The following is a 63,345-nucleotide window of genomic DNA, read 5'->3' on the forward strand; positions in this document are numbered from 1 at the left end:
TACACAATACACAGTATAGAAATATATAACTATATAAGGCTCAGTCTCGGTCGTTGTGTCCTTGGGCGAGACACTTCACCCGTTCCCTGGTGGTGGTCAGAGGGCCCGGTGGCGCCAGTGTCCGGCAGCCTCGCCTCTGTCAGTGCGCCCCAGGGTGGCTGTGGCTACAATGTAGCTGCCATCACCAGTGTGTGAATGTGTGGATGACTGAATGTAGTGTAAAGCGCTTTGGGTCCTTAAGGACTAGTAAAGCTATACAAATACAGGCCATTTACCATCTCTGTAGAGTTTTGCTTCATATTTTCAGAAATATTCAACCGCAGCATGGATACGAGCTTCTGTGTTATTCTGTCTATCAGGAGTGCCAGACTCTGAGAGCTGTGATGTTGGGATAGACATCCATAGGTCTGGGTGTGTTTTAGACGTTTGGTGAATCCACTGGTACTTTTCCATGTGGACTTTAATTCGCCGTGCATGTGTTAGTGAACAACAGAGATGGGCAGTAATGCGTTACTTGTAACGCGTTACTGTAATCTGATTACTTTTTTTCAAGTAACCAGTAAAGTAAGGGATTACTATTGCAAAAACGGTAATTAGATTACCGTTACTTTCCCGTAGGAACACTGCATTACTGCGTTACTAAAACCGTGATTTTTTTGCGAGAATGTCTCATGACAGTGACGTAAGCGAGTGCGACGTTGGTGACAACAGCTGTGTGCAGATCAACAATGGATCACATATCGAGTGCAGAGAGAGTATGAGCGTGCAGCGTTTAAAGCGTGGAAGCACTGACCTTACTTTGAGTTTGATTCCATAAAAAGTGACAAAAACATTAGTGTCCGCTGTGCGTGGGAAGAAAACTTCTTTTTACAGCGAAAAAAACCCCTAAACTTCCAACAAGCACCGAGTAGCTACGACGTAATGGGAAACTCAGAGAGAAACTCGCGGATTCTTCCACTGACCGCGGCACACCTGCACCAGGGTAACCCTCCGCCTACCCCACTCCTGCTTTACAGGTGAAAATAGAGCAACAGGACCGCTGAGTCTTTGACTTTATTTATTTTCTGCTGTGTTTTACTTGCATCTATTTGAAAGACTGAGTGTAAACACAAAAAATATTTTATTTTATGTGCTGGAATGTGTAGAAAATAGGTTTAAATGTTAAACTAATTTCTTCCAGTCAGAGAATGTTGCATATAATTAAATGTTTGCTTGATGCATAAAGTTAAAAGATTAAAACTAATAAAACAAGTTTTAAAAAGAGACTTTTCCATTTGATTACATTTTGTATGATGGATTATGCAGAAAAAGTAGAATTGGGCTGAAAGATCTATCACTTTATCACCTACTCAGGTTGTAAATTGTGTTTTTAAAAAGTAACTAAGTAACTAAACTAAGTAAGTAATTACTTTTGAAAATAAGTAATCAGTAAAGTAACAGGATTACTTTTTGGGGGAGGATTCTTTTCCTCCTCAGCAATAATTTCAATCTCCCTGAGAGTGATTGTTGACAGACTGAGTCAAACTGTGATTGTCTTGATGCATTTTCAATCATCCAGGTAAGTAAATCTGCAAAACTTGATTCTGTTCATCTGGACGTCGCGTTTTCAGTGTGAGAAACGCGACATCCACATGAACACAATCAACTTTTGGAGGGTCAAACTGTGATTGTTTGCAGAAAGGTTGTAGATGCAAGCCAGTTGCCCTCCTGTGTTTGTTTGCGTGACTGAACCATTAGCCCACGTTGAATTGAGAGGTAGCTTTGTCAAGCTGAGTGTGTCCAGTTTTTGGTTTTTCACTGACTTTGCTCAGCTTAACAATTGTCTCAGGATGATGGCACGTGAGGCCTCTTGTTCATAGTATTTTAATTAATATCAATATTTAAAGCTCCTTAATCAATACAATATCACCAGACAGAATATTTCAACACTGCCGTATCCTAAGGAGCTTGGAAAGCGTCTGGACTTCTTTAAGTTTCTTGAAGACGTTTCATCCGAGAAGCTTCTTTGCTTCTAAGAGCGACTGATGGAGAGTCCCAGATTTAAGCCCTACGGGAGTTTGTCGTCCCCACCACGTTTTCTTTAGGTCAGGGCGAACAGTCAAGTACAGCATCTAAGAAGCTCAAGCTTAGCACAGTCTTTATGCATCATGAAGTCAAGTTTGCTTCTGAACACTTGATTGCTCTCGAAAAAGTAGATGAGCTTTTGTCATATTTGTCTTCATGATGTTCTTACTCATCGTTTAATTATTTCTCTGTGCACATCTCCAATGAGGACGATTCTCACCTCATGCTTCAGAGATGGCAAAGCGCATCACTTCCTTTTCTAAAATCCACACAAACGTCATTGACTTTTCAGACAAGATTTGTTTCTTCTCCCTTCCTCATAGACACTGTTTGTGCATCACGAATGCTCAGAGGAGCACTTCTCCAGCTTGACAGTAAACTTTTGTCTTCCGTCCAAAAGATGCAAAGTTTTATTTGTTAGGTTTTCCTACACATACTTTCATTATAACATGCTGTAACACATTGATGGTTTGCTGATGTAAATCATTATATCACTTAACATGAGAAATCGGGATAAGCCCGCACTTATCCTGTGACAGGGGGCAGCTGTAATTCAATTATGAAAATAAGGTTAAGAGCAGCGTCTGTCTCTTGGGTAGAGTCTCACAGTAGAGCTGCTTGCGTGACAAGGATGTTGACAGAGTGAGTGATTAAAACAGGTCTTTTGTAGGGGTTAAAATTTGGCTAAAGGTGGATGATGGTGGATATTGTGTGGTTTCATGGAGCGGGCTCTTGGGCCCTTTTTAAAACAGATGCTTATTAAGCAGGAAGGGTCCAAAAAAAGGTGCATTTTTTATGGTGTAAGCTAGTACATTCGGGGGTGTTTTGGAAGAAGCAAAAGCCAGAGGCCGTGTCCTCTGTAACATTACCTACCTGCCTGTTCCTCCAAAGTGTAAGTAGTAGCTTAAACAATGTGTTTAGGGCTACGATTGTTAGCATTTCCAGCTAGCTAGCTGTAGAAACTGAGCATAGCAAAGGAGCTCATCACTAACTGTTTAATCAGAATTTAGAGTAACATTAGCTTAAAGCTTTGTATTTAATTTAGTTTGCAATCGACTTCCAGAGCTCTGAAAGCGCGTCTTCCTTCTGAAAGTGTTTTTATTTTTAAAAAATTTGGAAAGAAATGAGCTGGAAACACCCGAGACTCCGACAGAGATTTCAGCAGTTCACTGAACGTAATTGAATCAATTTGCTGAGTACAGGAGTTACAGTAACTATTTCTTCCAGCGAACATTGCAGACAGCTGCCATCTTAAAATGATTGTGTGAAGCAAGGTTGGCTACATAGCTAGCCTGATAGATACACAGACACTCTTCAAAAAACATTAAAAAAGTAAATAAATATAATACAAATTAAGTCAACACTAAATTTTTTTACTTCTATTTTTGGTGTGATTCTGAATCGGACTTCAGTTTTTGATGTCATGTGAGTGTCAACATGTGTCAATAAAGATTTTCAAGTTCTTTCATTCAAGATCCAGGAAAAGTTTTTAAATGTTTTTGTGAGCAGTATTTATACACGTGTGTGTGTGTGTGTGTGCGTGTGTGTGTGTGTGCGTGCGTGCGTGCGTGCGTGCGTGCGTGCGTGTGTGTGTGTGCGTGCGTGTGTGTGTGTGTGTGTGTGTGCGTGTGTGTGTACGTGTGTGTGTGTGTGTGTGTGTGTGTGTGTGTGTTTGTGCATGTCTGTGTGTGTGTCTGTGTGTGTACGTGTGTGTGTGTACGTGTGTGTGTGTGCGTGTGTGTGTGTGTGTGTGTGTGTGTGTGTGCTAGTTTACTCTCAGAGGTAGACATCTTCACGGACACATGACTTTGCCCTCCTTGTGATACTTCCACATTTGTCCCACTTCCACTCCCTTTCTGGTCCCCTTCCCTCTTTTTACCTCCTGTACTCCCCCTCCTCTCTCTGCCCCCACTCCCACCCACCCCCCCCTAACAAGCTGACACTGTTCATTTACAAGTTCGCTGTTTTTACTTCTAATAGGATCACAGGGACTTACACTGTCATCTGATAAAACTAAGCAGCTTGATAACTACACTGCCCCTTCTTAACCAATTTATGCTCAGTCGGGATAACAGAGAAACTACGTAAGGTCAAAAATGTATTAACGTCATCTCAGGATAAGTTAGCATTTAGTCTATCATTGCTTTATAAGCTTGTAGGCAGTAAGATTCAGTCTTGACTCTGAACTCAGAGGAATAGTTCAGAGAAAATACATTTCCTTTTTGTGCGTCAGCACTTAATTTATGGGTTTAAATCTATATGATTATTTGTGTTGTTTAAAGGCGGCTCTAATATTCTGTTATTACACCGAAACTGAATCTCTGCCATGGACCCTACACTCTTTGGCCTTGTTTAGATAACATGAGTGAATTATGGGCTGAAAACATACCTTTTCATTTTGTTAATGCATTGGCTACAGCAGTACTTCACACTGTGCACTGCAGTGGTGAGGTTACCCTGTCAGTGGTGTTGAAAACTTACAGCTGGCACTGTCAATCAAAATCAGCTTCAAAATTACAGATTTTTTAATTCTACTCATTCTTCCTTGACAAAAACTAGATTACCCACAATGCATCTACACCTCTTTGGTATCCTGCTAGTGGGGGAGTAAAAAATGTTGATCAGTTCACTTGTCTCTTACTTCTTGCTGTCTTCACCCCCACGTTAACTTCCCTGATGTCCAGAGGTGTGAAATAATGAAGTGTAAATACACTGTAACTGTTAGGTAGAGTTTCCAGTGCCCATGATTTACTTGAGTGTTTATTTTTACTCTTAGCTCCTTCATTTTAAGGCATATATCTTTACTTTGTACTCCTTACGTTTTCTTTCGCTGGTTACTTTAGTTTTAAATCATTTGAGGGGAGTTATTGAGTGTTTAACATCCTAAATAGGAGCTGTAGCTCAGGAGGTGGAGTAGGTCGTCTAATTATAATTGGAAGGTTTGATTCCCGGCTCCTCCAATCTGCATCCTCGGGCAAAATGCTGAACCCTACGTTTCCCCTGATGCATTTGAGTGAGTGTGTGAATGTGATTGTATGAGTGGGTGAATGAAAAGATGCTATAAAAGTACCAGTTCACATAAAAACACAGTGCATCCAACACCAGTGCTTATCATGCATGACAGATGGAGAAGAGTTGGAGATGTTAGGCAGCATCGTTTACAGTCTGTTTAGGTGTGAAGGCAAAGTCACTCGGTTAGCTTTAGACTTTGATGCTTTGAGCACATTTGAACTTTTAATAAAGAATTTGTATCAGTGCTTCATCTTCTCCCAGAGCCTTTTTTCCAACACAAGTGTCTGTACTTCTACTTAAGTGAAGAATGCGCGTAGGTTGCCAACTCTGCTCAAGTGACACAAGATCACATGGACAGGACTCGCTCGTTGCCGCCGTAGCTGGCGGATGAGAAAGCTCCAAATTTAGCAGGGTGATCTGCAGGTGAAGCGTTTGCTGTCTCCACTGACATGTAAATAGACGTTTTACTGCGGGGCATGTGCAGAAAAAATACAGTCCTTTGTAGCACAGAAGTGTAACATAAAAACAAAAAGACTGTGACGAGGAATTTGAAATGATCACGGGACAGTTTCTTCTCAAAAAACAAATTTGCATTTTGATCTCTCGTCAGAGCTGTGTCAACACGAATCTGAGGAAGGTCCAAGTTTTAGATTCAATTGTGCGTTTATCTGTATCTGTCTTTATTTTGAGATATATCTGAGGTCAGAGGAAATCTCTTTAGCGTCTTTAGAGTCGGTGCTAATTTCTGTGACGCTAAGCCAGGGTCAACTTTGAGGTCTGTGGCCTTCAAACTCTGTGACCTACCTCTCAGCCTTTTGCGCTGCGGTCTCTTGAGAAACACCACTCAGTCAAATGAAATAACCCTGAGGTGATAATGTCCCTTTACGTTTTTTTTCTGCTTCTATGAAATAGTTTGAATCTATGGTCTTAAATGGACGTGGCATTTTTAATCAGAGATTGTGTAGATGTTCTGTGTCACCACAGGTATTTTCTGTCACCTATTCCACTGTTTAAGCATATTTGAAATATATTTAGTGGGTTTTCCAAAGCCAAGGCAGTTCTTGTCTTTGTTACAGTTATCTTTGAGCTGATGGATGATGTCTTATTTTGACTGATTTGATTAACTGTGGAGCCATTAAACCCAGAGGTGGGTCGAGTATCCAAAAATTGTACTCAAGTAAGAGTAGCATTACTTTAAAATATTATTACTCAAGTAAAAGTGAAAAGTAGTCGTCAAAAAAGTTACTCAAGTAAGAGTAAAAAAGTACTTGGCGAAAAGACTACTCAAGTAGCGAGTAACTGTTTGAAATGTCCGATTTATTTTTTAAATAAATGTTATCAGACAAACAAAAATAAATAAATATACAAATGTTACCATTAATTTAAACCACACTATAAAACATTAGCTCTCTTTTTAATCCATTTAAACAACTGACTGGCTTCCATTAATCTCTTTTAGTGGGTGGTTCATGCAAACTTGCTTTATATGCAAATAAAACAAAACTGAAATGACAGAACAATAAAAGGAGAATTAAAGGTTTAAATATCGCAGGCTGCCGATAATAAAAGTTTATGTCTAATAACGGAATAAAAACAGTGCATATAAAGTAGAAAAATCAGAAATTAAGATGGTAAATAATTATATGCATCAAGCCTGATCTGTTTAAAATGATATATTTTGAGTACATCAGTGGTTACGTTGTTGCACTTTGCTTTTTAGTTTGTAGTTAATAAAACTAGTAGTAGCACAACTTCCCTGCAAATCTGACAGAGAACCAACACAGAACATACATGTTGTATTTTACATTTTTATTACACAAAATAAACCCCGCGGTAAATTGTTTTCTTTTTGTTGTTGTTCTATTGTGTGCATTACAATTTCACCTTTTCCTTTCTTGCAGTATTTTCACACAAAGGGGTCCCGGCAGTGATTAGTGAAAACTTTGAGCGATTCTTTTGTCTTTAAAACAATAAATTTATGAAAGAAAGTCTCGTCCGGGCTTCGTTAGCCGGGCCTTCTCCGTCGGGGTTAAATGAAAATGACATTTAAAACAGTTTCTTAAGCAGAAAACAGCTGCCAATCACTCTTAAAGGGGAAGGATTGCAATTAACAGCCCTCTCCTAATCCCCTCGTTTCACCTCCTACGCCGCCTCAGCTTTGTCCACCTCTCTCTCTCCGGCTCACTCCTCTCCCACTCTCCTCTCTGAGCTGGAGTGGATAGCGTCTGAACTCAGCTACTAAATGCTCTTTACCATTGGAGTGCATCTGTTTGGGGCTGTTTGTCACACAAAGCGAATATATTTAGAGAAATGCTAGGCAATCAACGCCAGCTGAGCGACTGCAGGCGGTGCACATAGCGGATCTGGGAAGAGTGAAGTTGGAGGGAGAGCTGCTGAGAGGAACAGGTGGAGCACTGGCATCAGTAACTTCAGTACTTCAGCATATTTACTTCCAAGAGGTAAGCACTGCCACGGTCTCATTCGGCTCTAATTATTTACTTCTTATGTAACAAACACAGAATCATTTGCTGGAAATCCAACAACTTCATGACTTATTTGTCAGGAAAAGTGCACGTTAGTCCAAAGATTCACCCAAAATGTGACTACGTTTAAAAATGTTAGCCTGAGTTTCCATAAAATTAAGTCCAGCAGTAAAACGTTTTATAAGAAAGCCTCTTTGTGTGTGAAGTTGACCCACAGTCACAATCTTATTAGTGGTTTGTTGGAACACTCAGAGTCTACGGGGTTCTGACCCTCTGGGCCTCCGAAGAAGATAATCAGGTTTAGGTGGATAACAGTCATCCTAGGTGACCTAGTGATCTGCGTCTGCGTAGCCTCACCCAAACATCTTCCCTCGACCCCAGGCCCAGGTGATTGCCCAGACGCTCGAATGCATTTATCGCTGGATACCATGAGCATGGTGGACGACAGCTGTCTCTCGCCCAGCAATTTCCACGAACTGGGTAAAGGTGGGGGCGTTGCAGTGGGAGGCCGCGTCCACAGCATCGATGTCATCCTGGGTTTCAGCAAAGAGCAGGACCCCTTGCTAAGTCCCGCCACGACCCCCGGACCCCACAAAGTGAACATAGACAGCCTGGCGGAGACCGGGAAGCAGCTGGAGCCCTCGTCGCACCCGTCCTACAGCGGGCACCTTTCCTCTCTGAGAAGCAGCAGCGGCACAGAGCAGCAGCAGTACCACGGTGAGTCCGGCTGTTGCTCTCCATCCTGGCAAAGCTGATTTTGTAAGAGTAGCACCACCTTTTAAGATGATTTTGTTTCATTAAATTTTGTGAACTCTTTGAGCAGTATGGATCAGCTGCTGCAGAGTTTGTTACTGAGGGTGAATCATCAAAGCCTCAAAGCATAGAGATGGTCAGAGATATTGATTATACAGCAGCAGCAGCACTGCTGGACTGAAGTGATCTTTGCTTTTTCTAACTTTAAGGATTTGAATGATGTAATGCAGAACATAGGTAGACTGAAGTTATTGATGCTGCTGGGCAAACATAATATGTTTTTATACTACCAGATAGCTGAACAGGATATTATCTGACCACAAACACAGTTCGAGCCTTTTATAGTCCAAACCTCGCTCAGGAACCAGAATAAACCAGTCAAGCTTCGTGACGTGACTGTTTTGTCGGCAGTTGTGGTAAAAAACAGGAAACAGATCAAATGACATAAATAACAAGTGAAGCAAACATTTTAAAACACAATTAGATAAAAACAGCCACTTAAAGGACATCACACAAACACCCAGGCCTTTATTTTGACCTGAGATCTGGTGTAAGAATCTAATAAACCAAAATCTGATTTTCAACTCTCACACACACAAAATACACAAAATGAGTAACAAAAGCAGCTTCAAATCTGTGACATTCAGTTATAATTACAGCTCGTATTATTTCAACAGCCTATCGTCAAAAGTCTGATCACTTTAAATGAGGTTATTCCACCTTTGCATGAAAACCTCTCACGCACCGATTCGAAATCAGTGCATTAAACACCGTTGGCATGTAAAGCTGCATTAACTCCACCGTGTGGACTGAGATTGAGAAATAAATCACAGGACAAGATGGTGTAGGGGGTTTATGTCCCCAAGACCAATCCCATCCCCTTGTGGAATTCCCCTAATCTTCTCTTCTGTGCAGATTAGATTGTACCGTAGTCCAATCGCTCTTTATTGTTATCGTTCGCTCCTAGAATCAAATTGAATCATGTTTAATCTGAAGCTATTTTCACACACAGGATCAGGCAGGTGGTTGGTGATTTTGTGGCAGGAACAAGAGAAAAAGTTGTTCCTGTGAACCGGAGACGAAGCAGAAACACTGCTTTTAAGTGACTCAGATGCAGTTTGGTTTCAGTGCATTAACATCCATCAACACCAATGACATCACTCCATCCTGTGTGAAGTCAGCCCAGTTCCTCCTGACCGAGCAGCTTCTCTGTGTTCGGTGTCAGTCGGGCCACCCCCCTCTCCTCTCCGTGCTGAGATGTTCTGCTGGCTGATAAACAGTAGGGAGGCTTCAGACCAGTGGCTGTGATGGGCTGACAGGCCAAGAGCTGGTCACTGAACCAGGCCTGACCTCTGCCTTTGTCGGAGCCTGGTCTTTGTCATAGCTGCTTAATGAGAGGTGGATAAATGAACCCCAAAACCCTGCTTTGCTTTTTCCTCGGCTCCCGTTTCTCCAGCAGAAAGACCACAGTCGACCCCCTCCTTCATCTCCATCACCGCATCCCATTAACAGAAACAAGCTAGCATTCAGATTCGTACACAGTCTGCTGAAGCTCTGAAATGTCATTCAACATAAAAGTGTATTCCTGAACATGTTATGACCTGTAGCTTCAGTCCCTTATTTCACTTCCTGCCTTTAAACATGACTGTTTTGGTTTGGAGCTGCACTGATGAGCGATGAGGACTCGTACCAATATCAGCTTTTAGGAAGTCAAAAAAATTGGGACTATAAATCAATTCTTCACAAACACACGCAACCGATAAGACTGCCTCACCTGTGATGCACTCTCTGCTGCTAACACAGCCGAGACTATTGTAAACCACACGGTCTGAGCTGGTCGTGCGATGACGGCGTTTTTAAATGACCCCGAGATTTGAAATGACCTTTTCCTGCTCTTTAAAGTCTTGAACTGTCGTTATTAAATCAGAGAAGAAGAAGTCTCATTGAGATCGGGGTCTAGCTCTCACATCTCTCAGCCTGAGAAACCTGAAAAATATCTGCAGTCAGAATACAGTTACATCTGTTACAGTTACATCTGTTACAGTTACATTTGTTACAGTTACATTTGTTACAGTTACATTTGATACAGTTACATTTGATACAGTTACATCTGTTACAGTTACATTTGTTACAATTACATTTGATACATTTACATCTGTTACAGTTACATTTGTTACAGTTACATCTGATACAGTTACATCTGTTACAGTTACATCTGTTACAGTTACATCTGTTACAGTTACATTTGTTACAGTTACATCTGTTACAGTTACATTTGATACAGTTACATTTGTTACAGTTACATTTGTTACAGTTACATTTGATACATTTACATCTGTTACAGTTACATCTTTTACAGTTACATCTTTTACAGTTACATTTGATACAGTTACATTTGTTACAGTTACATTTGTTACAGTTACATTTGTTACAGTTACATTTGTTACAGTTAATCTGTTACAGTTACATTTGATACATTTACATCTGTTACAGTTACATTTGATACAGTTACATTTGTTACAGTTACATTTGTTACAGTTACATTTGTTACAGTTACATTTGTTACAGTTACATTTGTTACAGTTAATCTGTTACAGTTACATCTGTTAAAGCAAAGAGCTGAATACTTCCTTAGAGGGCTGATAGAGACCAAAACAGAGCAAAAATATGGCGAATGTCAGCCATCACCTTTACACTTTTAGATAAACACCTGTGCTGCTCTGTAGAGTAACTGCTGAATATAACAGAAATGCTTTGAAAGCTCATAAAAAAAATGAGATTTTTGCTCGTCTCACTATATGTTAGTTGGTGTAAGAGATACTGATGATACTGATGTTTCTATTGTTTACCTAAATACAAAATTAGCCCTTAATTAAAATCAGCTTAACCCACTGTCTGTGATTTGCAACTTATCTAACATCCTGAATGAAATTAAGTCTTCGAGTCAGATCCAAGCTTGGCACTTATTAACTCTTAACTCGAGTAGATTATTTTATTCCTGGATCATCATCTCTGTACTTTGTTTAGCTAAATCAGTTTGCTGGCTGGTCTGGTTACACCTCCCTGTTTTCCCCTGTGGCCTCTCCCATGTTTCTGTATACTGTTGATGAATATGCACGTTGATTCGATTAGAAATAGAGCTGAGGAAGAAGAATTGAGAGAGGAATCGTTTGACGGGGAGGGTTATGAGGAGGAACAGTGCCAGTGAAAGCTTTGTAGTGTCTGTAAACACCAGCTTGTCAGTAATCTGTGATCCTAAAGACGGACAGAACTCGGGACGTTTCCGTGCTTTGGCTCTCCTGCACGGGGGAAATAGATTCATTCAGATCTGCTGTGAGCTTAGCCAAAAATGGTAACAATCTAAGAGTGGCTGTTGAGCGTGGTGATAAAAACTGTGGTTTTCAAATTTCTTTTTAAAGACCTTTTAACTTTGAAGAAAAGTAAACACTGGAAAAAGCTTCCTAAATCCGATTAGGAATGTTTTGGAGCTTCATTGAGGTACAGGGAATTGCTTGCTTCACTGACCTACAGTGGCCTATTGTTGCAGGTGTCAAACTAATGTTTGCTCTACTGGAAAGTGGGAAACTGCATTCTCCATTTGTATTTCTCTCTAAACTGTAGTTCTCATTCACTTAGTCCAGTCAAAAAGCATGTGGAGGAAATAAAAACTCACAATATTTTTTCCTGGGCTCTTCCACAGACTCCGGCTTATTTGCAAACAAATGTGATCAGGAACTGAGCGAGCTGAGGAAGAGTATAGAGAGCGATGAAGGCAAGTCTCCGGACCCAAGCAAGGATGAGCAGCCCAAGAAGAAACACAGGCGCAACCGCACCACCTTCACCACCTACCAGCTGCACGAGCTGGAGCGTGCCTTTGAAAAGTCCCATTACCCAGACGTGTACAGCCGCGAGGAGCTCGCCATGAAGGTGAACCTCCCCGAAGTCAGAGTTCAGGTAACGTGAACTGCATTAAAGGCAACACCATTTCAGAGATTGCTAAGAAGCACTTCAAACGTTTCTGTCTTGTTTTTGGGGTTTTCTTAGAGATATTCTCATTATTCTGGAATAAAATCTCATATTCACACTACGTGAAAGGCTGTATTCATCCAAAAAACTCCCCCAGTGTTGTCGAGTATATTCGAGTATATTTCCCTACCCAGAATGAAAAACTCTGCACTCCATCATATTTACACGTACCTTATTTTTCTGTCATTTTCTTCCAGGTCTGGTTTCAGAACCGCAGAGCTAAATGGCGCCGGCAGGAAAAAATGGACGCCAGCACCATGAAGCTCCACGATTCACCCATGCTCTCTTTCAACCGTCCGGCACCGGTTCACACCAGCATGGGTCCAATGACCAACTCCCTCCCCTTGGAACCCTGGCTGACCTCTCCCCTGTCCAGTGCTACACCTGTGCACAGTATCCCAGGCTTCATGGGTCCAGCTCAAGGCCTCCAGCCCAGCTACCCAAGCCACCATTTCCTCAACTCCACCCCCCACGCTCCTCACGGTCCTCACGGTCCTCACGGTCCTCATCCACACCCTCACACTCACACTCATCCCCATCCGTCCATGGGTCAAGGGATGCAGAGCATGGCTCCTCCTCCTTATCAGTGTCCAGCACCATACCCTGAAAAGTACCCTTTGGAGGATGTGGACCAGCGCAGCTCCAGTATTGCTGCGCTGAGGATGAAAGCCAAGGAACACATCCAGTCTATGGACAAGACCTGGCAACCCATGTGACTAACGAGCTCGGCGGTCGACGTGAGCAATGCTGGAAGTGACACACGTCACGTGCTACGCCACTAAGTGAAAGAAGTGGATTCTGAACTGTGAAAGCTGAGGACGTAAGAATTTTTGTTTGGGGGGGAGACTTTCTTTTCTTTTCTACTTCTTCCCCCTTAAAAAACAGCTGAAACCTTCAGCGGGTTAAAAGTTTCCGATAGTTTTGCTCGTCCAATCTCTAGGTGTCTATTGTTGCCTTGGGTTCGTTAAAAACAAATGTCTTCTTGGTGAAACAAACGGTTTATGACACCTAGAAGTATTTCCGAGTCACAAACAGGCTCTGAGTGCACGTTTCATGCCTGAGCCCTTGCTGCAGCTCTTTGGGTGCACCAACAGTGAAGACACGCTATATCATTAAAAACTGCCAAAATGCGGGAATTCTTATTCATCACTTTTCATTTATCCAAATCATTTGAGTCGAGCAAAATATCATTCTCATGCTTTTCTTTTCTAATTTTTTTTTTTACACCACATTTGTGTTTTTACTAATTAGTCCAGCCGTCGAATTTTCATGGGTCTGCAAATCAGAGTCTTAGAGGACTTTGTGAATGGACCTTTGGTCTCTGTTTAATGTGACATCGAGGCATGAAGACACACTACAGTGTCACTGCTCATCTCACTAATCTGTTTAATTATAAAAGCCGTGTAGCTGGTTTTCGTTTTATGTCCACCTGTACTATGATTTATGTTTCTACTTGCTACGCAGTTTAGATACGCGAGTCCATGTTTTAGATATCTTGGTGTGACTGGAAGAAGATGATCAGTGAGGAGAAGCTTCTTTAAGAGATCTTCATCTGGTGGGAAAAGGGTCACCTCAACTGGGACCGGGAATATACCAAAAATATCTCTGCACGGATACATTTTTTCTGACTTGTGCTTTAAAGAAGGGAGGAAGCAGAAGAAAGGCAGAGGAAGTAGACAAAAAAAACGCAGGCTAGTCAGCGGAGTAGCCCTCTTTTTGCTTGAGTGACTGTTGGAGGAGAAAACCTGTTGGCAGCTCAGTGTTGGGTGGCTGCGTGTACGTGCAGGGCAGCAGACAGAGCCCTGTGTGATGCGTCACCCCACATAGTTCGGTCTTTGTTCGACACAATTGATCCAAGTGCATCCTCTTTGTCCCGAACAGAAGGGGGAGAAACGGTCTCAGGCTGCACTAAATAGGCCCTTGTAACCATTTTGTTGTAGTTTTTTTTTTTCTTTTTCAAACAAGAGGAAACATGGATTGTTACTGCTTTGGTCATTAGTGACACAATATTAGTCTTATGCCATCTGTTACAGGGTTAAGCCCCAATCATCTTAAAGTTGGAGCACAATATGCTTCATATGGACAGTAGAGGTAAATAAATAAGACTGTGACACTGAAATGTTTTTGCATGTGCAGGTACCATCTCAAACAAATCTTTGGAGGTTGAAATTTATATATTTTTTGACTTTTTAACAGAACAAGAGGGATAGAAAACTCTGTCCTCTTAAAGTGCAATTTTAGAAACCCATTTTTTATGTTTCTATATAAAATGTGTTTTTTCTTTTGTTAAAAATAAAAAAGGAGACTCATTTCTGCCCAGATTGTTACAAAGTCACACCCCACTTTTTTTTGGATACTTTTGAAATTCACTCTTGTCCGACCTAAAGGGGATAAGTAATGTTACAGCCGCTGTTCATCATCTGTCTTCATGTAGTTTTACACGATGGTGACCTCACACAGCACAGGAAACCAGAATTATCTTATGTGTTAACAGGACATTTAGTTTGCAGCATAAATGTTTTGGGCCAAGAATAAGCCAAAGGTTAGATAACAGACAAGATTGCACTAGTTTTAGTTATTTTTATTGTCTTACATGCCCTAGTTATGTCTGTCTTAGTGATGTCGTTGTTTTATTTCTTTTGGATTTTGTCTGGATTGTTGATGTTCATATTCTGGAACAAATGGAGATCTACTGAAAATAAATATAGTTTGATAGAAATTGTATCTCTGCGTTCTCACTGCAGTGCTTTCATGTTGACCTATGCACTCATTCCCACAGTCACTGTGGGGTTTTTAACCTCCCTAAGACTACTAGAGCAATCCAAGATTACTACAGTATAATCGTTGTCATCTGACATACATGAGCAGAGACTTTTTTTTTTGCTGCAAACACTTGTGCGCCTTGTCTCTCTGTCATGGTTTTCTTTCTTTTTACCCCTCTCAATCCTCTCTGCTTTTCCATGGGTTTGTGGCAGGATGCCAGCCTGTTAGGAAGATGAGACTCCAATCAATCAGGACTTCCCAGGGGGGCCTCTGACCACAGGGCTCGGCTCCCTAATTGCCCCCAGGCAGGCAGGCAGGCTGGCAGGCAGGCAGGCTGCAAGGTTCAGCCGCTGCAACACATGTTCACAGAGGGCCGGTGCCGCCGTGCTCGCTGGGCTCCTCAGCATGTGAGACACTGTCCTGGACAGATGGAGGGCTGAGCAGACCGTACTTCAAGGACCATATGGATAAGCCAGTGGATGAAGCATGGACGTTTTTGCAGGATCTTTTTAAATTCTTAACATGAAAATAGATGTGTTGCAATTAGATCCAAGTTACAGAGCTCAGCAAGATATCCTGATTTTAAAAATAAGTTGCATACAGTTTTTTCTGTGCAATACACAGATACAACATTTTAATATGCATATTTATGCCATGATATTTCATCCCAGCATCAGAATCAGAATCAGAAAGGGGTTTATTGCCAAATGTTGAGCAGGTTTACAACATTAGGAAATTGCTGCGGTGCTTCAGTGCAAACATAGTGTCATAAATAACACTTAAATAGACATGAAAAAATAAAAGTAGGGATAAGAATTAAAAGTGCTACGTAGAAAGATATGTGCATGAGCTATACATGAGATATATACATGAGAATAAGAATTAAGAGTGCTACGTAGATAGATATATACATGATATGTACATGAGTGCAGGTGGTGATCAGTGCCAAACATGGAATGATGCAGTGAACACAGCGTAGGGTCATGTGTTAGTGGTGGGAACAGTCATACGGTTATTGTTCATGTGTCCGACAGCAGAGGGGAAGAAACTGTTCTTATGGCGAGAGGTTCTGGTGCGAATGGACCGGAGCCTCCTGCCTGAGGGGAGCAGGTCAAACAGACTGTGTCCAGGGTGAGAAGGGTCAGCTGAGATCCGAGCTGCACGCCGCAATGTCCTGGAGGTGTACAGGTCCTGCAGAGATGGGAGTCTGCAGCCAATCACCTTCTCAGCAGAGCGCACAACACGCTGCAGTCTCTGTTTGTCCCTGATAGTGGCTCCAGCGTACCACACGGTGATGGAGGAGGTGAGGATGGACTCGATGATTGCAGTGTAGAATTGCATCATCGTCCGTGTTGGCAGGTTGAATTTCTTCAGCTGCCTCAGGAAGTACATCCTCTGCTGGGCTTTCTTGATGACGGAGGTGATGGTGGGCTCCCACTTCAGGTCCTGGGTGATGGTGGTACCCAGGAAGCGGAATGAGTCCACAGAGGTGATGGGGGTGTCAGTCAGGATGATGGGGGGGAGTGGGGCTGTGTGCTTCCTGAAGTCCACAATAATCTCCACTGTCTTCTGGGCATTCAGCACCAGCATTCAGCACCAGCATATTCTCCTTATAAGAAAAAAAATGTGGTGACACGATGTTTTGCACTTTACTTAAAAGGGAAAATTTGTGCAGAACAAAGTTTGTATTGAAAAGTCAGTAAGTACTTTTTCTTTAAAGGATTACCCAAGAAAAGTAATACAGGACCTCAAACTGTGGAAATGGCTTTTAGCTCTTTTGTGAATATAACAAGTGCACAGGTAAGACTTTCACTATTTACACACTTTTTACTTTACTGTCAGGGTCTCATATGTGAATAATTAAGCAAACAACACATCCTGAATGAAAAAGGGGGAAAAAAGTCAAGCTTTTGCCGAAAGGATGAAAGAGGCCGAGAATGTGAAGAAGCCAGATTAAGTTGGAGAAAAGTGTGGGTGTGAGAGACATGCAGAGAGAGGGAGAGTGGAGAGGGGGAGACAGGGGGTGGGGTGGGTGCTCATCAGAGTTAATGATGTAGAAAATCCCCCAATTAGAGCGTTTTCCTGTGTTGCAGGATGAGTTCAGAGTGGGGTCCTCTGACAGACCAGGGATTAGTACCCGGGCCGGGCGAGGCCGAGCCGGGCCTGAGCGGACACTAACTAACTGCTGGACTGCTGGCACTGCTCAGCTGGGGCCGGGTCGGGGCTACAGTCACAGCCGGGGGCTGGGGTAGGCATGCGTTGAGCCACAGTGAGTGGCACAAAGGAAAGCATGGGAAAAGGAGCAGCAGATCGGCAGGAAAAAGGTTCTGGCAGAGGGTCGTTTTCCTGTCCCAATGCTACTAACATTTACTCAACCACTACTTCTGGTCTTATTTGATAAAAATATTAACTTTTTAAAAATACATCACAGTATTACATACAAGAATGTGCTCACCCAAAACATTATCCAATATAATCTGGACATGTGATTAATCAGTCTTGTCCACATATTGCTTGATGTCAGACAATAAATCACCAAATGTGGCGTTGCATTAAGAAGCAGGAACACAACCTTTAATTCTCCCTGATACCTGGAACAATAAATCCTTCTGGATCATTACACAACAAGGAAGCTGATTAAACATAAACAATGACATCTGTTGTCATAGTTACCTAAATGCAAGAGATGTAAAATGCACACTCACACAAACCCATCAGGGACAACTGCACTTTACCCAAGGATGCTTTGGCATGCGGACTGGAGGAGTCAAGGATGCTCCACCCACCCCTAAACTTACAGCACCTGGTATTCCAAGGAGGTGGTAATGGGGGTGTGTGTCGCACTGAGACCCCAAAGAGGGGGCAGCTGTTAATATCAGCTACCAAAAAGATTTAAGAGATGTTTGAAGAAGTCTTGAGGCACGAGTGGTGCAAAAAAAGGTGGCATTTATTAATAATAAAATAAATAAATATGAAGTCTCTGCTTTGTGCTAACAAAGGCTTTACCATATGTATAACCTGCACCTCTACATACTGAAAGAATGTGAAATAAAGCCTCCTACTGTCCTCTTCTGTGTCCCAGTTGACGTCTCGGGACCTAATCATGCAAACTCTGCATTACCACTGATTACCAGCCAATTACCAGGAACCAGAGATGGGCAGTAACGCGTTATCCGATTACTTTTTTCAAGTAACGAGTAAAGTAAGGGATTACTATTGCAAAAACGGTAATTAGATTACCGTTACTTTCCCGTAGGAACGCTGCGTTACTGCGTTACTAAAACCGTGATTTTCTTGCGAGAATGTCTCACGACAGTGACGTAAGCGAGTGCGACATTCGTGACAACAGCTGTGTGCAGATCAACAGTGGATCATATATCGAGTGCAGAGAGAGTATGAGCGTGCAGCGTTTGAAGCGTGGAAGTACTGACCTTACTTTGAGTTTGATTCCATAAAAAGTGACAAAAACATTAGTGTCCGCTGTGCGTGGGAAGAAAACTTCTTTTTACAGCGAAAAAACCCCTAAACTTCCAACAAGCACCGAGTAGCTACGACGTAATGGGAAACTCACAGAGAAACTCGCGGATTCTTCCACTGACCGCGGCACACCTGCACCAGGGTAAACCTCCGCCTGCCCCACTCCTGCTTTACAGGTGAAAATAGAGCAACAGGACCGCTGAGTCTTTGACTTTATTTATTTTCTGCTGTGTTTTACTTGCATCTATTTGAAAGACTGAGTGTAAACACAAAAAATATTTTATTTTATGAGCTGGAATGTGCAGAAAATAGGTTTAAATGTTAAACTAATTTCTTCCAGTCAGAGAATGTTGCAGATAATTAAATCTTTGCTTGATGCATAAAGTTAAAAGATTAAAACTAATAAAACAAGTTTAAAAAAGAGACTTTTCCATTTGATTACATTTTGTATGATGGATTATGCAGAAAAAGTAGAATTGGGCTGAAAGATCTATCACTTTATCACCTACTCAGGTTGTAAATCGTGTTTTTAAAAAGTAACTAAGTAATTAATTACTTTTGAAAATAAGTAATTAGTAAAGTAACGGGATTACTTTTTTGGGGAAGTAGTTACTGATTTCTTTTTTCAAGTAACTTGACCAACACTGCCAGGAACACAGGTGACACATTAGGAAGTCAATTAAATGACTGAAGCCAACGTGATCAGTAGTGTAACAAAATTCATAAAGTTCTTTCAGTTGTGTTTTCTTGTGCAGTACAGCGGTGAAAGTCAAAGAATTCAACTTGTAGACACATTTCCAAACAGAAAGACGAGGAACTTTGAGGCATCTCTAACGCCCCTCTTCTACACAGCAACTGTGTTCATTAGGAACAACTGAATCCCTAATGACTAATTGATTAATTGTGCAGTCTATTATTTTGCTCCTGCACCCGAGTAGATCTGAAAGCGCCACGGTTGGAGTTAACAGTCTTATTGGAAAGAAGCGTTTCTTGCAAAGGATAATAAGGGAAAAAAGCGGAATTAATTGGGTTTGATTAAGGGAGCTTTTCAATGGGACACAGCTTTTTCGCATGACATAATTAGAGGTCAGCTAACGGGGGGAGGGAGGAAAAGGGGTGGGGGATTTAGTTGTTGGCGCCAGTGCTGTGTGGGTGTGTCTGAGGGGGACAAATAGATCGAGAGAGAGAGAGAGAGAGTGTGAGTGAGTGAGTGAGTGAGTGTGTGTGTGTGTGTGTGTGTGTGTGTGTGTGGGGTGATGCGATGCGATGCTTCGTTCACACTTGCAGGACTACGTTGTGTGTCTGATGTGGTAAATTTCTTTAGGCCCACTCACCAGAAAACACACAGTGAAGTTCACGGGGGGGAAGCCCTCTCTGCGCTCAGTGTGTGATTATCATCACTACAATTGGCAGCATTAAAGGCCCAGTGCTCAGGCTTTTGTTGCTGCTGCATGGTCATTAGCTGTGCATTTCAAAGGCCACTTTACTGTATGGAGGGAGGCGGTGGCAGAAAAGTACTTTCAGCAGTCTGTTTGGATGAGCATGCAACATTCAAACACACACACACTCACTTTATGACTCTATAATCCTGTTACAATATCATCTAGAGCAGGACAGTGGGACACGCAAGCTGTCGGGTCTAAAAATACACCCAGACTCTCTTAAAACAAAACCAGGCTTCAGATTTGATTAGATGATCAAATATTTCATTGTGAGTCACTCCATCTGCATTTTTTTTCTCAGATGAGCTGCGATCTTACTTAGTTTCAGCAGAGTTTGTAGCAGACAATGAGCCCGAATAGAAAGTGAAGACACAATCCCACCTTATATTAAGCATCCAATTTACTGACTGTTGTTCAGTAAGATGTTACACTACAGGTTTGTGCTGGAAAAATGAAGGCAGAGAGGATATTTCTTCTTAACATAATGTTAGATCATCATAGCTGAAGCTTTTATTTCTACAGCTGAATTTCCCAGCGCAGGACCAGCAGAGTACTCGTACTTTGTTATTGATTCCCTGATTTCTCACTGAACCCTGTCTTTCTTATTTCAGCTGCTCCCTTTAGGGATCACCACAGCACATCATCTGCCTCCAGCTCACTCGATCCCTGGTATTCTCTTCTGTCACACCAACCCTCTGCATGTCCACCTTTGCTGCATCCATGGATCTTCTCTGTGGTCTTCCTCTTTTCCTCCTTATTCATCGTTCTTTGTCCAATAAAGCCAATATCCCTCCTCTAAACAGTTTGAAAGTAGATCCTCAGAAGCTGAAACCACTGACTTTACTGAGGTTTGTGATCGGCTTTTATTAAAAATGCATAAAATACTTTCATTTGCTTACTGTGACATGTGGATACAAAAAAAGAGACGGTGAACTTCTATTACCTTCTTTGTGGTGGTCGTGATCGACTACAGCTGGTAGTTTTTTGTTGCCTGCATGAGAAGGATTTGCTTGAGAGCACTCAGTAGATTCACTGATACTCAGAACAATGTGAAAATCCAAAAAACTCCGTCAATATCTATAAAGAAGAAATGTACATTTACACAAGTTGGAAAAAAGTCTCTGGAGCCGTCTCCAAACAACTGCAGATTCCAAGAATTACAAATTCAAACAGGGTGGCTACAATGCAGCTGCCATCACCAGTGTGTGAATGTGTGTGTGTGAATGGGTGGATGACTGGATGTGTAAAAGCCCTTTGGGCTCCTTAGGGACTAGTAAAAGCGCTATACAAATACAGGCCATTTACCATTTACCGTGCCCTGGGTGGGACTGCTACACTGCAAAAAGTGGATGGAATAATGAAGAGGAGGAATCTTCACCTCCAGTCCACATCCAGACAGTTGAAACTGGGACACAAGTGGGTATTTAAACACAGCAGTGATATAAAGCACACATCAAAACTGGTTGTAGGTTGACATTAACATCTGGAATGGCCTTCTCAAAGACCCGACCTCAACCCTACTGAAAGTGGACTACGCTTGGTCCATGCAGGAAGAGTGGTCAAACGTCCAGCCAGGATTATATCAGAAGTTATTAAGTTATTAAATACTGTTATTTTTGCTGTGCAATGTATGTTTTTTGTTTTATTTTCCCAGTATTCTGTGCAAGTTTTCCTCTTTTCTTTTTTAAATAATGTATATAAATTTCTCTTATATTCTTAAGTGTGCATAGATTCTTTTCATACCCTAGATTTAGATTTATTTGTTATTTATATTGTACAATCAATGGTGAATAAAAGCACCAAAATGATATTCTGATGTGCACTAACTGGTGTGTGTGCTGAATGACAATAAAGTGGCTATTTATTCTGTTCTGTTCTTCTAAAGATGTATGCCGTGAGCATCTATCCAGCTATGGGTCGAGTGCTCCCTCTATACTTGAAACGTGGGTATTACAGGTAACTGAAACACAATGGCAGGAGGTGTTCGCTTTTAATGGTTTTATTTAAGTTTGAGCTGCTGCATCAGAAGTTCCCAGCACGACTCATGTTGATGTTAAACTGCTTCCCCTTTAATATTTTGGACCATTTGGTGAGACTAATTTATGACATCACTTTAACTGTAGCACAGATATTGGGATAAATATAACATCCTAACCGTGTCAGTCTTTATCCACGATCACTACTTTTAAAACACTTCTTTTTCCCGGTAGTTGGCTCCAGTATCCCACCTTACAGCATCCTGCTTGCAGCAATAAATATGGACACTTCCGTGTTATGATGTACGTCACCGGAGTGACACAAAACTCCCACAATGCAATGTTACGTAGACCTCAGCTAAACAACAAGCCGCACCTGAGCCTGAATGGTTTTAAATAGCCGGTCCGGATCGTCTGCCCCCGCTGTTTCTGTCCGGAGGTGGTCTGCCGGAGCTGGCTCGTTTTAGGTATGCTGTCCCGACAAATATGAGCGGATAGCCCTTAGCTAAGTAAGCTAACGGTAGTTATCATTGGCTGCTTCTAATTTAGCACAAATAAGCGTCTTTGAAGACATTTAGCTACAAATGAATCTCGGAAGCATGTTAGATTCTCGTAACTGGTTAATAATGAGTTGTGCTGTTACTCTGAGGTAATTAGTGCTTTTGAAACTAGCACTGATTCGGTGTAGTTGGGGCTAAATGTTCTGCTTATTTAAAGTTGAGTAATCGATTTGTTTTGCAGTGCACAGTTAGCAGGTGAGCACTGAAACTGCTGCTTTTAGCCTGCTACAACTTCAAGATAACGACTTAACAACATTTTTTAAAAAAAAACAACTTCTTGCTTTTATCATTTTAAAACTTAAATCAGAAAAACACCCCGTCTTTACTCTAATTTTCTGCGTCCACCTAAAATGTGACCACAAAAACGAAACAAAGCAACAAAAGGCCAAAGGAGCTTGGAAAGAAAAGCGTCTGGACTTCTTTAAGTTGCTTGAAGACGTCTCACCTCTCATCCGAGAAGCTTCTTCAGTTCTGAACTTCAAGCAACTTAAAGAAGTGCAGACGCTTTTCTTTCCAAGCTCCTTAGACTACGATGACTGAGAACCTTCACAGACATAAAGCAACAAAAGTGGGCACAATATAATTCTCATGGTCCTCCTGCTCGACCATCCCAGATGTACCTAAAAGTTTTATGCTCCAAATTGTATTAATATATACAGATTTCTGTGAAGTTTAAAGCTTTTATAAGATGCTTTTCTAGATAATTTTATTAGAAAAATGGGGTTTCCAGCAGGTTTGTTCACACTTTGAAATCTGAGGCAATGTTTGAACTTGAACAGCTCAAAAAGTATTAAAGATAAAAGTCTGATGTATCCTTTGGGCTTTCTTACCATAAAAATGAACCACTAGTTAGGAACGGGTACTTTAAAAGTGTCAAAGCGGTCCTGTGAAGTCCCGTGTTTGAGCACAAACTAATACATTCATGTTGCAAAAGAGTGATCATTTCCAAACAGTATAAAGTCAAACTTCACAGTAATGCAAAATAAAACATGTAAAACACTTTTAACTTTAAATTCTTCATCAAAATCTCCATATTTTTACTCAACTGTGATGCTGGTTGAGTAAATATGACAAAAACAAAAATGTCAGCACATAGTGTGATACAAATAAAACGCCATCCTAGAGTTTTCAGATGGTACTCTGTAGGACTGCCTGATTTTTGTTCAACTTTAGATTTTTTTGATGTGTTGGTTCCAAATTACATATCTTGATTTATTTTTTATGATGGGGGTGGACTATTGTAAAATCCAAATATCTTAAAACACAAAAATTTCACAGCGTTCATTTTATATATCCAAAACTTGGTCCATAAAAACTTTTAGGCAAAGATTGTGGTTGCAAAGAAAGTGTTATCACAATGGGATGACTTTTACATTGTCTCGATTAAACTGCTTGCTTATTTATTAACTCCCTTGTTTGTATTGCACAGCTGTGTCCTCCCACTCTGCGGTTGAGGGTTCAGGGTCCAGGATGGATCCCGACTATGAACATCGCCTCCTACGCCAAATTAACACCGAGAATGACATCTTTGTGAGTCGTTCGCTTAGTTTCTCCTCCTCTTCCTAGTTTTCATCATTAATAATATGATAAAGTGTCATTTTTTTCCATCCCTTCATCTGATTTGAAATTTGCTTTATTAATTTATTCCTTGTAGAGAATTATTCTTTTATCTACTCTGATATTGTAACCACATTGGCTGTAGTATGGGAACTTAATAAAGATGTGCATCAGTGCTGAATGTGTGACATTATTAAGTTAGATCTTAGATGACGTAATCACTAACAAACCTCTGTGTTCATAAACGTACATACTTAATGATAAATGTTTGTGTTGCAGAAACTGCAGAACAGTCGGACACCCGCCGGCTCACCACTGTCCTCGCCCACTAAGCTTGGAGACCGATTCATACCTACCAGAGCGGGGGCAAACTGGAATATCAACTTTCACAGGATCAACGTGAGGCTGTGTTTTAAGTTTTGGGTTTTTGTAAGAGAGCTGTGTGGACACACCCAGTGGTTCAAGTTCTAATTCTGATGTTGTGGAAATTTTTTTTGTTTTGTTTTGTCACTTTAAGTCTTTAAAATTCTTGAAAGAGCATCTCAGAGCACTTCTGTGTTTTATTTAAGCAGCGAAAATAGCCGACAGTAGGGAAACTGTCTCAGTGTCCACAGCTGGTGAGGTCGCTCCTCTCTGGGCTTTGACAGCAACTTCATGAATTAGTGGAAATTAAATAGTCGTGTAAGTCGGCTGGTTCGGGTTATGGAGGGAAGACTCAGATTTACTGTTTCATATTTTCTAAAGTTGTGATGTTTGTTTTCCAAATGTTTAAAATGGTAAAAATGAAGGCGAACCCTTGAATGATGATTGCTTGGTTTGTTGTGTGAAATAATTTACAGTGTAAATGTTATAAATTGATCAATAATCTTTATGATTTATGTGCAGGAAAATGAGAAGTCACCGACTGTGAACAAAAAAACAAAGGATGCCTCTTCTGACAATATCAAAGGTGAATATGTTTTGAAATTGTCTAAATTTTGCTGTTTCCTTGTTATTCTTTTATACCTGCACATGAATCAAATATCACTGCTGTCGTCGCTGTAGCAGACGGGCTGGCCTACTCTGCTTTGCTGAAGAATGAGCTGTTGGGAGCAGGAATAGAAAAGATCCAAGATCCCCAGACGGAGGACAGACGTCTGCAATCGTCCCCGCCCGAGAAGAGGAGTCTCTTCTCTGTATGGAAGTCTCAGATTCTCTCGGTCATCCATGTTTGTGCTCTGATCAGACCTCTGTTTGCTCTAATGATGCACCTTTACTTTTCAGTACTCGCTCAACACCAAAAGCTTGTCATCAGAAGACGGCGCCAACGTCTCTCCCTACTCGTTATCACCCGTCAGCAATAAAAGGTAAGAGCGCTGTTTGAGCTCTAAAGTTTGAGATCATCCCTGCACTTTGGAGTCACGTTATACCTGAACTTCCTGTTGCAGTCAGAAGTTGTTGCGTTCACCAAGGAAGCCAACTCGCAAGATCTCCAAGATTCCCTTTAAAGTCCTGGATGCTCCAGAGCTGCAGGATGACTTTTATCTTAACCTGGTGGACTGGTCGGCTCTCAATATGCTCAGTGTGGGGCTGGGCACGTGTGTTTACCTGTGGAGCGCATGCACCAGCCAGGTACCGATACTGGAGTGTAAATTTCTGTTTGTTGTTGCAACAGTGACTCACTAGCTAAGTGTCCTCAGGTGACCAGACTGTGCGATTTGTCAGTAGAGGGCGACTCTGTCACATCGGTCGGATGGTCTGAAAGGGTAAGTACACGTAGCAGACTACTGTCAAAGAAACCTGTTAGTTGTTTTTTGTTATTAAGAAGATGCTTTGCACTTTGTTTTAGGGTAACCTTGTAGCCGTGGGAACTCACAAAGGCTATGTTCAGATCTGGGATGCTGCTGCTGGCAAAAAGCTTTTTGCCTTGGAGGGCCACACAGCCAGAGTTGGTGAGTTAGTGTGATCGTGGCTTCAGAAATGATCCTAAAGGAATACTTGAAAAATCAGCCAGGATAAAGTTGAGACATCTTGGAGGTCATTCAAGCGGAGCAACTAAGACTGTCTAAGCTGAGGCTTAAGTTAAAGTTACTCTGATTACAGGAGCTCTGGCTTGGAACGCCGACCAGTTGTCTTCGGGAAGCCGAGATCGTATGATCCTCCAGCGAGACGCGCGGACGCCTCCGCTGCAGTCAGAGAGGCGCCTGCAGGGACACAGACAGGAAGTGTGCGGTTTGAAGTGGAGCACTGACCATCAGCTGCTCGCCTCTGGTGGAAATGACAACAAGGTAGTTTTGTTTTTTATGATGATATTGATATTTAATCAACCACAAAGACTTTACGGATTTGCTTTGCTCACTGATGATGTGTTCGATTTGTGGTCTTAGCTGTTGGTGTGGAACCACTCGTCGCTCAGTCCCATGCAGACGTACATCGATCACCTGGCTGCAGTTAAAGCCATCGCCTGGTCCCCCCATCAGCACGGCCTGCTGGCCTCGGGCGGCGGCACCGCCGACCGCTGCATTAGATTTTGGAATACCCTGACATCGCAGCCGCTGCAGTGCATGGACACCGGCTCTCAGGTCTGCAACCTGGCCTGGTCCAAACATGCTAATGAGCTGGTAAGAGACCCCACATGCACAGTGGATGTGCTGTCCGCGGATTTATTACCATTTGTAATTGTGAAGACACTGATTAAAAATGTAGGTCAGCAGCGATGCGTTAAGAGTAGGGATGGGTATTGTTTAGGTTTTATCCAATACCGGTGCCAAACCGGTACTTTTGAAACGGTGCCGGTGCTTAAACGGTGCTTAAAGAACGGAAAACACAAACTTTGTCCAAAACCCTCTCATGTTTTTTTTCTGCAGTTTTGGGGCATATATGGCATCACTCTTGGCTGGAAGCAGTGCTTAAGCAATGGAAAAAAAACACAAACCTCTCATGTTTAACTGTTTTCCACTTTTTCTTTGGTCATTTTAGCCTTTTTGGCCAGGGTGAAGGGAGTATCTGCCATCAAACAAGAGGACAGCCGCATGTAGCTATGATGATGTTTGCTAGTTCACCTTACGTGTATTAATGTAATAACGTGGTTAGCCTACTCAACGTAAATTAGCTACTCACGCAGAGAAGAACGGCTGCTGCTGCCACCATCATCCGTCATCATGTCTGCTACACTGGCAGGGCTAGGGGCCAGGACTCTCCTCTTTGTGTTTTTGGGGATGTTGCATAACAGGCAACCCACCCGCAGTAGATGCGCTCGGTGTGAGGTCTCGCAGCAAGCTATCAAATACGGTGCATTTCTCGGCTTTTAACAAAATGCTATACGTCGCCAGGTGTTTCATCAGATTCGAGGTGTTACCTCCTTTGACAGTATCACAGTATCAGCTTAAAGCACTTGTTGCTGCTGAGTTTGCATCTTTTGCTGTGAAGTACAGCCAGACTTTTGACCGCTTCGCCTTGGGCATTTTTAATCTGTAGCTCTGCTCTAAAAGAACGTACGTACCTGGCCCCGCCTACTATCCTTGGAAAGGTAAAATGATTGGCTAGAATCCAAAGTGTGTGACATCTCAGGGGAAAAAAAGCACCGAAATGTGCGCTGCTTTTCGGTCTGGTTACTACCGTTTATGTCATTATGGCAACGGATACCGGTACTCATCCCTAGTTAAGAGCATTTTCTGAAGTCGATTGGATACATGTACAGAGCTGTTCTGATTGGCCAGCTCCAGGGGCTTCTGCATGGATCGACCTCAGCTCTATAATCATGAGTGAGGGAGATTAAAACTCAACTCTGTTTCGTTGCATGTAAAATTAGCGTAAACCTACGAGTGCAGAATGAATCCTGTTTTGTGTGTTTTATTGAAAATGACAAACTTCAGAATTAAGAATAGCTGCAAAATTACTGATTTGTCGTTGCTGGACCCAAAACTGGCAGGTAGGTGAGTCTTACTGTCACATAAGGTAACTGTCATGTTTGATTTAATGTGAACTTTAAATACACAGATAAAGAGATTAATCATTTTGTATTAGTGATGAGCAGGATGACAGATTCTGTCAGGCAGGAGTCTCGTACTTTATTCTTCATCAGTCATGCTCTTTATTATTAAGGACGTGATTTATATCTTTAGTGATCCTCCCCCAACCCACTCAGTCACTGACTCTTCAGATATCTTATGGGGGGAAGATGGATGGAGCATGCTAATCATCTTTCCAGCCCTTTTAATGACATTTTGAATTTGTGATCCGAGCTTGACACAAAGGTTATCCGTTATGGAGAATGGGTTCAACAGTTACCCCATAAAACGGTAACATAATGGTTTGGACCTGTGCAGAGGGAAGGATAGTGGAAGACTACAGAGAAGGTTCGTGGATGCAGTGAAGGAGGAAATGCAGAGGGTTGGTGCGACAGAGGATGCTGGGGATAGGCTGAGATGAGGCAGATGATCTGCTGTGGCGACCCCGAAAGAAAGAAGAGGTTTTCAGAGATTAAGCTCGCTGTTAATTCAGCTATATCGCCCTTACATACTGTGATGGCCACACCCATGACTGCACTCTAAAAGTCGGTAACTCTGATGTATTCTTTATTTCTTCATTAATAATAATAACACACTTCAGTTTGCAGTACGTTTATTGTTTGGTTTGGATACATTTGTTTGTAAGCGCGCACATTTAGTTTGCTTATGTATTTATACCAATTTATTTCTGATTCTTGGTTTGATTTTTGTATAGTCTTTGTCTGGCCTCCCTCACCGATCGTGGCAGGTAAGAAACAGGTAAAGGAAACAAAAGGTGGCGTTTAAAGCAGTGAAATGCATAGAGGGGATGATTGGACCGCACCACCACCTCCTGCTGAAGGGGGAGAAAGTGTGTTTTCTTTAGTTAAATGTTGCGACGCATAGCGTTTTTTTTTTTAAAAGCCGAGAAATGCGCCGTATTTGATAGCTTGCTGCGAGACCTCACACCGAGCGCATCTACTGCGGGTGTGGTGCCTGTTATGCAACATCCCCCAAAAACACGAAGAGGAGAGTCCTGGCCCCTAGCCCTGCCAGTGTAGCAGAAATGATGAGGATGATGATGCAGCAGCAGCCGTTCTTCTCTGGGCGAGTAGCTTAATGTTGTTCGTGTGTAATTTACGTTGAGTAGGCTAACCACGTTATTACATTAATGCATGTAAGGTGAACTAGCAAACATCATCATAGCTACATGCGGCTGTCTTCTTGTTTGATGGCAGATACTCCCTTCACCCTGGCCAAAAAGGCTAAAATGACCAAAGAAAAAGTGGAAAACAGTTAAACATGAGAGGTTTTTGGACAAAGTTGGTGTTTTTTCCATTGTTTAAGCTTCCAGCCAAGAGTGATACCATATATGCCCCATAGCTGCAGAAAATGTTTGAGTTTAGGGTTTAGTTTTGATTTTCTTCTTTGGTGTTTAGTTTATTAACAAACTGGACTGTGCTGCATCGTTTTGTGGTTTGTTTACTTCTGTTGTGTCATAGTGGTCTGATCAGCCATTATATGTGTGTCATTTCCTGTTTAGGTCACTCATGTTTGTTTGGTTTGTTGAGGTCACAGTTCACTGTTTCTTTGACTTCTTTCATGAGGTCAACATTTACTGTTTGTAAATAAATGAAAACCCATTTTCGGATCATTCCTGCGACTCCTGCTTTTTCAGCTCGGTCCATCACACATACATGAACTGGAGTTCGCTGTTAAAAACAACAAAAAGCAAACAAATGCTTTTCTTTTTCAGGTAAGCACCCACGGATACTCTCAGAATCAAATCTTGGTGTGGAAATATCCAGCTCTCACTCAGGTGGCCAAGCTTACAGGACACTCCTACCGAGTGCTCTACCTGGTCAGTCTGGGTTTTTTTTCTCTCCACTGATAATATAAATGGCCTGTATTTATATAGCGCTTTACTTTAAATAAGAACATTATTGAGATAAAATTCGAATGACTTGTTGTACTCTCTAGGCCATGTCTCCAGACGGTGAGGCGATCGTGACGGGAGCTGGAGACGAGACTTTACGCTTCTGGAACGTTTTCAATAAAACGCGCTCGACAAAGGTGAGAAAGCATCGACAACAAACCCCGCCCATTTTAATACCCGCTGAAAACATTAACCAAGTTTCTTCATTTTTTGTTTCAGGAATCTGTATCAGTTTTAAATCTCTTCAAGAGGATACGGTGACTTTAAGCACCTTTTTTTTTTTTTTTTTTTTTTTTTTTTTTTAAAGAAATAAAATCCTGCCATCATCGGCGGATAGCTCAGCCGCCCGGTGCTAAAGACATAAAGTACAATCAGAGGCTTATTGTGAGTTTTCTTTTCACAAAGGGAATGACAGCAACACCTAGTTTTATTTTTATTTTTTAAAATTGTGTGAAAAATTCTTTTGCACCTGCTGTGAGTGTATTATTTGTATTGTATGCTTAAAAAATGTAAAAGTGGGTGGTTTTTTTTTTCTTTCTTTTTTGTCAGTATACAAAAGTAGAAATCACAAGCCTTAAGAATATTGGTATCATCTGAAATGTGTTTTGTTTACCTCAGATTTAATTTATTTAACACACTTATTATACAAAAGACATTCAGAGACTTATTTTTACACCATTGTTCATAGGATGGAGGTTTGGAGTGATTTAATGACATATTATACTATGAATAAATAAAAAAACAAGCACCATGGTTATTGTGACCTTTGGACTGTGGTTGAGAGGAGGTGACTGAGTACACAAAGTCTAATGCTGTGCATTTAGACGTCTACTGAATTGCTGATTATTTGCAGTAAAACAAATAAAAGATACTCAGGAGCCACTTTCTGACTTTGTGTTTATTTATTTATTTTTCACAACTTGTACAGCGTGGATGGAAAACCCGCCAGTGCATTCAGAATTGTTATAATTTCTTCGCGGCATAAATTGAACAAGCTGCTGGAAACATTCCTCAGAGATTCTGGTAAACTTGTTGCAGTGTTTAAGAAAAAACAACCAAACAGTTTTAGATCATTCGAGTTTTGTGATGTGGCGCCTTATCCTCCCCAGACGCAACCATCAGAAGATGAGTACACTGTGGTCATAAGGGAATATGGTCAGCAGCAGAACTCTGGTAGGCTGTCGCATTTAAGTGATGCACAACTGATACTTCTGGACCCGGTGTGCCGAGATGATATTCCTCACACCACCACACCACCATCAACCAGCCTGAACCACTTGCACGGGGCAGGGCGATGCCATGCTTTCATGTTGTTTGCACCAAACTCTTTACCGTGTGAATGTGAAAGCAAAAATTGAGCCTGATCAGACCGGACAAAGTTTTACCGAGCTTTTGTTGTTCACGTTTGATGAGCCAGTATGAATTAAAGCCTCAATTTCCTGTTCCTGGCTGATAGGCACAAAGTATGGTCTTCTGCTGCTCTAACTCATCTGCATTCAAAGGTGCTCTTCTGCATCCCTTGAGTGAAACGAGTTGTATTCCCTTGACCTCTGACATCAACACGGCAAATTCAAAGTCACTTAAATCACCTTTCGTCTCCATTCTGATGCTTGGGTTGAACTTCAGCAGGTTGTCATGAGCATGTGTGTATATATACCAAATGTCCCTGATTAGAAGTCATGTGAGTAGCAGATCAGATTTTGGGGTTGAACAGTGCAATAAATAACATGACAAACAACATCTTTTAAATTATCTCCACGTTTAAAAAAAAAAAAAGAATATTGTCTTCTGGATCATTACATGATTTTCATTATGTGAGATGTTTGTGTAAAATCAAAGCTAAGGCACAGTCTGTGCTGATGACAGCAAATGGCTGTAGTTGTAATTGCTCTCCAATCCAGCAGGTGGCGGTACTTTTTTCCTCTTCCTCTGTGGTCGTTGATCGGAAATGCTGTCGACAGGCGGGAACTTGAAAGTTTGAGTAGGTTTAGGTTAAACAATATTCCCGTTTTAGCGCCGTAAACTGTTTTTATTGAATTAAAGAGGCATCTTTCGTGGGAGCACGGTAAGTTGGAGGGACATCTGTGAATTACGTGCACTCATTAAGCTAACTACGCTGGCTGATGATAATAGTCTCCTGTTGTTGTTTCTAGCTTTAGCTCGTTACCCGCTGTTATTTGTCAGGATGGGAGACAGAAATCTTGTTCAGGACTTGAAACGCTGGGCGACAGAGGAGTTTGGGCTGCCCCCGGACAGGCTGCCTAATGACAGCTATTTTAAAACGTAGGTATCTACACTTATATGACCTGTCATCAATGTTATTACCTAACTTTTTAGCCTTGAACTAATGTTGATTGTTTTCCAGACTCTGTGTTGGGACGGGGAAGTCGATATGGAAATATGTCACCCAGCATGTTTTCCAGCAAAGGTGAGACTTTGCTCCCGCTTGCTTTTTGTTTTGTTTTATAAACCTTTTGATCACTAAATTATAACGAGAGCACGGCTCATTTCCTGTCCTCAAACATTTACTCAGGACTCTGGTTCATTACAAAAGAAAAAACATTTGTATGAATGGCCTGTTTTCTAAAATAAACTGCAACCTCTGACTGATTTCTGTCTTTTTAGGAATGTGAGGATCATGCGTGGCAATCTTCAGTGGTATCCTTTTTGGTCTTGACTTGATTTGCAAAGCTTCCAGCTTCTTTCCAACAGACTTTACATTTCTCCCGGACCTGAATGTTACCTTTCTTTGTTATTTATTTGCGCTGTTATCCTTGACATTGTTATTAGGTATAAATCGCTTCAAGACAAAGAGGTAGGCTGCAACTTATTTCTTTTCCCCAGCAGTTATAATTTAGTTTAATTGTTAGTGATTGCGCTTCACAAAGTGGAGTGTCTGTAAAAGCTATGTTTGTGTTTACTGGTGTGCAGTCTTGTCAGGCTGAGGGCCAGAGTGAGGCTGCAAGGCGTAAAGATCTCCAGAAGAAGATAGAGCAGCTGAAAGAAGAGATTAGTCACCTGGACTCTCAGATGAGTGTTACAGAGGAGCAGATGGCCACACAAGGTTAGTCCATCATATACACTGTGGGCAGGACTTCCAGCCATTCCGCCATAATTTTCCTCCAGTCAGGGTTGTGAGGGGACTGGAGCCTGTCCTGCTGAGTGAGACGCAGTGCACATTGGACACTAACGCAGAGACAGCAACCGATCATTCTCACATTCACACCTATGCTCAATTCAAAATCATCAGTTGATGTGTTGTCACTACTTTGATTAGATGCAAACATGTCTGATGTTGTGTATGTTTGTTTCAAAAGGTACTGAGTTACACTTTGTGATTGTTTTCTTATATAAAGATAAAATAATTAAAGTTAAAATGAGAGAAGTTCTGAAAAAATATCTTTTTCACACATTTCACATGGTGACAGGTTCAGCTCAAATATATTAGTTATACCACAAAGTGCTGAAAAGGTTGAATCGGTGATATCAGTTTTCTCAACTTAATTTACATGGCTGTGAAAAGATCTTTCTTCTTTAACTTTTGTTGAGGGTGAACGGCAGAAATGGTTTTTCTCTACTATTTTGCCGTTTGCGTTTAATAGCTGCATTTTCTGCTGTGATTACACAGAGAGCTCTATCAGTCGAACCTGGGCCCAGGTGGAAGACGGCCAACGCAGAGAGCTGCTGCTTCAGGCTTTCAGGCAGCGCTGCATCTCGAGCTGCAAGGATCTTTCTGATGATGTCCAACAGATCAGTGTGCACTGCCAGGCTCTGGAACAGATGGCCAGGTAAGACAAAACATTTACTAATACATTTTAAGTGAAAATGAGCCGCGATGCCTTTTACATGTTTTTCTTTTTGTGTGTGTGTTTATTGCAGAAAAGCAGAAATTGAAGTGCTGTTTGATAAATCTTCTTGCAACAGCCTCAATGTCAAAGTGGCAACAGAGGCACAAGTTCTGGTAAAACATGCCCGAATCTGTATTTTACTTAAGTTTAAAATTTAGAATGTTTATCAGACAGATATAGCTGCTTTGGAGGGACTCTGTGTGTTTTCTATCCATCAGACAGACATTCAGACTTGGGGCCAATTTATAGTTACCAGTTAAATGGTAAATGGCCTGTATTTGTATAGCGCTTTACTAGTCCCTAAGGACCCCAAAGTGCTTTAACCAACCAGTCATCCACCCATTCACACACTGGTGTTAACCCAACATTACTTCACCTAACCTTACCTAATGTATGCTGGGAGAAATGTTAACATTCGCACAAATCTGGAATCAGTTGCTTACCGAGGCAACTGTAGCATATCAGCTGCTGACTTCATGAAATCATCCATTACTTTTGTTTTCTTTCTTTAGCGCGATGTGAGAGAGCTGTGTGACGACAGGGTCCACTTCTATCAGTCTTTACAAGAGTGCGAATCGAAAACACAGCACTCTGCAGCCACACAGTAAGGACCGCAGACTGTACTCGATTTAAGTTATTCAGCTTTTAAAATGTATTTAGTTTCTTGTTTGTTTGTTTTCCCTGTAGTATGACCCGTGAGCAGCGGACTGCTGTATTCCAGTACTGGCTGAGTGCTGTTGAGGTTGGTGTGTTTGTGTCTGATTTTACAAAATATTTTTGTATTTGTGTTAACACTGTCTTTAATTTTGACTTTGCATTAACACGCTGTTGCTTGTTGTGTCACCAGAACGTGTTGGGTACTTACCCTCCAAACCATGTTCTATCAGCGCTGCAGTATTTGGCTTCAAGAGAGCAGAAGGTATTGGAGGAGAAACTGTCGTCTCTGGACGTGACACGGGATGTAACAGCTCTGCAGTAAGGCAGTGACTGGGATCTTTCATTTCATGTTATGCTTCCAGATTTCCAGTGTAATGCATTTTAAAAATGTATTTATTTATTTTTTGACATGCAGGTTCCGCTATGAAAGCGATCACCTTCTGGATATGTCAGCAGAAGAGGAAAATGAGTTGCCACCAGTTAAAACCCTCTTAGAGGTGCGGTCACATTGCAGTATACCAATAGTAACGCAGACAAAACCATGTTCATACCATCATGATGAAAAATAGCACACCCCCTGTTAATTCTAACAGTTTACATATCAGGACATAATAAAGATAATCTGGTCTTAAAATGAGGTAAATACAAACAATAGCACATGTCATATTAAACCATATCATTGTTGATTTAACAAAAACTAATCCAAAATGCAGAAACAGTGTCAAAGGTTAAACACACCATATGATTCAGTAGCTTGTAGAACCAGCTTTAACAACAATGTCACATTTGCTGATGATCAGTGAATGAAATAAACAGAAGCAGTAAGAGTGGACTTATTTTTTCACACATTATGTCCTGATACATAAAATCTTGATCGAACCATGATCATCTCTTTCTTTTTCCTGGAATCTGCGATTGGTAACTTTTCATGCATAGACCCGCATGTGATTGTTGCTGCAGGCTGCTTGGGAAGAAGTGGAGCAGAACTTGGTGGAACTGGCCCAGACTCGCTCCAGAGTCCAGCAGCTCAAAAACCAGCTGCAAACCCGTAAGAAGGACGCTGAGCTCGAGGTGTCCAGTATTAGAGATGAGCTCCAGGATGATTCCTTGGCACTGTAAGTTCATTCCAATTCACTCTCTGCCTTTGCCATACATTTCATGTTTTTTTTGCAGTACTTCACCTTGGGAGTTGGGTTTCTGTGTGTGTGTGGGGGGGGCAACAAACAGCCACTGTTATTGTTGTTGTTTTTATCTGAATGTTACAATGTTTTTAAACTTTGTATTTACATCCTGTTTGAAAACAGCTATGTGAGCTCATTTTAATTAGTGGTAATATCTTTAGAGGCAATAATTTTGTCTCGTCTTCTACATGCTTTTTATTTTCCTTGCGCTCTGAACTGTTAGATCAGCTCTCGAGGTGGAACTGCAGTGTGTGATGCAGGCAGCCGCCAGGGATTATGTCAGAGACCGCTGCATCCAACTTGACCAACATGCCCAAAGTCGACAGGAGGCGCTAAGAAGCCTTCGCAGGCAGTGGCAGAGCATACTGGACTTCAGACAACTAGTGGTGAGAGTTGACAGACAATATTTTGGGATGAAATATTTTCTACATGCATTATATATTGTAGATCTGTGGTCTAGATGGTTGCTAGGTGTGAGGAGACTGACTTTTTGTCAGCATTTGTCACATCATCGCAGCAATTTCCTAATGTTGTAAACCTGCTCAACATTTGGCAATAAAACCCTTTCTGATTCTGATCATAAAAATAATCATGTTCTGCTTTCTTGTTTTTATAGCTTCTCAGACAAGAGCAGATCAGAGGTCTGATTAAGGGGAACTCGACAGCCAAGACGCAGCTGATTCATCTTCACAGAGAGGTCAGGATCAATGACAGTGAAATATGTTTGATGAGAGGCTTCAGTCTGGGGTGAAAAACGAGAGTGACTAAAATTTAATTCTTATGGGGTTTTTTTTGTAGCACTCTGAGGATTTTAATCTTTGTGTTTTGTCTCAGTTAGAGGAATTCATCCAGGCAAAACTAGTGGCACAGTTTGAAGATGTGACCACTGCAGCCAACAGTCTAAGGAACGCTGTGTCTAAGGAGGCCAGACAGATGGGAACAGTTTCACTTCTTTCACTGGACCGCAGAACTATCGAAGGGTATGAGCATGTTGCTTGGTATCCCTCTATTTGCCTTGTTGGTGGTACATCTGTGGGCCCAGCTGCAGTGAATCAAAACAAAAACATATTTAATTGTTGTCCTTGTCCAGCGGTGACATTCGCTGACCAGAAATATAATTCCATTTTGTTTTGTTTAGTATGCAACGAATTCCTGCATCGTGGTTGTCCATCCATCGCTTGCGGTCCCCGACCTTCAGCAGCGTGTGTCAGAGTCTGGCATTCCCTCTGTACAAGGTGAGTTCTGGCATATAATATGTAAAGTATTGCAGTTTTACTGTTTTCTCTTTGATTCGGCTCGCTCTCACGCTCATGTTTTGCTACAGTTGCAATCTGTTTGTGATGATATGGTGATTAATTAGTGAAAATTGCAAATCTGTGTCCCTCCCTTACCATCTAAATACCACAGAAATTCATTTAATTACTTGCATTGAGAGCCCAGCCAGAAACTCATAGGTTTAAAACATTCTTTCACAAATTGCGACGTAGTTACTGCAGGTCAGTTGTTTATTGCAAATCGACAGGCAGTTGGAGTCGTCTCTTACAAATGAAGATTCAAGATTCTTTATTTGTCACGTGCATGGTTATACAGGTATAACACGCAGTGAAACTGGACCTGATAGGCTCCTCTGAACGCTCTGCAGACGAGCTCTTCTGTTCAGCTGACTCCGAATGATTGCATCGTTCAGGCAGACTGTCCGTGTTCGTAAATTAGACACCGATTATTTGCAGACAACCTTTGCAGTCGCCTTGTGATTGAAGGTGGTTGCCAGAGTTTGGAAGTCTTGCACACTCAAACTCAGGGCGTCCAGTTGGAGTTGGTTGCTGAACGCTAAAAACATTCAATGCAGTCACTGGGCAACCACTTCATTCTTCCTTCCTTCCTTCCTTCCTTTGCTGAAAGGAGGTTGCTATGATGATCTTGCTTTAGTGTGACTGAGTCATTTGCTTCAGTAAAAGTAGATGTTAGTCAGTGGAGCATTGTTCTGAACTGGTGACATCATGATTTTGTGTTGTATTATTTTAAAATATTCAAATTGTAATTTCAGTCACTAAAACAAACAGTTTATTCAGTCATGCTGCCTGGGTAATGGCCTCCAAAGAAATCTTCTAAAGGGACTTAGTGACCGTCTCACTATCCTAACATCACTTATGTTTCCTGTGGATCTTTCTCAAATCATTTTCTACAAAATCAGTGTTTGCAGCCAATTCTTAAATGTGGCCTAAGTGATTGTAACGGACGGTCATTGATCGATGCTGAACCCCTCACAACCAGGGATGATAAAAATTGCATCTTTGAAAGTCAGTTTCACTGAGCAGAAGGAAAATAGAGTTCCATGTACCAAAGCTGCTGGGAGGTGTCCTTTTTCACTGTTTTATTTTTCCTCATATATTGCATATTAGTAACTTTTTTGACTTTCACACCCGACTTCAGGCTCCGGAGGAGTTGTGTTCCCGATCTCGCTCACAACAGCTTGAGCTGCGTTTTCTTCGTCAGTTACTTCAGCTTCACTCTGCCACTCTGCAGAAGATAAAGAAGGAAGCGGATCAGCTGGAGGCATCTGATCAAAAGGGTAACCAGGAGAACTTATCGGGAGATAAGAGATTTAAAGCATTTGGTTTAAACACAAATGAGGGCAGTGTTTGGTGTACACGTACTTAATATGTTGAGAAATTTCCTCAAAAAATAAAATGCTCAGTGGATTTTTAGTAACATACTGCTGTCTGTCTGCACTCTTAGCTCTCCTGTCCAGAGTCATGGAGGAGGACCAAAAGCTTCTTAAGTCTTTGGTACCAAGAGTCCGAGGGCTCACTCACCGCTGTGCACAGGGCCTTTCTTATGGGGACCAAGTCAAAACCGCCATCTCTTATTGGTGAGACGCATCTTTTAAACCGATAACCTGTTATCATTTTAATTGCTGCTTAATCGAGATTTCTCCTTTCTAATCTGGGTGTATTTTTACAAATTGAGATCTGGGAATTACCTAGAGTGATACGGTTACCTGAACAACATCTGCAAGTGAATGGACGAGTTATCACTAAAAGAGCATGTTTTAAACACTCATTAGAACTACTTCCTGGTTTAACCTTTAGACAATACTAAGATTATTCGTGCACACTTTTGTAAGTGTTTTTTCTTTCCAAATGTAAGTGATTTAGGCAGTTTTAATGATCTTTCATTGATTGTCTGACTAGGCTTTTGTTGCTGGAGTCCATTATGGAGAGATAAATGTACTTGCCATTTTTAACTGGTCTCCGTAATGCAATGGATAAATTACACCTGGTCAGTGATTCTGATTATTATTGACTTTTTTCTTTTTTTAAATGTAGAAGCTTAATCCAGGTACGGAAACTGACTGATAGTGGTTTAAGTCATCTAATTATAGTTTTGCAGCTCAAACTATTTCAAAAAAGACCAGCTTTCTTAATTCTTTGGTAGTAAATGAAGTCTTAAACCTTACTGTCAACTTGCCTATCTACAGACAGGTGATTACACCATTTCTAAATGACTTCATGGCTTGAATTAAAAAAAAAAATAAAATTCATGCTAGTACATCTGAGGCCAATATCTAACTGAATTTATTGGCTCTAATTATTTTCCATTCATGCCCTTGCTCAGTAGTCCAGCGTCTCATTCTCTAGTTAACGTCCCTGTTTTGTGTGTTGTAGGTGGGAAAGGCCAGCCCAGCATGTCCTTCCCGAGGTCAGTAAAGGAGGACTGACTTTTCAGCAGTGGTTACAAAGGTGGAAACTAGCAGCAAAGTCCCCATAGTTTAATACTGTGATGGATTCCTTTCAGTGGTAGAATGAACACTGTGTTGTAGATATTTAATGCACAAATTGTGTTTGTTTGTTTTTTCTCTCATTTGTCATCATTACTCCTAATGTCTTACCATGTGTAAATCAGTCACTAATAAACCCTTTCGAAGCAAAATACTTGTTCCTTTCTTCTTTGCTTCCTCATATCCATTAAAGTTGTTTAAAACTGCCTCTGGCTCCTGCATTGGAAAACCAAGCTGAATCCATTGTGAATGCCCTCTGAATGAGCCGTAGGTGTCTATCAATAGCCATGTATCGATCTTTCTCACAGTCGGCATTCGGTCCACCGTCGAGCTCCGTGGGCACCGTTGTGGAGTGTGCAGCCATCCTTTGCATGGAGTAGCGCTGCTCCTTTGTAGCAGTGAAGGGGGAGTGGAGCAATCTGATTCTTGTGAACTCAGCTCCTCCCATCGCTGCGACTGCGCAGTTCAATTTTTCACTTTTTTTTTCACTCCTACTCTGGCTTCCGGACGCCAAGACAGAGCGCTGCCGCCGAATTTAAAGAGACAGGCTTTAGTTTTTTTTAAATACGAAAAACGGTAACCATTGTCTCTGGGCTTATTTTCCGATACTTCTTGCCTGGGCTCGTTTAATTCGATGGTGATGTTTCATCAAAGTCACCGAGAGTAGCAGGTTGTCTGTCATCAACCTTCATTCTGCTGGATTTCCCGTCCTTTTTTTTTTTGTGCCTCTGTACCTAGACTGTCCAGCTAGGCAGAGTAGGGTTGCTTGCTGGCAGGCTGGCTTCCCGACCGAGAGCAAGGTTTGTCGGCTAGCCAACAACTGGAGGTAACGCCGAAGCTTCCCTCTTAAGTTGTGGTAGCGGCTCTCGAGCCTCCTGTCGCCGGGATAATGGCGAAGATTCAGGCGCACAGCACCGCGAAGCAAATAAACCAAATTCAAGACAAGCCTTACGTTATAACACAAAAGCAAGTGCAGCAGCAGCACTTCCAGAAGCTGAAGGTAAGGAGACAACGGACATGACAAGGGAAAAGTGGCTGAGAGTCAGAACCATTTTGTTCGTCGGATCATTGCATTGGATTTGAGGCTTTTTTCTCTTTCTCTCTTCTGTCGTCGAGAGTAGTGAAAGGAACGGCTGGCTAACGTTAGTTAGCTCGCTGGCCTATTAAAAGTAATTCATTGCTAAACAGCCTAACGTTAACATTTAATGTTGGATTTAGAAGCTATGTTTCGTTTAGTGGATGTGCGAGTGACAGTGGAGTGGCACAGTTAGTGGTACTTTCTCATTTGCCATATCAATAAGTGCTTCTGTGAGCAAACGTTAACTCAGACCTCGCTTGTGGGAAGTTCCTCCTTGTTCGTTTTTTCAGCCACCCGAACAAAGTGGAGGACGTCAGCCAGGCTAGCCAAGAACGGCTATTTCACTTCATTAGCAGCTTCAGTACACGTTTCTTTGTTATAGTAGTGTTTTAATATGTCGTACTGTTTTTGCCAACGCGACACTGTTGGCCGGGGACCAGCTGTGACTAAACATATTGTATAAATTTGTATGCGGGTAGGTGTTGCAAGTGTTGGTGGAGTTATTATCGTGAGTCGACTGGCTCCTGGCTAAACGTTAGCTACAACAACCCTCTTTAAGATGTGGACTATTTGTGACAATGGCTTGTGTGAAGACATTTTTCCCCCTTTAGCGCAACCTAAACTAGCCTAGCTGTGGTAGCGAAAGAAAGCAGTGGAGTAATGAACAAAAGCTGCCTGGTGTCTCTTGTGTATGCCCAGTTATTTATTTATTTTAGCGTTAGTTGTACAGCTTGTACTGCTAACCAGAGGATTTGTTGATGTTGCACTTTGGCTGATAGTGAACAAATCAGTCAGCATTCACGTAACTTCACGTATGCAGCACTGAAACAAATCTGTACGATGGGGCTACCTGTAATTTTATAGTACAAATCGGAAATAAATGCATTTATTAATAATGCAAAACGTAGCATTTGAAATCTATAAACAAGCTTTGTAGCTGTAAAATCATCCACCGTGAGCACCGTGGCTGGATTCTGGGGAAAATGCTGCTCCATACATCCAGCTGAGACTGCCTGTGCTTTGTTCTGTACTGATTTTTTTCTTCCTCTTCTCCATGTTTAGGTTGAAGATGCCTTGTCATATTTGGACCAAGTCAAAATTCGTTTTGCGAATGACCCTGGGATATATAACAAGTTTCTCGACATCATGAAGGAGTTCAAGTCGCAGAGGTATCATTGGGCATTTATGCAAACAAACCACAAGTAACTACTACACAGGGGCACACAGGGAGCACACTGATTTCTGTTGTGCAGTTTTTAAGGGAGGTGGTCCAGATCCACTTTAAAATACAGTGGGATCTTCATTTACCCATACGCCACCAAGTCTTATGAAATTCAGCTTGATGGTTTTTGTATAATCTTGTGACCAACTGGCAGCTGTACTTCTGCCAGGGTGAAAACCAGAAGTAATGGGAGTTCTAGTAATGCATTCTTAATGACATACATTCCCATACATATTCTTTAGATGGTGATTGTGCTGCTTGTTTATGGAGTTTCATTACGTTGTGCTGTTTAATCCTTGACTAGTTCTGTTTCACAATCTGGAGTTTATCAGTGCATATGAAACTGCACATAGCTTCTTACTGTAATTATGCAACTGGTATTATTATCTTGAAATGAAACGAGGACTAAAAGCAAATCCTCTTTGCTCCTTTTTCTTTAAAGCTAACATGTGTAGCGCTTATTAATAACTTGTTTTCTGTTTTTGCTTTGTGGTGTTTGAGAGAAGTAGTTAATCAATCTTTCTCAACCAAACTTCTAAACTATCTGTATGTCTTCTGAAATAGCATCGACACACCGGGAGTGATAAACCGTGTATCACAACTGTTTCATGGACACCCAGACCTCGTCTTGGGCTTCAATGCCTTCTTGCCACCGGGGTATCGGATAGAGGTCCCTAAGAATGGGATGGCTTTCCTTCAGTCTCCTTTCTCTGCACAGGTAAGATACTCTTTTTAAAGAGATATCAGATATAAGTAAAGCAATGTACAGCAGTGTATGCTGACAGCATTATATGTTTAAGACCACAGAACATCTTAGGAGGAAACAGGTGTGGCTCTACTGCCCTGAACTTCAGCTGAATGATCTACCTGAAAAAGCCCTCACGAAGATTTCACTACAAAATGTGACAGCAGCTTTGTAGTTTAACAAAATTTCAGCTGGAGTTCTGCTTCTTCCTGTGCATTTTTGGCTGAAACAAGCACTTAAATCTCATCACAAAGAGCCAAATATATACAAGTTGTATATAAAAAAGAATTTCAGAGATTAGGAATCTATGTTAGACTTTAAAAGAATTTTACGGTGTGACACAAAAACGACTACACTGAGGAATTTGTAATGATTTCACTCTGTGGCATTTGGTCCGTGTCAGATTGAGTTAAACTTTTATATGTGTCAGCTCCTTCAGTTTCTGTGTACAATTTTATTATTTTAAAGTAAAAGCTGGGAACTAACTTCCAGGGATGTTTTGTTCTGAGAGATGGATCGTGCTTAGGTAGTGGATGGCAAGATAATGGGATTTGGGCAATCTTAGGTGTAATGTTAGTGTGACTTGGGATTTGCATCAGAACTACTTTCCTTTAATACTGACTTTAGATTACAAGTACATTCATATAAACATCCAGTCACTTTTCTTTCTGAACATTAGGCATAAAGTATGCATAATGCATGCGTTTCTTTTCTAAAACCTATGAAAGTTTATGTAAACTTTTTCTGTTAAATCATTTTAATATTTAGTGCTTTATGTTTACTGTGTACCTTTTGTCTACAATTACAATTGTTATTGTGTTATATAGAGTTTATACACTGCTAAGAGAGGGATTTAAAACGAACCCACAGAGCCAACTTATGTTTGAGTGTTTAATATTTCTGCAGCAGCACAAGCACATTAAAGTTGGTTTACGTCATCATTTTAGCTGCACCTGCACCGGCATATACAAACAGATATTTCTCCCCAAGTCGTAAATAAACAGTCTTTTTCTTAATGCATCTCTGTGCAGGTATCCCCAAGCCCGCAGGGGAAGAGTCCTGTCGCTCCTGCTGTTGCTGCAACCTCGGGTAGCGCCTCTTCCTCTCACTCTGAAGTGGGACCTGCCCAGACCAGTGAAGTCAAGGTGGCCACAACAGAGCCCCTGTCTTCATCAGCAGCAGGACCTCCAGAGCCTCCCAGCAGACTTTCTCTTCCCCTGACCAGCAGAGAGAGCCAAAATCCAGCAGCCACCTCATCTGTGTCCCCGCCTGCCTCAGAGACGAGCCCCGTAGAATTTGATAGCGCCATCAGCTACGTCAACAAGATTAAAAACCGTTTCCTGGACCATCCAGAGATCTATAGAGCCTTCCTAGAAATTCTTCACACATATCAGGTACTGTAGAAGTAAGGCCATGAATACTGCATATTCATAGCATAAAAGGTGTTGGGTTTTTATTTGCAGTTTCTGAGTTTTGTTTTTATTTTGTGTGTGTGTGTCTCCCCTATATCTCTATAACATTTTAGAAGGAACAGCTGGAGGTGAAGGAGAGTCGAGGCAGTCGAGGCAGCAGTGGGATGACAGAAGATGAGGTGTTTTCTAAAGTTGCCAGTCTCTTCAAGGGACAAGAAGACCTGCTGGCTGAGTTTGGACAATTCTTGCCCGATGCCAAGAGATCACTGGTGAGTTGAGCAGCATAGACGGAGATTTCTGATGTTCCACTTGGGAAGGAGATGAAAATCTGCACAGTTTGAACAGAAACAATTTGCAGTCGGGCACGAAAGCAACATTTCTCATTTCCAGTTATTTTAACACAGTTTACAACAGTGACATTTTGTATATTTACGGCTCTGAAATGCCATCATGATAATATTCACACAGTCACAGTGAAGTGCCACTTTTGAACAGCTGAATATATAACTTGTCAAAAACGTTGTATTTCTGTCAGTCAGTTCTCTAAGAAGTTCCCAAAGTCCCAAGAAGTACTACTGAGCATTTTTTGCCCACGTGCCTCCTCTTCTGTAGTTCACAGGCAGTTCGCTCACCGGGGGGAAAGAGCAGCTGAAAAGAACAGAGGAAGAGGACACGATAACCAAACAGAACAAAAAGAGGCCGAGGCCCATACTTCTCCAGCATATGTCCCCACTGCTCAAGGTAAGTTCTTCTCTCTTCAGCAGGTCAGTCAGTGAAAGAGACAAAAGCTGTGCATTATGAGCTCAAATGCTACATTTTATGATTGTTTTTGCAACTTCATCATCTTGTGAAATAGGGTCTAAAATTCTGACGTATTCACAATTAATTAAAAACAAGAGAGAGAGAGAGAGAGAGAGGTGGAGCTTTGAAAGACACCATTCTTGTTACAGACGCTACAGAACGACTGTTACCCTTATGGACTTTTTATTTGCTTTTACTTTGGTAAATTTCTTTATTTTCATAATTGTTGAGTAACACAGTAACAGTTTAATTGAAGAGAACTTACTGAATACCAGTTTATTTTTAATCTGTTACATTCAGTCATTTCTATAAGTTAATGTGTTGCATGTAAGCCCCGTGATGTATGTCATTTACTATTATGGACATTACAGCCTGCAACATGCTGGGCAAAATGTGTCTCACAAGCTTGTAACATAATTACAGAGTATTTGCATTCCTTTACTTCATTTCGTCAGCACCAACTCATTTGCTAGAAAATAATTTTGTGTTGCACAACACAAACTTTTCTTTAAAAGTTTCAACAGCTCTTTGGGATTTTCCAAAAGCGGTCGAGTTTGTGATGTTCAGATTTTATTCTTCTCTTTATTTAGAAAAAAATGAAGTATTCCTGTACCAAAGATCAGTCCTTTGCTTCGGTTGGCAAACATGGAGTCTTAAGAGAATTTTCCTTCTTTGATAAGGTGAGGGATTATTCTTCTGGGCTGTAATTCTGGATTTTATTTATTTAATTTTTTATACTAAATTTTTAATCCCATAATGTTTTTTCTTTTTGTTTCTTTTTGTTTTTAACTGAAACTTTTTTTTATTTTTTAAAGTGATTGAGCGAATTTTATTGTCAACCCAACTGTCGTTTAGGTTCGTCGCCTGTTTAAAAGCCAGGAAGTATATGAGAACTTCCTGCGCTGCATCGCCTTGTTTAACCAAGAAGTCGTTTCAGGAGCCGAGCTGCTACAGCTTGTTACTCCTTTCTTGGGGTGAGTGGATGGAAAGAATTTTGAGATGGATAGAAAGAGACAAACTAAAGTGGAAATGGTTTATGATGCTAATATCCAGTGTTAGTGAAGCAAATGGCAACAAATATTAAGATATTGTTTGTTTTCAGATATGACATTCAGGTCAACTTTACAAATTTGAAAGTTATCTCTAAATGGTTGTCACAGGGCTTTTTATACTAGCTGAAAATACCAGATGTACTTCAGTTATCTGTCATTAATAATTTTGTCCATATCCTTGCAGGAAGTTTCCTGAACTGTACACACAGTTCAAGTCATTTCTCGGGGACAAAGAGCTCTCTCATGCTGTGTCAGGGCTGTCGGATCGTTACATGGAGGGAGGAGGGGGCAGGGAGGTGGATTATGCCTCCTGCAAGCGCCTGGGGTCCAGCTATAGAGCACTGCCCAAGACCTACCAGCAGCCTAAATGCAGTGGGCGCACGGCCTTATGCAAGGAGGTATATCTACTTAAGAGTTTACCAAACAAAGACCACTGCGTCATTCATTTCTTAAAGTTATCTGTGTGCATTTGAGCCCCTTTCATCTGTTCCTTATTATTTCTTTGACAGCATCTTAACATGTTGGCTTGATGTCTGAATTTAAATGTTTATTTTTTTCAACATAGCACAAGTTTGAACTGCATGCATAGAAACTGATGTCTAGATACGCACAATATTATGATTCCTGTTATCTTTGCATGCCTCTTTTGTGCCTTTGTCCCTCGATCAGCTCACCTAAGAATGTCATTGTTTTTGAGGACTCCCTAAACCTCACATGACATGAGGGGGTGGGCGAGGTTGCCAACTTAAGTTTCTGTCTCATACCTTCAGGCTGCCAAATATGAGGATGTCTCGAAGCTCTTCCTTTATGAAAACAGCTGCTGTTAGTAAGCTCTTATGCACACAGGGCTGAATCTTGCTGACAAGTTTTTTTTTTTTCTTTCTTTTTTTTGTTTTTACCCCACATTTATTTCATCAACAACCCTGGTTGATAAACATCAGTCCATAAGTTACAGCTTGCATGCTTGTAGCTGCTTGAGGTAAACGCGCAGGCTTTTACAAAATCACATCTTGAGTGTCGACTTTCCCTCTTTAAGTTTGTTTGACTTGAATATTAAATTACAAATTTGATCAACTTAACATTGAATTGTTCAAGTTCGCAAGTGATGAATCGGTGTTGTCTACATGTAACACGCAACCAGTGTTGGTCAAGTTACTTGAAAAAAGTAATCAGTAACTAATTACTGATTACTTGCCCAAAAAAGTAATCCCGTTACTTTACTGATTACTTATTTTCAAAAGTAATTAATTAATTAGTTACTTTTTAAAAACACGATTTACAACCTGAATAGGTGATAAAGTGATAGATCTCTCAGCCCAATTCTACTTTTTCTACATAATCCATCATACAAAATGTAATCAAATGGAAAAGTCTCTTTTTAAAACTTGTTTTATTAGTTTTAATCTTTTAACTTTATGCATCAAGCAAAAATTTAATTATATGCAACATTCTCTGACTGGAAGAAATTAGTTTAATATTTAAACCTATTTTCTGCACATTCCAGCTCATAAAATAAAATATTTTTTGTGTTTACACTCAGTCTTTCAAATAGATGCAAGTAAAACACAGCAGAAAATAAATAAAGTCAAAGACTCAGCGGTCCTGTTGCTCTATTTTCACCTGTAAAGCAGGAGTGGGGTAGGCGGAGGGTTACCCTGGTGCAGGTGTGCCGCGGTCAGTGGAAGAATCCGCGAGTTTCTCTGTGAGTTTCCCATTACGTCGTAGCTACTCGGTGCTTGTTTGGAAGTTTAGGGTTTTTTCGCTGTAAAAAGAAGTTTTCTTCCCACGCACAGCGGACACTAATGTTTTTGTCACTCTTTATGGAATCAAACTCAAAGTAAGGTCAGTACTTCCACGCTTTAAACGCTGCACGCTCATACTCTCTCTGCACTGATATATGATCCATTGTTGATCTGCACACAGCTGTTGTCACGAATGTCGCACTCGCTTACGTCACTGTCATGAGACATTCTCGCAAAAAATCACGGTTTTAGTAACGCAGTAACGCAGCGTTCCTACGGGAAAGTAACGGTAATCTAATTACCGTTTTTGCAATAGTAATCCCTTACTTTACTCGTTACTTGAAAAAAGTAATCGGATTACAGTAATGCGTTACTGTCTATCTCTGCACGCAACTAATCAATTTAATTTTCTAATCAGCTGTTTTTTTGAAACATTTTACTATCACTATGTTTTGAAACCATGCCATTTTGAATCTGTATAATGCCGATGGTAACAGCTTGACAGGCATAAAATAGTATTTCTAGGCCAGCAAGTCAATTCCTAAAAAGCTATTAGCAGAAACTTGTCACTTGTCAGTATGGTGTGCAGTGTGTCCGCAAAAAAGTTTGAGGGAAGTGGAAAACCGGACAGGTTGCAGACAAAATGAGTGTCAAACCTAAACAATTCTCTACAGTAGATGAACAATATCTGAAAGTCATGTCCTTAAGAAATGGGGAAAATAAAATCCAGCAAAGACTTGACATGGAACCTTTCAGTTGATCATCTAACCCTATCCCTGATCAGTATCTAACAGAAAATAACACTAAATTATTCCCTTTTCAAAACTCTGAATAACCACAGTGATGTACAAGACTCTGACCTCATATGTCACTTTATGCATCACTGATGTAACGTTTTGCAGATATGGTGAATATCTTGTGGAGCACATCATTGCTCTCTTTCTGATTGTTGTGGGCGTGTCTGAATGAAGCTGCGAGTCAGTCTTCCCACATTTTCTCACACTTTATTGCCACCTGTATTTTAGTGAAATGGTGGGAAACCAACGGGGGGAAAGTGTATTGCTTGTGCATGTGTTTCTGTCTCGAGTGCAAAGTACACAAAAACAGGAACTCTGTTTTGAAAATGTTGAACCATGGCAAAAGGTTACACATGCAGTTAGGAGCACATGTATACACAGACGTACTGTTTGCTCAGTAGTATGCACATCGTGTGACCACCTAATAGAAACTTTGACCCTACTGCCATATTAGGATTGTAACTTCAGAAGCGTCTATTACTTAGCAGTCATCAGGAGCATGTTGAGGGAAAGAAATCCTAATTAATGGCCTGGTAGCTGGTAGTTGATTATGGTTATGCAGAATCAGATGAGTACAGTAAGGACAGGGAGGCAGTATGTAGCTTAAATATGTTTTTCCTTTTCTCATAGAAAAGTTTCAAATAACAAAGGCAGCATATGTACAAGTAATCACTGAGGCTCAGCCTCCAGGCTGCTTTGAACCTTTCCTGCATACCCCTAAAATAAGCCTTCTTGATAAGGCGTTCTGTCAGCACGGCAGCCTCACGTACCCTCTCTTCAAATATTTTGTGTGTGAGGGGCACCCAATCAGTAGAAAGATGCCTTAAAGGGATCTGTGCTACAGCAGATTGATCGGGTGATCATATTGTAACTTAATTATACTTTCTGAAGTCCAGAGTAAAAATATCAAGGTGCATAAAAAGCAATCTTTAAAGTGTTACCATAGAAAAGTGTGCTGGCATGAAAACTCATGTTTTTATCTGTATGTGTGCAGGTATTGAATGACACCTGGGTGTCTTTCCCCTCCTGGTCAGAAGATTCAACCTTTGTTAGCTCCAAGAAGACTCCTTATGAGGAGCAGCTGCATCGCTGTGAGGATGAAAGATTTGAGGTATGTGCATCTTAATGTTAGCGTTTTTAACAAGTAGTAAATATATTTGGTGACCCCGAGGATGTTTTATTCTTAAACACATATATCGCGTGGTGCTAAGCTTTAGAAGATGCCCTCTAAAAGCCGTCTCTAACACTTATTCTTTAGTTGGATGTTGTTCTGGAGACAAACTTGGCCACCATCAGAGTCCTAGAGAGTGTCCAGAAGAAGCTTTCTCGCCTCTCACCAGAGGACCAGGACCGATTCAGATTAGACGACTGCCTGGGCGGCACCTCTGAGGTCATCCAGCGTCGTGCGGTGTATCGTATCTATGGCGACAAAGCCCCTGAGATCATCGAGGGACTGAAGAGGAGTCCTGCTACTGCTGTGCCTGTGGTGCTGAAGAGGTCAGGACAATCTCTTTATCTCAGAATTCCCCAGTGACGTCTGACATGTGCAGACACTTTAAGCCTTATAGCCACAATATTCTTTCATATGCATATGAAATAGCAGGATGTTGAACCAACACATCTAATGTTTACATCACTGTGGCTATAGAAGGAAAACTGTTGATTATACTTCTGTTTACATGACCAGCTGAGAGATTTAAGCAAGTGACAATATGATGGGAATATTCAGCTGCTGACAGCGTGAGCAAAATCCTTGTATCAACATGGAGGTCTTTGTGCACCCTGCTACACGAATAGTGCTTTCTGAAGAACTGCCTTTTTCCTTCCAGTCTAACATGTGAAAAAACAAACGCACTGTGGTGACAAAATAGATTCAACTACATGAATGTTTTTTTTAGGCGTCAACTTTAAAGCTTTTCTTTCCTCTCCAGGTTGAAAGCTAAGGAGGAAGAGTGGCGAGAGGCCCAGCAGGGTTTCAATAAGATTTGGAGGGAGCAGTACGAGAAGGCCTACCTGAAGTCCCTCGACCACCAAGGAGTCAACTTCAAACAGAACGATATGAAGGCCCTGCGGTCGAAAAGTCTTCTTAATGAGATTGAAAGCATCTACGACGAGGTAAACACTCCTCTATTCGCGACCTTGAATGGTGATGAAAAGATAACGAGGTGTGAAGCCTGATATAGCAGTCCTGCATAATCGCTTTTGTATAATCATAAGAAGAGTCAGACTCAGTGAGAGGGTATAAAAGCGTTCATTATAGTGTAACCTGACTATTATCCTCTCACATTTTCTAAAATTTAAAAAGATTATTCTGGTGCTTACAGTTCATCAGTCAGGTGCACAACATGCGTCACCTGACTGAAGTTTCACATTTGACATTTTAACTTGTTCAAACTTCTGATGGTTCTTTAGGATTTCGCGTCCACGTTGACGTTACTAAAGTGGACCTGTTGAGGTCTGTATACGTGATGGGTAATCCCTATGAGCCAAAATCCCTGGGCAAAGCTCTGACCACCAGCCCCGCCTCCTGCTGTTCAAACCTTTTGTTTGTCATGGACAGCCAATTAGAGGACAGCTAACTTATGAGGAGGGTGGGCTTAAAGGGGGAGGAGCTAAAACAGTTTTTCCAGACAGGAGATGAGTTGAGGGCCTGAACTGAAATAAATTAACATTATTAGGAATTGTGAGTATGCAAAGCTACTCTAGTAGCATTTTTAGTAAGAACAGAGCTATAAAATTTTCCTTAAGTGGCTTTGCTCTAACACCATGGCTCATAATGAAGATGGTGTGTTTCAGTCAAAGGACATTGAGTGCAGGTGGGGTTTTTTTGTTAAAGGGATTTGTCAGAGGTCAGTGAAACCTCTTGGTGTCAAAGGTTTCCGTATTTCTGCTTGGCCTGTAGGAGTTTCCTTCTGCTGTCTGATTTTCTTCTTTTTACCTCAGCGTCAGGAGCAGAGCACAGAAGAAGGTGGTGTTGGCCAACAAAGCCGTAATGGTTCAGCCTCATCCAGTGAACCTCACATGGTGTTTACTTATGAGGACAAACAAATCCTGGAGGATGCTGCCTCACTCATCATCTACCACGTTAAACGACAACCAACTATTCACAAAGATGACAAGGACCACATCAAACGCATCATCCAGCACTTTGTCCCCGACTTGTTCTTCTCCCGCCGCGGCGAGCTCAGTGATACTGAAGAATGGACGGATGAGGAGGCTGAGCTGGAAGAGGGAGGCGATAAAGGAGGAGGTGGAACCGCCACCACCGCAGCAGGCGGAGGAGGAAATGGTAATAATGCATCAGGAGCAGCAGCCAGCAGTTGTCAGTCTCAACCCCAACCTGTCCAATCACAGTCCCAGACCCAGTCCCAACCGCAGCAGCAGCTCAACGGTGATTCCAGGAGGAGGCGCTGCAGCCCATCCCAACCTGCAGAAAACGAAGCCTCGACCACCTCAAGCAGCATAAGCCAGCCTGCTGGATCCACACCGACCCCGGGGTCTACACCTATGGAGATGAGCTCGGGTGCAGCCGGGGAGAAGGTGGACCTTCGTGACCCCGAAGCAGAGCACCAAAAGGAGCTGGATGGTGTCTACAACCTGTTTTTTGTCAACAACAACTGGTATTTCTTTTTGCGGCTGCACCAGACTCTGTGTTCGCGGCTGCTGCGGGTTTACCGACAAGCAGAACGGCAGCTGCTGGAGCATCGAGCTGAGCAGAGCAGAGAGAGGCTGCTGATGGCAGAGGGACGGAGGGAAAAGGCGTGTGACCTCGCTATGGAGCTCCGCCTCAAGCAGCCCAGTAAGTCCAGTCTATGTTTACAGTTACTCACATCTTTACAGTCGTCAGGTGTTTGATTTTTAAGTGGGGTTGGTCAGCTGTGATGTAGACAGGTAAGCTCAGTGTGGGTGGCTTTATTCCAGATCACTGAGCAATAATCACACGCTGTAATATACAAGTTACTTCATCAAGACGATTAGATAATTAGCTTCAATAAATGTGCACTGAATCAGAATGTGCTTTTAAATTGGTGTCAGTCACACTGTTAAATAAGATTAATGTTTGCTAAAGGGAATGATGTTCCAGATATGTTGAAACATTTCTCAGTGTTTAAAACAGCACGGCAATAAAATAACGTTTGAAAAATGATCGTTCTACTAATGCTACGTGTCAGCCTTTATTTAGTTGACTTTGTTCAGAATCTGAGTGTTGTAGTAGCATTGTTGTGTTTTGTTTCGGGAAGAAATCTGTGGTGAAAGACTTTTTGATGCTCTGAACAGATTTGCAGGACCTGTATGGACCAGTTAAAGGCACTTTTCTAAAAGTCTGTTTAGGACAAGGTTTACTGGTTATCAAAAACAAACTAAATTCTTGTTCAGCATATTACAAGCTGTACATGTAGAGTGTCTTAGGCCACAATATTACATTCCTTGTAATATAAGACACAGAAAAGCCTCTTGTTTGAGAAACTTTCTAATATTTAGTCATTTTAACCGATAGTTTCTGATAACTGACTTGTTGCTGCAACCCTTCTTCAGATCAGAAGAATCTGTTCTTCAAACACACATCAGGCCTGCCTTTTGTAAATAACTGCTTTTGGTTGCTGGGACAGGGTCTCTACTAGGCCTGCACAATAAATCGAACTGACCAAAGAAACCCCTTTACACATTTGACCAGTCGAATAGAGCCCTTCACGGCATTAACCAATCAAATGGATTAGAGGCCCGCCTCCTACTCAGGTGGGGAACGAACAACGCTGCAGCACCGAGTCAGAGTTGTAATGGCTGAGAGCGAGACGCATGACGAGAACGCTACTGACTATGAACTCGTGGCTAAAAAAAAAAAAAGTACCTCGCTTATTTGGAGGTACTTTGGATTTGATAAAGATGACGTTCTCCAAACACAGGTGCTCTGCAACACTTGCCGAACACTCGTGGCAACCACCAGAGGAAACACGACTCCACCATCATCTTCAATACAACCACAGAGAACAGTTTGAAGAGTTCCAGAAAGACAGGGCTAGCCAAACAAAGGTTGCTAATGTTAAGACAAAGAGCACCGCAGTCCAACAGCCGTCTCTGTATCAGAGTTTTTCAAGTGGAACTCCTTATGAGAAAACGTCGAAGCGCTACAAAGAAATAACAGAGGCCATTACACATTTTTTTGGCTAAAGACATGATGCCTATAAATACAGTTAGCAGAGAGGGCTTCACCAGTCATAAAGTGGACCAGAGATATCGCATCCCCTCACGAAACTACTTTTCCCATGTTGCCATTCCACAAATGTACGAAACATGCCGCAAGACCGTCACGTTTGAACTGAGCCAAGCTGAAAACTACGCAACAACTACAGACCTATGATCAAGTCGTACAACGGAGCCATATATGAGCTTCACAGTGCACTTCCTCACCGTAGACCCTGAACTGAAAACACGGTGTCTAGAGACTGTGTATTTTCCAGACTCTCACACTAGTGAAAATACAGCCCGTGTATCACGTGAGGTGCTGGCCAGCTGGGATCTTAAAGAAGACCGACAAGTGTGTTATGTTTATTCAAAACGAATTCTAGAGACCGGGAAGGATGTCTTTCAGAATTCAAGCCTCAGACAGTTTCAATGTTAAAGTGCACTTTGGTGTTACTCTGCTAATACAGCAGCTTTCTTTAAATAAAACTGTTGCAGTAAAACAGAAATTATGTATTTGTTTTTTTGTTTTGCTATTTATTTTATCGCAAGTCATATCGTTATCGCAATATTGATCACAGTTATCGCACATCGCAGGTTTTCCTAGTATCGTGCAGCCCTAGTCTCCACTGCACATCCACACAGATGATTTAATGAGAAGCTGCTCTAACAAAAGTGCTGTCCTTCCCCTTCCACAGGTGAGGTGGAGTTAGAGGAGTATTACCCAGCTTTCCTCGATATGGTGCGCAGTTTGCTTGATGGCAACCTGGACTCTACACAATATGAGGACACGCTGAGGGAGATGTTCACCATCCACGCCTATATCGGCTTCACCATCGACAAAGTCATCCACAACATCATCCGACAGGTAAACAGTTTCACACACAGGTTAATTCTCTAAGTCCCGTGACTCTGTAATGTGAACACTGGCATATTCTAATATTTACCTCTCTGACTAAAGTTGCAGCACCTGGTGAGCGACGAGGTGTGTCTGCAAGTGGTTGAGCTTTACCTGGCTGAGAGGAAACGAGGGGCAGCCGGGGGAAACCTGTCCTCACAGTGTGTTAGAGCAGCTTGGGAGACCAGCTACCAGTGGAAAGCTGAGCGAGTGATGGCCGAAGAGAACTGCTTCAAGGTGAGTCCAGTGGGTTAAACGCTTGGCCCTGACACACAGCTGTTGTTTGAAGTAGTGAAACTATTTCAGATTATCCTTCTCTGCAGTAAAAATATGCTGCTCTGCGATTTCACAGGACGGTAAAAATTTCAGAAGACTAGATGTACCCATAAAAGGAAAGTGCATCACTTAAGCTGTTTTTGTAAAGGAATGTTTTACGGACAGCGATCGTGATTGTAGGAAAACAAAAACCAGCTCACTCCTCCAGTCCAAGTATTTTTTCCCCCAAGGATTCATTCTTTACATTTTTCTCATGCTGTTGAGGCCTTTGGTGCAGTCGATTGAAATTTCACCTTCCAACTAATGACTGAGATTTAACTACGTTTTTGTGGACCTGAAATTATTTTATGACAGCCAGCTGTACCACAGCGTGATAAACACGTTTACACTTCAATGTAATCAGATGCTACCTTTCTCTGGTACTAACGCTTTGATAACAGCTGTTGAATACTTGATTACCGGTTGTAGAAGAATGGAAATGCTTTTCTGGGATCCAAACAGTTTGCTTGCTTTGTTTTTTGTTTTGTTTTTTAAAGATGTTATTGTTCAATTGAGAAAACAGCACAGTGTTCAGTAATTTTATCTTTTTAAATTTTAATTTTATCTGCATGCTAGGGATGAGAAACGCTGTACTACTGACCGCACAGTATAACACTTTTGTGAGGAGGGTGGGGGGAGATGTAGTGTATTATTGTTATTGGGGCAGGGATAGCTCAGTAGGTAGAGTGGTGGCCCCATGATCGGAAGGTTGGTGGTTCGAATCCACTGAACTGCTCCCCTACACACTGCTCCCCGGGCGCCCGATGGCTGCCCACTGCTTCACTGGGTGAACGGGTTAAATGCAGAGAGGAATTTCCCCACGGGGATCAATAAAGTATACTTTCTTAAATGATGTGTATAATATGGCACAGTTCTACTGAGAACCAAGAACGCCACATCTCGGCTTCTCTTTGGTTGGGTGCAGACTGTTTTTAATTTCTCTCCCAGATATCTGGATGCTGCTGTCCATCTTTGACTCAAGAGGAATTCATTGCGTTTATGTCCATTCGTGCAGGAACTTTACTACACAGAGCAAAAGATTTTGTGTGTGAAACAATGCAGATGTGCTTGTGTGCATTTCTACCAAAACAACACAAACCTGATGATGATGTTGTAGGTAGACTGATGGGAAATGAGCCAGAGCTCGGTTCAAAGCGGACGAAATATAACAAAATGATCCGAACAGCAGAATGAGAATCACAGACAGTTTTGTTTCTAACACTGTTTGCTTCACTACAAAGACGTTCAATGAAGGTGAACCAACAGCAGCCAAAAAACCCCCATAAAGGCCTTCAATAGACTAGTTGCTCCAAATATGTTTGGTACTGCCCCTCAGTGACCGTACACAGCTATAACATTCAGACTGTGCACAGCCACGTGGGGCCTTTAGTTTGGGAAATTACAGTCAAGTCGGGGCGACCGTGGCTCAGGGGGTTGGGAAGCGCATCTGTAACCGGAAGGTCGCCAGTTCAATCCCCGGGCTCTCTGTCCTGGTCGTTGTGTCCTTGGGCAAGACACTTTACCCTACCGCCTACTGGTGATGGCCAGAGGGGCCGATGGCGCGATATGGCAGCGAATGAATAGTAGTGGCATTGTAAAGCGCTTTGGGTGCCTTGAAAAGCACTATATAAATCCAATTTATTATTATTATTATTATTATTATTATTATTATTATTATTATTATTATTAAGTAATTGTTTGAATAAAGCAAAGGCCTTTGTCACACTTTTGGGTCATAGTTTTGATTCAGGTGTAGTGAGGTCATTCAAACATGGGTGTTTCGTTTTTGTCATCAGGTGATGTTTATTCAAAACAAGGGTCAAGTGACAATGACCATCGAGCTGCTGGACACTGAGGAGGCCCAGGCTGATGACCCGCTAGATGTTCAGGTAAACACTTATTTATTAACAATTTCTAAACTTGTTTACATACCAGAAACTTGGAAATGAATAACTGGACTTTGATTAAACACGCTGGAACTTTCCTCTGTTAGTGCCTGTCGAGCTACATGGAGCAGTTTGTAGGAACAGAGTCCAGTCTGTGCTCTCAAGCAGAGGGCTACTTCTTCAAGCCCGTATTTCTGCCCAGGTATGACAGATGTTTCTACTGTTTCTACTTATGTGGCAGTATAAATAACAGCAGAATAAAGGTGTGACAGTGGAAATGAATCTGTAATATATTATATTTCATTATACTTGGAAAGAGAAACCAAAGTGCATTTGAATTCCTGCACACCTCCTGCGTTACGTGTCTTATTTTTAATAAACGTTGTGCTGTGATGGTGCATTTCTTTTGTGTATTAGACTAGACAGAATTTGTTCAACTAAAAATCAAGTAAAACTTACAAAACTGTGTCCCCAAATAGATTTTGATTGATTTCATGTTTTTATGTTTGGCTCGTTGTGCCTCAGCTGGTAGCATTATGGGAACGCTCTGTTAAAGGTATCTGATGACAGATCTGCTGTCATCTCAGATAACATTTGTAAAGATCAACAGGGTATAACGGATGTCTTTCAGGAACCCTGAGAATACGTCAAGGCAGTTTTTTTGTAATCCGCACCGTGTCTCCATTTTTTTCAGGAACCTGCGCCGTTTTCGCCGCTGGCAAGTGCGACAGGTGGAGGCGATGCGCTGCAGGAGAGAGTGGCACCGCCAGCTGGGCGTGGAAAACGCCGGCAGTCTCGACTGTCGTTTTAAACTCAACACTCACAAGATGGTGTTTGTCATGAACTCTGAGGACTACATGTACCGCAGAGGGGCCCTCGTCAAGGCCAGGAAGGTAGGCTGGCATCTAAGTTTAAATTTAGACATCCGTCCTCCGCGTGGGTCTCATCAGAGCTCTGCTGAAGAAAAGAAATCCAACCCTGCTAGTTTTCTGCTTGTTAAATCCGGTTTTGTCTCTCAGTGACAAGTCTCTGACAGTTTGTCTTCTTCCTTCACAGTCGCAGCACAGAGTGGCAGCGAGCCAGCACGAACGCTTCGACAAGTGGCACCAGAGCTGGCTGACCAATCACGTTACAGCCTCGGCTGAACGCTCCGTACAGAACTGGCTAATGGGTGAAGACGAGGAGGATCTCATCCCCTGCAAGACTACCTGCCTCTCGACTGAAGTGAAGGGGCAGATGGTCAACAGATACCAGGTTCATTACAGCGGAAGCAAAGCCCCTTCTTCACCGTAGAGGCCTGCACAGAGATGGACAGTAATGCGTGCACACACACACACAGACACACACACACACACACACACACAGGTAAATGCATGAATGCAAAGGACATACGTACACTAAACACAGACATAAACAGCTGCAGTCGTGTCTCCACGACGTGCTCGCTCACTCACTCTGACTCACGGATGAAGAAACTGGCAGAAACGCAGTGAGTCAGTGAGCGAGCGAGAGGAGTGACGATGTGGGGACGAGGGCCAACAGACAGTGAAGTAATCAACGAGAGCCAGCTCGGCCCTGATTGGCTGCACGAGTGGAACGCACCGGGAAGAACGGAGTTCATCATCCTCAGCATCTTTATCATTCAAGCTTCTGTGGTGGCAGTAACGTTAATAAGGCTGACGGCTGAGTCAGCTGATCAGGTGAGGACTCATGAGATCATGGGATTTGTTTGAGAAATGTGAATGTCTGTTTGTTTTTCTTTTTCTTTTCTTTTTTTTTTTTTTTTAAGTCAAATGTAGTTTTTAGCCTCTAAAGCCGGAGAGCCTGCCTGTGGGTCGGTTGGTTGGTTTCTGTGTGTTTATATGGGGAGATTATGGTAAACGTGTGTATGTATGTGTATCCTGCTCTCTTCATTTTTGTCTAATTGTAGGCCCACTGCAGGCTCTGCAACTATAGTAAATGCGTTATTACTGTATGTGCATATATATACACACAACAGGGATCCTGTATTTTTATATATGCATCTACACATCTAAAGATCATGTGGTTCTCTACAGTGTTTGCTGTCAGCCAACTCTTGATGTTTGTTGTTTATTTTTTTGTATTTCCCCCTTTTTTGTGTTGTAGCTAAACAAGTTATCACTGGGGCAACAATGAGTCCTTAAGATTAATTGGTTTAATATTAATGAAGATCAAATTATGTATCATATTCATCACCAAATGTTTAATTTCGCATTGTTCTTTTTTTGCATACTGACATTGAAAATAAAATCGAAATATCAGTGTTAAAATAGAATGTATAACATTTATCCTGTATCAGTTATCATAAAATAAACAACCTAGTTGTGAACTTCTTAGATGTTGACTAGCAGCTTGTTTGTCGTTGAGTTTAACCAACACAGCCTCGCCGACGCAAATCAGTCACTGTTGAGGAGTGTCTGTGTGCGCAGATGGAGCCTGTAAAGAGGAGATAATCTGACAGACCAAAAAACCTGGAGCTCAAACGACAATGGTAGAAACCTGCAGCTGCTTCGATAACTAAAGAGTCATTTATTTTTAAAGGTATGTGCAAAAGTTTTGACAGTCACAAAACAGAATCTGTTGTCATTTCTTAGTGGAAATCTATGAAAAATGCCAAAGATGAAACAGTTTGACAGGCATGAAATAGTAACAAAGTGATCAGCAAAGAATATCTGTGTCATTTAGAAAATTGAGGAAACTAGATGAGTAAAAAAGAGAAGTGGTCTACAAAAAACTGCATACAGTGGATGACCTGAAACAGGACCTGAGAGAACATCTGGCCCTTCAGTTGATCCATCTACTGTTCACCAAAGCTTGGTTAGAAATGGCTTCAGAAAAAATATGGATATAAAGAAGCAATTATTATTATTATTATTTATTTATTTATTTTTTTAATAAATAGGACAGGGGGAATGAATGAGAGAAAGAGGGGGAGAGAAAGAAAGAAAACCAAAGGGGAGAAGAGACGGTGAGAAGGGGGGGGAAGAGAGAGAGGAAAAAAAAAAAGAACTCCTGGGTCACCTGTATGGAGAAAAAAAAAAAAAACAAACAAACAAAAACAAACAGAGGAGACAGCAAACAACAAAGAGCAACATAATAATAGAGAAAACAAAGCACCATCACAATAAACTAGCTAGTCATAGATATCAATATTTACTAAATAATAAACGATATTGTGCAGCACGCAAGATAGACAGCGCACAGTGTGCTTTGAGGCAGCAGCCAAGAAAGCTTTAGTCCGCGTCTGTGAATACCCATGTGTGCATACCTGTGTGGATCAGCATGCTTGCATTCCAAAGGTTTCTCCATGTAATGATCTGCTAGGGAGTGTGGGGGGGCCACAGCCCCGTCCTCCAGGGTGTGAAGCGGGTATGGAGGAGATCAAAACTCCAGACATCCAGAGGCCCCCAGAACACAAGAGACCATGGAAGACCAACAGAGGGGCAGCCGCGCCACTGTCCCAGTAAGAGCTGAGGAGAGTCCCAGATGAGGGCTCGCCCAGCAGCTGCGGAGCAGAAGTCAGGGGGAGTTGCAGTGATGCGCCCGTGAGCTCCGCCGGCCCCCAGCTGCGCCTGAGTGACCGAGCCCCAGGCCGAGAGGCCGGGGGCACCCCACCTCCAAAGGGGCCCGAGCGAGCCCCAGGCCCCAGGCCCCGACAAGCGGCCGCCAAGGAGTGAGCCGGTGTGTACCCGGACGCCCACCCCCAGACACAAAGAACCACCAACACACCAACACCTGAGGGAGTCCGCCACCGGCAGGGGAAGTGGTGGTGGGTGGAGATAGGCCTCCAAACCTTGGAGGGCCTGAGGTTTGGAGGCCTTTGGAAGCAATTATTAAGGACGGGAACAGGGCTGAGGTATGCCGAATTACATAAGTACTGGAGCAAAAATCAACAGCTGAGGCTGAATTTGACTTTTTGGGTTAAAAATCCTTGTCTTTATGCCCAAATATGGCTATAGGCTGTGTCACGATCTGAGGCAGACTGAAGCCAGTGGTGTTGCGGATCTTGTCAAGCTTGATGGATTGATGAACAAATAAAAGTGCCACCAGATTTTAATCATGTAAAACCATCTGCAAGGCATCTGATTATTAATGGCTTCATTTTTCAGCATGACAGTGACCCCAAACATACTGACAGTGCAGTAAAAGCATAGCTCAACAGAACAAAGGCAGCCAACATCCAAAGAAGAGCTCTGAACGTCCTCCAAGGAGCCTGCAGAACTATTCCTGAACACTTACAGAATTAAGAGAGTTCAGACTGCGGTGCCAAATATTGACTTTAAGCTCATTAGAAATGCACAAACTCTGTGTTTGCCTTTTACACTGTTTGTACAAGCTTCAATAAATTACTGGACCGATTTCCCATTTTCGGAGCAAAATGGAAAGAAATGAGACTTTTGCACAATTCTGTATTTAAATAAGAATAATCATTGTCCGCTTTTCCAACAAAACAAAATATAATGGGTCCGGTAATCTGTAGTTTTGTTACAAATTAAATCATTAAATGTTCCTCAGATGTATCTGGGTAAACTGGTCACATGACACGCAAACACTGACGCAGTGCCGCGGTGGCTTCCAAAGTTAGAAATAAACATTTTTTTTCCCTGAAGGGGAGAAAAACTGCTGCGATGCTTCAGCTGGATTATGAGAGCTTTTTACATGATGATTCAACAAAGTTCACCGTGTTCTCCTTTGATTTTTGTGGGGGCTTTCTCTCTGCCAACAAGCGTGATTTTCATGCTTCTCAATGATTCATTTCTCCTGGTTGGCACGCTGAATGTGACGGCGTCTGTCTGCCCGCTGGGAATTAAAAGAAAGAAAAGAGAGAAAGACCTCAAATCCCCAAAGGCTGCCAGCGCTGTTGGACAGACCTACATAAGCGCAAGAGCGGGTGAAGAATCAACTTCAAAACCGCACAATACAGTGCAGACATGAAACGAGCACGAATCCTAAAATGCAAAAGGAACCAAAGAACACCGTTAAAGTGCAGAAACGAACCATAATGCATGTGTGCTGAGGTTTATTTCTATATTCACAGAGCTGCATCGGGGCCCCGCTGCAGGGTGGAGACGCAGATAAAGGTTTGCAGAACAGAATATGCAGCGGCGGTTAAAAGAAGAGTCGAGAGGCCAAGTGAGCTTTAAAAATAATCGTGGTTTATAAAACCCAGATATGACAGGATCACCAAAGTGTATACAGAAATACAAATACCATCAGAAAAACCATCATAGAACAGCGTTATACACTCGACATGTACAAACTACTTTGTAAAAGGGACTCGGGGAGGATGGTTCAGCATGTAAGACATTTTCCCTTCATGTCTCTTTAAGTCACATTTAGCCACAATGTAGTTATTCTGTCATCTTTTTCAATTTTAAAGTATCTTATCAAAGTAGAACATCCATCTACCAAACTACAGTTACTATCACGTTCAGCTAGTTTAGAGAAAAGGGTACAAACAACATCGATATCGAGCATTTAAACATCGTGAAGGTTTCAGCAGGCAGTGAAAACAAAACCTTCACTCGTGAGGGGAAAAAGAGGGATGTCAGGGCTTATCATCGTGTAACATCTGTACAAAATCACCCTGTTTTTTGTTTTTGTCAGCGGGTTACACACACTGAACATTTCAGACAGACACTAATCACTAAAACATCTGTTTTTCTCACATCGAAGCACCTTGAAATGCTTCCAGTGAGCAGATAAAGATCCTTCATTAGTTTGATCAGATATTCAAGAAGTACACGGTGGATCAGTTTAGCGGTATCATGTTGTTGTGGTGTGGGTCCTCCCCGGACTGGGATCTCGTCCTGTGCCCTCCCACGGTACTCTTCAGGGCGACTAACAACGATAGATATGATGCCCACAATATTTCCATGCACATTCACAAATGTACGGACAGCGCCGCAGCTTGAGGACGCTGGAGTCCCCCCACCTCGTCCTTCTCCTCGAGCCCCGTTTATATCTAAATACGAAGGAATCACCAACAAGGTACGACTGATCACGTTCTCCATCTTTGTGGATTCGTTTTTTTTTCTTCTTCTATTTTTATACAAACACGTTTCAACAGATTTACACATGGAGGGGAGAAGTGCGGGACTGTGAACGATCAAAAATCTCCTCGTCGCCTCCAAAATACTGTTTGCTCTGGAGCAGAAATGGCAACGTATGAAATCAATCATTGTCAGTGGCTACAATGATTACTAATATACACATTATGTCAAATAAATTAACATCTATGTACAATGTAAAACAAAAAGCAGCATGCAGGCAAGACAACGGAGCCTTTTTACAAAACTATCTGCTGTAGTGTTTGTGCTCTCTGACACAAGAGAGGCAATGCGTGCGTGCGTGTGTGTGTGTGTCATGTTTAATGTGTGTATAAAGTCATGCTGTGTGTTTAAACGGACAGACGCTCCATCCACGTTCTAAACTCTAAACAGATACGGCACAGTTTGACTTTCCAGCTTTTTCAAGTTCACATTAAGCTCATTGCACTCGGAGGCTTTTCAGCCTTTCAGCCACTGAGGAGGAGGAAAAACAGGAAAGAATCAGAAACAGGAGACATTTCTGTAATAAGTCGGTCTTGTAGCTCCCTGGGCTTTGTCTCATGACTAGTGGGTGGTGACACAGCATAGCCACGGGGAGGAAACCGCGGTAAAGTGAGCCGTCATTTGTGAGCCGCGGTCAAGCCAGCCGCCTCTTATCCGC

At 41.8% G+C, this 63,345-nt stretch overlaps 4 protein-coding genes across 6 annotated transcripts; all 4 read left to right on the forward strand.

Moving 5' to 3' along the window:
- The first annotated feature begins 6,396 nt into the window (after positions 1-6,396).
- On the forward strand, positions 6,397-15,025 carry rx1 (retinal homeobox gene 1). Its single transcript, XM_026160062.1, has 4 exons — positions 6,397-7,535; positions 7,941-8,276; positions 12,013-12,266; positions 12,536-15,025. The coding sequence occupies exons 2-4, from the start codon at positions 7,967-7,969 to the stop codon at positions 13,052-13,054; spliced, it is 1,083 nt and encodes a 360-aa protein (XP_026015847.1). The 5' UTR covers positions 6,397-7,535; positions 7,941-7,966; the 3' UTR covers positions 13,055-15,025.
- Positions 15,026-22,293: 7,268 nt separating this feature from the next.
- LOC113016698 (fizzy-related protein homolog) lies at positions 22,294-30,770 on the forward strand. 2 transcript variants are annotated; one of them, XM_026159734.1, is made up of 14 exons: positions 22,294-22,463; positions 23,986-24,086; positions 24,393-24,512; positions 24,999-25,062; positions 25,161-25,288; positions 25,377-25,459; positions 25,541-25,724; positions 25,793-25,858; positions 25,942-26,044; positions 26,196-26,380; positions 26,480-26,713; positions 29,838-29,942; positions 30,062-30,154; positions 30,237-30,770. In XM_026159734.1, exons 2-14 carry the CDS (start codon positions 24,027-24,029, stop codon positions 30,276-30,278), a joined length of 1,467 nt encoding a protein of 488 aa, XP_026015519.1. In that variant the 5' UTR covers positions 22,294-22,463; positions 23,986-24,026; the 3' UTR covers positions 30,279-30,770. The 2 variants fall into 2 exon arrangements, with proteins under 2 accessions (XP_026015519.1, XP_026015518.1); XM_026159733.1 differs by having other exon boundaries at positions 22,295-22,463; positions 25,158-25,288.
- A 1,117-nt stretch (positions 30,771-31,887) lies between these two features.
- Positions 31,888-39,636, forward strand: haus5 (HAUS augmin-like complex, subunit 5). Its single transcript, XM_026158502.1, has 20 exons — positions 31,888-32,082; positions 32,171-32,300; positions 32,383-32,445; positions 32,643-32,675; positions 32,808-32,832; positions 32,949-33,081; positions 33,646-33,805; positions 33,897-33,978; positions 34,378-34,469; positions 34,553-34,607; positions 34,713-34,840; positions 34,938-35,019; positions 35,483-35,637; positions 35,927-36,089; positions 36,320-36,400; positions 36,538-36,683; positions 36,842-36,938; positions 38,137-38,275; positions 38,443-38,575; positions 39,372-39,636. The coding sequence occupies exons 2-20, from the start codon at positions 32,203-32,205 to the stop codon at positions 39,472-39,474; spliced, it is 1,968 nt and encodes a 655-aa protein (XP_026014287.1). The 5' UTR covers positions 31,888-32,082; positions 32,171-32,202; the 3' UTR covers positions 39,475-39,636.
- A 69-nt stretch (positions 39,637-39,705) lies between these two features.
- sin3b (SIN3 transcription regulator family member B) lies at positions 39,706-58,970 on the forward strand. Of its 2 annotated transcripts, none has more exons than XM_026158499.1 (19): positions 39,706-40,484; positions 41,625-41,731; positions 42,349-42,502; positions 43,561-43,923; positions 44,055-44,210; positions 44,554-44,682; positions 45,333-45,422; positions 45,598-45,716; positions 45,979-46,192; positions 49,328-49,444; positions 49,592-49,830; positions 50,265-50,448; positions 51,277-52,132; positions 54,213-54,382; positions 54,476-54,649; positions 56,524-56,616; positions 56,721-56,815; positions 57,308-57,506; positions 57,670-58,970. In XM_026158499.1, exons 1-19 carry the CDS (start codon positions 40,374-40,376, stop codon positions 57,904-57,906), a joined length of 3,807 nt encoding a protein of 1,268 aa, XP_026014284.1. In that variant the 5' UTR covers positions 39,706-40,373; the 3' UTR covers positions 57,907-58,970. The 2 variants fall into 2 exon arrangements, with proteins under 2 accessions (XP_026014284.1, XP_026014285.1); XM_026158500.1 differs by lacking the exon at positions 39,706-40,484 and adding an exon at positions 40,515-41,037.
- The last annotated feature ends 4,375 nt before the right edge of the window (positions 58,971-63,345 follow it).

Source organism: Astatotilapia calliptera, chromosome 23, assembly GCF_900246225.1.
Source record: "Astatotilapia calliptera chromosome 23, fAstCal1.2, whole genome shotgun sequence".
Taxonomy (NCBI): Eukaryota; Metazoa; Chordata; class Actinopteri; order Cichliformes; family Cichlidae; genus Astatotilapia; species Astatotilapia calliptera.

Coding starts and splice junctions, on each gene's coding strand:
- rx1 (XM_026160062.1), top strand. CDS start 7,967: ATGCATTTATCGCTGGATACCATGAGCATGGTGGACGACAGCTGTCTC. Junction 8,277..12,012: donor AGAGCAGCAGCAGTACCACG/GTGAGTCCGGCT, acceptor GCTCTTCCACAG/ACTCCGGCTTATTTGCAAAC. Junction 12,267..12,535: donor TCCCCGAAGTCAGAGTTCAG/GTAACGTGAACT, acceptor ATTTTCTTCCAG/GTCTGGTTTCAGAACCGCAG.
- LOC113016698 (XM_026159733.1), top strand. CDS start 24,027: ATGGATCCCGACTATGAACATCGCCTCCTACGCCAAATTAACACCGAG. Junction 24,513..24,998: donor TCAACTTTCACAGGATCAAC/GTGAGGCTGTGT, acceptor ATTTATGTGCAG/GAAAATGAGAAGTCACCGAC. Junction 30,155..30,236: donor ATAAAACGCGCTCGACAAAG/GTGAGAAAGCAT, acceptor TTTTTGTTTCAG/GAATCTGTATCAGTTTTAAA.
- haus5 (XM_026158502.1), top strand. CDS start 32,203: ATGGGAGACAGAAATCTTGTTCAGGACTTGAAACGCTGGGCGACAGAG. Junction 34,470..34,552: donor CAGCACTCTGCAGCCACACA/GTAAGGACCGCA, acceptor TTTTCCCTGTAG/TATGACCCGTGAGCAGCGGA. Junction 38,576..39,371: donor AAAACCGCCATCTCTTATTG/GTGAGACGCATC, acceptor TGTGTGTTGTAG/GTGGGAAAGGCCAGCCCAGC.
- sin3b (XM_026158499.1), top strand. CDS start 40,374: ATGGCGAAGATTCAGGCGCACAGCACCGCGAAGCAAATAAACCAAATT. Junction 43,924..44,054: donor AAATTCTTCACACATATCAG/GTACTGTAGAAG, acceptor ATAACATTTTAG/AAGGAACAGCTGGAGGTGAA. Junction 44,211..44,553: donor CCGATGCCAAGAGATCACTG/GTGAGTTGAGCA, acceptor CCTCTTCTGTAG/TTCACAGGCAGTTCGCTCAC.